General features: G+C 43.3%; 4 protein-coding genes across 5 annotated transcripts; 3 read left to right on the top strand and 1 right to left on the bottom strand.

Moving 5' to 3' along the window:
• Positions 1-8,275: 8,275 nt before the first annotated feature.
• LOC120061954 (matrix metalloproteinase-17-like) lies at positions 8,276-13,191 on the top strand. Its single transcript, XM_039011740.1, has 11 exons — positions 8,276-8,440; positions 8,940-9,072; positions 9,198-9,351; positions 9,567-9,678; positions 9,769-9,946; positions 10,298-10,474; positions 10,602-10,671; positions 10,813-10,886; positions 11,151-11,300; positions 11,876-12,142; positions 12,358-13,191. The coding sequence occupies exons 1-11, from the start codon at positions 8,276-8,278 to the stop codon at positions 12,720-12,722; spliced, it is 1,845 nt and encodes a 614-aa protein (XP_038867668.1). The 3' UTR covers positions 12,723-13,191.
• Positions 13,192-27,418: 14,227 nt separating this feature from the next.
• On the top strand, positions 27,419-29,205 carry LOC120062316 (saxitoxin and tetrodotoxin-binding protein 1-like). The gene is made up of 6 exons (XM_039012189.1): positions 27,419-27,672; positions 28,069-28,211; positions 28,330-28,397; positions 28,597-28,722; positions 28,884-28,988; positions 29,079-29,205. The coding sequence occupies exons 1-6, from the start codon at positions 27,529-27,531 to the stop codon at positions 29,114-29,116; spliced, it is 624 nt and encodes a 207-aa protein (XP_038868117.1). The 5' UTR covers positions 27,419-27,528; the 3' UTR covers positions 29,117-29,205.
• Positions 29,206-33,408: 4,203 nt separating this feature from the next.
• On the top strand, positions 33,409-59,635 carry LOC120062312 (alpha-1,3-mannosyl-glycoprotein 4-beta-N-acetylglucosaminyltransferase B-like). Of its 2 annotated transcripts, XM_039012186.1 has the most exons (15): positions 33,410-33,790; positions 36,955-37,116; positions 37,596-37,727; positions 38,067-38,200; positions 39,194-39,240; positions 39,366-39,479; positions 39,619-39,694; positions 39,839-39,953; positions 40,481-40,611; positions 40,776-40,883; positions 40,980-41,173; positions 42,146-42,224; positions 43,098-43,173; positions 58,084-58,196; positions 58,871-59,635. In XM_039012186.1, the coding sequence occupies exons 1-15, from the start codon at positions 33,706-33,708 to the stop codon at positions 58,886-58,888; spliced, it is 1,584 nt and encodes a 527-aa protein (XP_038868114.1). In that variant the 5' UTR covers positions 33,410-33,705; the 3' UTR covers positions 58,889-59,635. The 2 variants fall into 2 exon arrangements, with proteins under 2 accessions (XP_038868113.1, XP_038868114.1); XM_039012185.1 differs by having other exon boundaries at positions 33,409-33,790; positions 58,084-59,635.
• Positions 59,636-62,720: 3,085 nt separating this feature from the next.
• On the bottom strand, positions 62,721-66,466 carry LOC120062315 (short coiled-coil protein B-like). Its single transcript, XM_039012188.1, has 4 exons — positions 66,334-66,466; positions 64,235-64,306; positions 64,047-64,127; positions 62,721-63,959 (listed from the first exon to the last, which is right to left on the bottom strand). The coding sequence occupies exons 2-4, from the start codon at positions 64,251-64,253 to the stop codon at positions 63,817-63,819; spliced, it is 243 nt and encodes an 80-aa protein (XP_038868116.1). The 5' UTR covers positions 64,254-64,306; positions 66,334-66,466; the 3' UTR covers positions 62,721-63,816.
• Positions 66,467-71,300: the final 4,834 nt, after the last annotated feature.

Genomic DNA, 71,300 nt, shown 5'->3' with positions numbered 1-71,300 from the left:
AACTCTAGCATCTAGCAGTCAACTCTAGCATTTCAACTCTAGCATCTGCAGTCAACTCTAGCATTTCAACTCTAGCATCTGCAGTCAACTCTAGCATTTCAACTATAGCCTCTAGCAGTCAACTCTAGCAGTCAACTCTAGCATTTCAACTCTAGCATCTGCAGTCAACTCTAGCATTTCAACTCTAGCAGTCGTCTGTGCAACATCATAGGTTTATGCTTCCCTAACTAGACATCTAGTTAACAGGGGAAAGATAGAGGCACAATAGGGACACTGTGGACTACAAAAAATGTACAAAGACTCCAGTCACCCAAGTCATAGACTGTTCTCTCTGCTACCGCACGGCAAGCGGTACGGCAGCGCCAAGTCTTTGGTCCAAAAGGCTCCTTAACAGCTTCTACCCCCAAGCCATAAGACGGCTGAACAATTAATCAAATGGACACCAGTTCTATTTACATTCACGGTAAGGTCTACACCTGTTGTATTCGGAGCATGTGACAAATAAAATTTGATTCGATTTGAATACCCAGCTAACAGCAGGCCTACAGTCACAGTATGGCTCTGCATTCTCCTCCAAGTGATGTTCCTTATGGAGTTGGCCTCACTTGATGTCAGTTACTGTAAGTCTAATGCCAGTTGTCCTAGAGAGGATGCCAGTCTGTTTCTGCACTGAAGTGCCTGCCATATTAGTTTTAGTTGAACTAAAGATTATCTACAGTGAAAAATGTAAAATAATCAGAGTGCCATTTGATGATCTGGTCATTTCAACAACCTTCCCAAACCTGTTCTTGTCATTCGAGCAGACTGGCATCAGGCAATGAACACCCTTCCCACTGGGCACACTGGTTGAATCAACATGGTTTCCATGTCATTTCAGTGAAATGACGTTGAAACAACGTGGAATAGACGTCGAATGGATGTCTGTACCCAGTGGGTTCCTTCTAGGAGTATGTGACAGGACAATTAACCCAGTAAGAACTCTTATATCCTTAATGTTGCAGAGTGTAAAAAAAAAAACAGGACATCTGAAAGATGTCAGTTGTGAGGTATGCCACATGCTGAGTGAACAACAAAGACCCCATGCAATGTAGAGTTCCTAAAAAGTGCCTCAGTTGCCTGGGGAACCACAAGTTCAGCCCCACAATTGGGGCATTCGCAGATTCCCAGACACACAAGCCCATTCATATATTCAAGCCTATACCCCCTTCCCTGTTTCAGGAGTACAAAATACAGCCTCCATGCGTTAACCATCTCCCCCTCCAGCACATCACCTTTGACCCTGCCCAACCACCACATGCATTCATGTGGGTTGGCCCCGTCGTCAAGACAACAGGGGAAACTATTTTCTATTTTCTCCACCTAGTTGGCAGCCAACTATAGATTCAAGGAATTCGAATATAGTCAATGGTGTTAAACCACAGTTGCGAACAGGGTTTTGATGTCCAATACCTTGGCATTGGGTCTATGAACTGACATATAAAACAACAATTGACACATCAATCCATCTGTTTCAATGTAAGCTATTATATAAAGTACTTGCTACAAGGATGTATTGCGAAATAAAATGGCATTATACTGGGAAAGATGGGTTAATCTGTGGACATTGGAGGTTTGGAGTTAAGATCAGAATGAATGGTGGATTGGCTGCTGTGGGTGAAAATCCAGCACTTGAAGAAAGAGGAAATGAGGAATATATGTATAAGTATTTAACTACAGGTACCGTAGATGTGAGTGAAATAGCTGTAAGTAGCAGTTGAAGTTTACTCCAAATTAGGGTAGGCATTCTATGGTAGGGGGAAAAAGCCCAGAGAAAAGAAAAATATCACAGAAAAATGGGGTCAGTTGGCGAGGTTGTGATGAGTTGAGGTTCAGTGAGGGCTTTAAATGAGCGAAGTGGTGTTGCTAATGTTGCCATTAGGTATTTTATCCCTTTTTGTCTCTGCTATGACAGGTCCTGGTTAAAGATTAGGGGCAGATCAGGGGATCAAGTTTTCTTGTAAAAACAGGGTGTCCTAACGTCCTTTTTCAATCAAACCTTTCCCCCCGAGGGAGAGAGAGAATGGAGGAGGAGAAAGAGGGAAGCATCTGTTCTCTCTCTCTCCTTTCTCTCTCTCTCTCCTTTCTCTCTCTCTCTCTGTCGATAGAAAGTTTCAACAGGTGGTGTTATAGTTATCCTGCATTGTCGCTCAAATCTGCTTATTTTTGGCTCTGTATTCTTTCTGTCTCCTCTGTTTGGGGTGGCAGGTAGCCTAGAGGTTAGAGCATTGGGCCAGTAACTGAAGGGTTGCTGAATCAAATCCCCGAGCCAACAATGTAAAAATCTATCGTTCTACCCCTGAACAAGGCAGTTAACCCACTGTTCCCCGGTAGGCTGTCATTGTAAATAAGAATTTGTTCTTAACTGACTTGCCTAGTGAATTTTTTTTGGGTAATTGGCTTTCTTAGTCAGTATTATTTCCAGAAGGAGGTCAGTAGGATAGAATAATACCCCTGTAGAGAGAAAGAGAGTGGGAGCTAGAGAGACAGTTAGCGAGCGAGATCTGTTCAAATCTTTATCTTACATTTTTTTTAATCCTTTCGTTAAGAGGATTTAATCAAAATCTTACTAACCCCCCTCCTTACTACACACAGTCAATACGTGGACACTCACACACACAGAGACACAAACAAACACACTATATGTGCTGTCTCACTCTCACTAATTCCACAGAGAGAATCTTTAGTTACACATCAAATGTATTCTTATACGCCATGCCAAACACGTTTCTGAGCCTAATTGAATTATTTAAAAAAAAACATGGATTAATTCAAAATGTGGTTTTCATATTGAATGTGTTATAGTTTACATACAGTATACACATATATACTGTGTATAAATATTACAATTAATTAGGAGTTGGAAAGGATTGATAGCCATATGTGTGGTTTGAGTGACACACACACACAGATTTGTTTTAGTGGTAGTATTGAGGAGACTATTGTGAGAGCTCAGCAACATGGGGGGGGGGGGTTTATAGAGTTTGAGGGAGTGAAGGCGGAGTGAGTGGGTTAGTGGTTGGGAAAGGGACACATCTGTTCAGAGTGAGTGAGAGGAGAGAGCGAGAGAGAGAGAGTTCGAAGTCAGGGACGAAGGGTAAGGTAAGCATTGGATAAACTGCACTTTTTATCAATTTTTGTTTAACTGTCAATCGTGAGAATCAACTTGTGTGAGTATGCACTATTTTTGAGTTTGTGTGTATGCAGTAAAAAGGAATGTTGCACTTTGTTTCCAGTATTGGTGTACAGATGCATTGTAGTAGCTATTAAACATAATATATTTTTAATTTGCACCCCCTCTTACAGTATGCTTTTTAGCTAATGTGTTTCTTTGCCATATTGTCTGACAGTGGGTGTTAGAACCATTTGTGCGTGATGAGTGCTTTAGAACGCCAACATGCACTGAACCAGATGGCGGGCCCAAGTCAAGAGTGCGTGTTTGGAACCCAGCATAATTAAAGAATCCCTTCATTAACACCCGCTGGCACTTTCATTACTCAACCACCACATGCCACCCTTCACCCACCTTACTGTACACCTCCCTTTCTTTCTTTCTGTAGCCTACCTCCTCTCTTAAGTGTCTCTCTCCTAGTCTCCCCTTTACTCTCTCCTTTTATCCTTGAAAGGGAGATGGAGGCACCACTTGTCTTTTATTTCCTCCCTTTCTCCTTCTATCTGTCCCTTGAGAAAAGGACTGAACCCACATTCCACTTTAATCCCATTACCTTAAAACTGTCCTCCATGATCTCTCTATCCTTTCATCCATCCTTCCATCCCTCCCTTTTTGCCCCCCCCCCCCCCTTCTTTAACTAAATGACAGCCGCTAATTTAATTAAACCACCACATCCTTCTCAGCCCACCTTACTCCCACCTCCATCCCACACACACTTTCCCTCTTCGAAATTAAATCTTATTGTACACACCCTTCCATTTCCGTACACCCCTCCCTTATTTACTTTATGCAAATGTTCTTCCATCTCCTGATTAGATATTTCTTGGTTCGTCTCCTATTGATCATGCCCACATGTCCTGACCATCTTCATCGACATTTTCATTCATCATTATTTTCAGTATGAATATAATATTGTATCTCTGCATTATATACATATTATTTAAAATGTCTCAATGAGAAAGAGGTAGATTTACTCACTTTTATGCTGAGTAAAAACGAGGCTATACAGTAGAGGCGTCAGTTGGGTCGCCATACCCTAGCTAGCTCAAGACCAAAAATGTAAAGTAGGCAACAACAAAAAAGTAGACTCAAATCATTCCAATCCCGGTTAAAACGCAACAGCTGTTTAAGGTTTCCAAGGCTGGCTTTAGGACCATGTGGAGCGTCGCTCGGAGAGCAGCTGCCAGTTCGGGCCCTTTTCTCTCACTTTTAGAAAGCAGCGATGGCGCTAGCTTGCTTTGCCAGTCCGCGGTTTGGGCAGTGCGCCGATTGCTTTGATTTTAATGTCAGCATTTGAACTCGGCCGTGTAAACCTTGTTGTAATCTGAGAGCCAGGGGTTAATTGCATTGGGAATTGGGAGGTTAGGGAGCCCTCCTTTTAGGTGACCTTTCGAAACCAAAAGCTATTTTATTGCTCTTAAAATGCTGTGATATCTATGGGCCTAATTGATATTTAGAAACATTTTCCCAGTAAGCTAGTGCAATTTGTGGTATGAAAACCCCCCACAACTGAACAACTTGCTATTGAGAGCATTTCTCCAAAATACATGTCCTGTTTTTGGCTTCAAAGACAATGACAATTGTAGGATATAAAACATGTACATTGTCATACAGTGACAGAATGATAATGGAGATCATGCAAATCAATAATGATTTAGTTGTAGGCCTACTTCTTTATCATCATCTGCCTGCATCCCTAATCCCTACCTGTAGCCCACCTGCCTCTGGTATAATGCATTTCCACCTCTCACTCTATCAGTCTTGCTTGTCCATCTTGCTCAATTAAAATCACATATACTTACAGATCAATCTTGCTAGCAAAACGTTATTAAATAGTCCTAAGTTATTTAGTGTGGATGTAGTTTTTTATATTTTTATAATAACCACCCAGACAGTGCAATTACCACGTAGGCAACATAATAATATCAGACAGAGTCAAACTGGCCCATGGAAAGATGCCGCACCTTCGTTGGCTACTATGTTGCAATCAATATTCTCGGAGCTGCCTTGTTGATACAGAATGTTTCAATATTCTCCGAGCCGCCTTGTTGATACAATGTCAAAATATTCGCAGAATGTTTCCCTTCTCTGTTTCCCTTCTCCCTTCTTTGGTGATTGCCGATTTACAATTGATCCTACCATTTCTCAAGATCTGCGTGCCAGTTGTGAATTTCATATTTTTATTAACTTTTATTTAATCAGGGAAGCCCAATTGAGACCAGGGTCTCCTTTTCAATATACGCACTGTAGGCTACCTAACTGTGACCAAAACATTTCCAACGGCCCCACAAACGAAATAATTATATACACTATATATACAAAAGTATATGGACACCCCTTCAAATTAGTGGATTTGGCTATTTCAGCCACACCCGTTGCTGACAGGTGTATAAAATCGAGCACACCGCCATGCAATCTCCATAGACAAACATTGGCAGTAGAATGGTCTTACTGAAGAGCTCAGTGACTTTCAACGTGGCACCGTCATAGGATGCCACCTTTCCAACAAGTCAGTTTGTCAAATTTTGACCCTGCTAGAGCTGCCCTTGTCAACTGTAAGTGCTGTTATCGTGAAGTGGAAACGTCTAGGAGCAACAATTGCTCAGCCGCGAAGCGGTAGGCCACACAAGCTCACAGAACGGGACCGCCGAGTGCTGAAGCCCGTAAAAATCGTTTGTCCTCAGTTGCAAAACACTCACTACCAAGTTCCAAACTGCCTCTGGAAGCAACGTCAGCACATAACGGAGCTTCATAAAATGTGTTTTCATGGCCGAGCAGCCGCACACAAACCTAAGAAAACCATGCGCAATGCCAAGCGTCGGCTGGAGTGGTGTAAAGCTCACCGCCATTGGACTCTGGAGCAGTGAAAACGCGTTCTCTGGAGTGATGAATCACACTTCACCATTTGACAGTCCGACAGACAAATCTAGGTTTGGCGGATGCCAGGAAAACACTATCTGCCCAAATGCAGAGTGCCAACTGTAAAGTTTGGTGGAGGAGGAATAATGGTCTGGAGCTGTTTTTCATGGTTCGGGCTAGGCCCCTTAGTTCCAGTGAAGGGAAATCTTAACACTACAGCATACAATGACATTCTAGATGATTCTGTGCTTTGTGGTAACAGTTTGGGAATGCCCTTTCTGTTTCAGCATGACAATGCCCCCTTGCACAAAGGGAGATTCATACAGAAATGGTTTGTCGAGATCGGTGTGGAAGAACTTGACTGGCCTGCACAGAGCCCTGACCTCAACCCAATCGAACACCTTTGGGATGAATTGGAACGATGACTGAGAGCCAGGCTTACTCGCCCAACATCAGTGCCCGACCTCACTAATGCTCTTGTGGCTGAATGGAAGCGAGTCCCCGCAGCAATGTTCCAACATCTACTGGAAAGCCTTCCCAGAAAAGTAGAGGCTGTTATAGCCACAAAGGGGGGACCAACTCCCACGAGCAGGTGTCCACATACTTTTGATCATGTAGTGTATATTGATATATATACTGTATATATATCCTGAACCAACACATATATCGTTTTTTGGGGGGGTGGGGGTCATGGAGGGCGATTATTTAGGATTTTATTTTTATTTTTTATTTCACCTTTATTTAACCAGGTAGGCTAGTTGAGAACAAGTTCTCATTTACAACTGCGACCTGGCCAAGATAAAGCAAAGCAGTGCGACACAAACAACAACACAGTTACACAAGTCAATAACACAATAGAGAAAAAAAAGTCTATATACAGTGTGTGCAAATGAGGTAAGATAAGAGAGGTAAGGCAATAAATATGCCATAGTGGTGAAATAATTACAATTTAGCAATTAATCACTGGAGTGATAGATGTGCAGAAGATGAATGTGAAACTAGAGATACTGGGGTGCAAAGGAGAAGAAAAAAATTAACAGTATCGGGATGAGATAGTTGGATGGGCTATTTACAGATGGGCTATGTACAGGTGCAGTGATCTGTGAGCTGCTCTGACAGCTGGTGTTTAAAGTTAGTGAGGGAGATTTGGGTCTCCAGCTTCAGTGATTTTTGCAATTCGTTCCAGTCATTGGCAGCAGAGAACTGGAAGGAAAGGCGGCCAAAGGAGGAATTGGCTTTGGGGGTGACCAGTGAAATATACCTGCTGGAGCGCGTGCTATGGGTGGATGCTGCTATGGTGACCAGTGAGCTGAGATAAGGTGGGGCTTTACCTAGCATAGACTTATAGATGACCTGGAGCCAGTGGATTTGGCGACGAATATGAAGCGAGGGCCAGCCAACTAGAGCGTACAGGTCGCAGTGGTGGGTAGTATATGGGGCTTTGGTGACAAAACGGATGGCACTGTGATAGACTGCATCCAATTTGCTGAGTAGAGTGTTGGAAGCTATTTTGTAAATGACATCGCCGAAGTCAAGGATCGGCAGGATAGTCAGTTTTACGAGGGTATGTTTCGCAGCATGAGTGAAGGATGCTTTGTTGCAAAAAAATATACTCTTTGAAGAGATACGGTTTCCGGTGTTTTCAGAAGATTGGCAGGGACTCTGCTGTCCTAGCTTCAGGTGGAAGCTGGTTCCACCATTGGGGTGCCAGGAAAGAGAAAAGCTTGGACTGGCCTGAGCGGGAGCTGCCCTCCCGTAGGGGTGGGAGGGTCAGAGGTGGTAGAACGGACTGCTCGGGTTGGGGTGTAGGGTTTGAGCATAGCTTGAAGGTAGGCAGGGGCAGTTCTTCTTGCATGTTTGAAATATTTGTGCCATATGGTGCAAAGCCAAGCTTCGTAGTCATTTAAAGCCTTTAACATAAACTGTGTCAATGTTCGCTTTGGCAACAACAGCGTAAAACCAACAATGTAAACCGGTGGTTTCTCCCTCCCATTCCCAGAGTGTTTGACTGGTTTCACGAGCAGTGGCAAAAAGTTCCAAGAGGTCCTGTCACGGCTTACCTTCACTCTTCACCGTCAACCCGACCATGAAGGACGGATGACACCTCATAGACCTTGACCAGTCGCATGGCTGAACTGACCGGAGGCGATAAATGTTCACTCCAACTTTGTTTCCCGAGTTTGATTGGAATATGTGAACGCCAGCAGGATGAAGGCAGCGGCGTGGAGTATTCTCCTCCTGTACGTGTGCGAGCGCATGCAAACCGTGTCCGTGGCCGGGGTCCAAGGCTCAGCAGTTGCCCCAACGGACACAACAGCTTCCACATGCTCTACTCCTGTTACCCCCACGGACGATGAGACCACTGGACTGGTGGTGAGGGACAATGCAGAGGCGTATAGGTCTTTAACAAGGACGTTTTTATTATTCATGCAGAATGGATTATTTATTTCAGCAAGTTGTCATTTACGATGGCCTAGTGAAAATAGTCAAAGTGAATAGAGAAAATAGTGAATACCAATCCACTAGCAAAGGTGATACATCACATGCCTTGATCTGGTTTTGACTCATTTAGAGCTGCCTTGATGAGCAAGCTTAACTGGGCTCACGTGCATATGGGCATGTACCTTCACAGGATTGGTCTATTGAGTTAGACGCTTTATGTAGACACTTTGAAGAGCTGTCGAGTCAACCCCTGCTTTTTACTTATCTGATTTCCACTTAACCTGTGATTTCCCTTTACCCACTCAAAACCACCACCTCTGCTGCTCATGACGTTGTCACATTGTCACAATGAACCCACGACTCGGTAGTTTACAACTGAGTCCTACCTACATGATGCTTCTCAATGCAATACTTCGGTGTCTTGTCCCAGGATTGGCTGACGAGGTATGGCTACCTCCCGCCCTCGGACCCCTCCACTGGACAGCTACAAGCCTGGACAGCTGTCACTCATGCTGTTAGCGCCATGCAAAGGTTTGCAGGCCTAGAGGAGACAGGAGTTGCAGGTGAGAAAATAAAAAAGAGGGTTGGGGTTGGGGAAATTAAGGTGATGGTATCCATCCTCTGTGGTTCTCTCTCTCTCACTCTCCCTCTCTCTCTCTCTCTCTCTCTCTCTGTCCTCCTGTCTAAGATGAGGAGACGCTGGCTCTGATGCGAGCCCCGCGATGTTCACTGCCAGACAAAGGGGAGGAGCCCAAACCACTGGCCAATCAGCTCCAAGAGGGGCAGGGCCTGAGGAGAAAGAGGGCTGTGACAACATGGACACGAAGGAACATCAACTGGAGGTTCCTTAGACTTCTGCTCATCATCCCTCCAACATACCCTCTTATTCATCAACTTATCACTCAATCGTTAACTTATCCCTCAATTGTCATCCCTACAGCTTTCTCATCTTCCCTAGAACTCCCTAGTCATGCTTCTCTCATTTTCTCAAATGTTCTCTCTCTCTCTCGCTCTCCCTACCTCGCTCTCTTTCTTTCTCTCAAATAAATGTCCCTAGGTTGCGTTCATACCCAACCTCCTCCTCCTCCCTCTCCCGCGAGACGATTCGCTCTCTGGTGTTCTACGCCCTGAGGGTGTGGGCGGAGCCAACCCCGCTGGAGTTCCACGAGGTCAGTCTCTTTCTCTAGACGTTCCTTTTTGTGATAGTTGAATCCCCCCCCCCCCCCTCTGACCTCACTCCCTGTTTCTCCCGTTGCCAGGTGGGAGGCCCAGAAGGGGCGGATCTGCAGGTGGACTTCCTCCACGGTTTCCATGGTGACGGCTACCCCTTCGATGGTGCAGGAGGAGCTGTTGGCCACGCCTTCTTCCCTTCTGACCTCACCAGAGCGGGTGGTGTACACCTAGATGCCGAGGAGGAGTGGGTGTTCCGCCAGCCAGGTGAGTGACAGCCAGAAGACCCAGAGACAGGAAAAAGAGCTACTGGGGGTTCAAGAGGCCAATACCAAACCAAACACTAGCCCTTACCCCTAGGAACTTCCTGTAGATCTGAAAGTTGAAGGCAAGTATTTGCGTTACTGTGATAATTCTGTGCAGCCCTCTGGTAAGTTAGGTAGAATTTATGGTCAACTCCACTGTTTAATCATCCTGAGGTTTACAATAGTAAGGGGTTCAATTTGGAAAATATTATTGACACACATTTTTGGAATATTATGGACACAGACAAGACACTGCTAACATTCCCCCTAAACTGAAACTCTACACCTCCCCACAACCATCGCCCCTCCCCAGCCTCTGAGGGAACGGACTTGTTCACCGTGCTGGTGCATGAATTTGGCCACGCCCTGGGTTTGTCCCACTCGTCTGCCAGGCGCTCTGTGATGAGACCTTACTACCAGGGCCCCGTAGGAGACCCTCTAAACTACCGTCTGGGCCCCAACGACCTGGAGCTCATCACCAGGCTCTATGGTCAGTCTCTGTGTTTGTGTATATTATCACTTGTTCACTTGGTGTGGGTGTGTGTCCTCCTGTTGTTGTACTGAGTTCTGAAAGGAAGGTGTGTTGACAGGTAATAGAAATCAACTCATGGTCACAGACGTTCCTCGGTTGGTTCCTGAACCTCAGCTGCAGCATCGCGACGGACACGGACACCGACACAGACACAGGTACTGACACACTACAGACACAGGCACTGACAGGTTAACAAAAGTGGATAAGGGGCAGCCATTCAACCAATAACTATCTCCTCCATCACTGCATCTCTCCCTCCCTCTCATCCTCTCTGTTGCTCTCTGCTTCTCTTTCAGCCATTCTGTAGACCGCTGTAACACTAGCTTTGATGCAGTGGCCAAGATTAGGGGAGAGACGTTCTTCTTTAAAGGTGAGTGTGGTGTAGGTAGTCTCCCTATTGGTTGGACTATTTCCCCTAGCCTCCTGTTTTAAACTACGGGCATGATCGCCCCCTGGTGGATGTACCCACAACTGCAGGACTTTGTATTGAATTCCTCTCTGTCTCAACTCACCTCACCTCACATCTCTTTATCTGTATCTGTCCTTCACCCAATACTCCCCTCTATTACTACTCTGACTATCCTGCCTTATTCCTCTCTATTCCCCCCCCCCCCCCCCGCCCCCTCTCTGGCAGGGCTGAGTATTTGGAGGGTCAGTACTGGGGGGCTGGTGTCGGGACGGGGGGCCTCGGTGAGGAGGCTGTGGGGGGGTCTGCCCCCTAACCTGCCCCCCCTGCAGGCTGTGTTGGAGAGACACTCAGACCACGCCATCATATTCATCACTGGTAGGTAACCTCTGACTCCAGTCACCCCACACACTATGATGTTGGAAAATGCTGTGAAATTGTGAAAACTATAATAAGACCATTTTTATAGTAAGAGCTGTTTGGAAGAAAAAAAACTGAAATTTCTGCCTGTTTTGGTGGGATGGAGTTTTGGCCTGCCTGGTGACATCATCATGTGGTAAATTAGTTAATAGACCAATAAGAAAGACAGTTCCAAACCTCTCTACCAATAACAGCTAATTTTCAGTTTTCCCCTCCCCTCTCCCAGACAGTCGTAGCAAAATTCTTGCTTGAGAAATTGCTCTTTGCTACGAAGCTATTTTTGTTTCTTTTTGACCATTTTAATTTAACACAATCACAGTAATTGTTACCCAGAAATGGTTTGATATTGAGATAAAAATGCTGCATTGGACCTTTAACAACAGAGGAGAATTAGTGCTATTCAACAGACTAAACTATGCTCTTGATTCTAGTTTCTCTCTCCACCCGCAATCATATACTCTATGTGAATGAATTATAAACCAGACACAACCTTGAGAACACTCTTCATTGCCTCTTTCCATTTTGTTTTGTAGAGTCCCAGTTTTGGCTGTTCAATGACCTCTCTCTCCAGGAGGGCTACCCCCGCCCCCTCTCAGCTCTGAGGAAATGGGGAGAGACAGAAGGAAAGGGAGGAGGAGAGGAAGAAGAGGTGGAGCAGGGCCTGATGTGGGATCCAAAGGAAGGACCAGTGTGGGGGGAGATTGGAGAGGGGGAAGCAGGAGGAGGAGAGGAAGAGGAGAGTAACACCTGGGCTGACCTTATCAGAGGAGGAGTGAATGGGATTACCACTGAGAGAGACGGTGAGAGAGCGAGGAAGAAATAGAGGGAGAAAGAGAGAAAGTGTATGAGAGAGAAAGTGAGTGAGAGAGAGATGAACGAGGAGAACAGACTGAGATTCTATGAGAGTGACAATATGAAAGATTATATGTGAGAGACACCACACGTAATGTACAATACATGTGTGAGTCTGTATATATCAACATACATTAAGCCCCCTCCTATATCACTTCCTCAGGCTCCGTCTACCTCTTCAAAGGAGATTCCTATTGGAAGTTCCCCTACCCAGGCTCTGCCCCGGAGGCAGGATATCCGCGATCCTTGGCCGCCGATTGGTTGGACTGCCCTCACCCCTCCGCACCTGTCCTAGACGACCTATCGCTCTCTCTGCCTCCCCCTACTGGACGGCAGGAGCTCCGCGAGAGGGGGAGAGAAGAGAGGAGAGGCCAGAGGAAGGGCCTGGACAGACACAGAGACATAGACAGAGAGGGACTGCAGAACTGGCCATGCTCTTGCTTGAATGGAGCAACAGGAGGCAGCACGAGTGTGCCATCGTTCATAAGTGCCCTGCTATTGACTCTCTTCCCACTGATAACTGTGTGATGTTGGGCTACGTACCAATATTCTACGATGGCCTCCCACCTCTCAACCCCGTCTGTCCCATGGCTACGTCCCAGTACTCTACGATGGCCTCCCACCTCTCACCCTCTTATATCGCATGGCTACGTCCCATAACTACAATGGCCTCCTCCTCTCACCCCATTCATTCCCTTGGCAAGCCAGAGGTTGTGGCTGCCGTTGTCAATGGTGCTAGGCCCTTTCTCACCTTCCTCTATGACAAAGTTTTCCATTCACCCTTACAATCCATTCTACATACCTACACTTAGGGCTGTGGTATAGGGGTTACGGGTTAGGGGAAGTTGGGAATTTTGGACACAACCAAGATGTCTCTCCACACTAAAGGAGGAATGTTTGTCCTGGACATTTGTATATTTCAGCAGAATCTGTCTCTGTCTATCTGTGAAATGTATCCCTTTGCACCTTGTTGTACAGCCAACGCTCAATGATTGTGTAATTCTGGCCAATTTCAGAAAATGTTATCTAACGAAATAAAATAAAACATTGTCTTCAGTGTGCAGATGTCTAATTTATATTTGATACTAAAAGCAATAAAAGTAAGTAAATGTTTGGTTTATAGTTCACCGTCAAAACATGTCTCTTGGGGTGTTGCCCTATAGAGCCCCTGACCAAACCAAACAAACTATAAATAATTGATAGTTGTAGAGGTCCAATGGTTTAATCATGATGTCACTGCACCCTAGAGTTCAACCACATGTAAATTGACCTTGGGGATCAGTAGGAGCCTAGGCCACACAGGCTGATTTGGGTAACTTAGGTATTGCGTAACATGGGGAGAAACATTCTCTTGAAACACACCAGTCTTACCTCAGTATACATTGAAGGTGATTCAGCTCATTGACAACCAACACTCAATGCTTGTCTATGTATATCCCATAGACAAGCATTGAAATGGACTGTGACCTCAAAAAAACATTTTCCGGATGGATTTTCCTCTGGGTTTTGCCTGCCATATCAGTTCTGTTATACTCACAGACATTATTTTAACAGTTTTAGAAACTGTGTTTTCTATCCAATGCTATCCAATTATATGCATATCCTAGCTTCTGGGCCTGAGTAAAAGGCAGTTTACTTTGGGCACGTCATTCATCCGAAATTCCGAACACTGCCCCCTAGCCCTAAGATGTGTCCTTAAGCCATTTTGCCACAACCTGGGAAGTATGATTGGGGTTATTGTCCATTTGGAAGACCCATTTGCGACCAAGCTTTAACTTCCTGACTGATGTCTTGAGATGTTGCTTCAATATTTCCACATAATTTTCCTTCCTCACGATGCCATCTATTTTGTGAAGTGCACCAGTCCCTCCTGCATCAAAGCACCTCCACAACATGATGCTGCCACCCCCATGCTTCGCGGTTGGGATGGTGTTCTTCGGCTTGCAAGCTTCCCCCTTTTTCCTCCAAACATAACAATGGTCATTATGGGCAAACAGTTATATTTCTGTTTCATCAGACCAGAGGATATTTCTCCAAAAAGTATGATCTTTGTCCCCATGTGTAGTCTGGTTTTTTATTGGCGGTTTTGGAGTAGTTGCTTCTTCCTTGCTGAGCGGCCTTTCGGGTTATGTCGATATTGGACTCGTTTTACTGTGGATATAGATACTTTTGCAACTTTTTCCTCCAGCATCTTCACAAGGTCCTTTGCTGTTGTACTGGGATTGATTTGCACTTTTCGCACCAAAGTACATTAATCTCTAGGAGACAGAACGCGTCTCCTTCCTGAGCGGTATGACAGCTGCGTGGTCCCATGGTACATGGTTCTATTTTTTCTGAGGTCAAGGGCTGATTTCTTTTGATTTTCCCATGATGTCAAGCAAAGAGGCACTGAGTTTGAAGGTAGGTCTTGAAATACATCCACAGGTACACCTCCAATAACTCACATGATGTCAATTAGCCTATCAGAAGCTTCTAAAGCCATGAAATCCTTTTCGGGAATTTTCCAAGCTGTTTAAAGGCACAGTCAACTTAGTGTATGTAAACTTCTGACCCACTGGAATTGTGATACAGTGAATTATAAGTGAAATAATCTGTCTGTAAACAATTGTTGGAAAAATTACTTGTGTCATGCACAAAGTAGATGTCCTAACTGACTTGCCAAAACTATAGTTTGTCAACAAGAAATTTGTGGAGAGGTTGAAAAACGAGTTTTAATGACTCCAACCTCAGTGTATGTAAACTTCCGACTTCAACTGTATATCTATAGAGTGGGCCTAAGCCATAGTGGTGTTGTGGTATGTTAGAAATAGTGATGATTTCCAATTTGTAAACTGAATCTAAAGGAGTTTAAAAGGCATTTGACTCCAACTTATAGACAGTGTTTATAGGCAGAATACAACCTCTGCCCTCAGGCACTATGCTCACCATACAAATAGAAATGTATGAAATTAAGTGACAGACCAATACATTTCACCACAGATCTTTGGGAAGTGGGTCTTCATCAAGGGTTTCCTGGACCATGAGATGTTCAATGCGATACTGAGAAAGACCAACAGCTCCTGGATTGAATTCTTTCCCAGTTCACACAACAAGATAGTACTTCTCCTCCAGGGAAACTTGATGTAAGTTTATAGTAACTCTCTATAGCTTTGTTTCCAATCCCTTGTGTAATGTATTGTTAGACACAGTGGCTATGTGAAGAGACATACAGCTCTCAGATAAGCCTATTAAAGTGTATCTCTATCTAATGATCATCTCATTTCCTCTGACAATGATGGAAAATGGCTCAACTCCTCTGTCAACATCCTAAACCAGATTTCAGATAGAAAAGATGCTGTTAAATTACTCTGAGAGTTACTCTGTGTTTTCTTACATAGAGAATAATGTGACTTCCACGGGACATTTACTGCAAACCTGCCCTGACTGTCTCCTCATGCACAGCAGTAGCACCATGGCCGGAGTGCATATCTGATCTCTCTATATCTTTGGTAGGTGTGTGTGCGCACATATGCTATTGAGACCTCTCTAATGGCCAAATATTACTCAAACATTTACCCAAAAGCTTTTGAAAACCAGGAACCCAAGTCAATCAAATCATGGAATCAACAAGTTTATTTTCCTCTTTCCAGGGAAGACCAGGACACTGCGGAGTGACAGAGCTGAAGCATTTCTGAAAAGTAGCAGAATGCCTCCAGTATACTCAGCCTGCACAGTATTCATTATTTACCCTAACCCTAACCTACTCAACAAAAGGGACACCAGGCAACATTTAGTAGTGATTTAGAATGTTGTAATTTAACAGTCTAGAATAGATCTCTATTGGCTGAGTCCTTGTGTGTTTAGAACCTTGTTCAAGTTCTCACTAACATCTCCTCTCTTCTCTCTGCAGAGTTTGCGCTGAGATAAAAGAGAGCTTGCGCGTTGCTGAATCTCAATATATAATATGGTTCACAGTGATATGGCTACAGATGATGGAATGGTTGCATTAATAAAATCATTTGTACTCTAATAAAAAATGTGTGCTTCCTGACAATCTTTTGGCATGCATCCTCATCCATTAATACAGACAGACAGACAGACAGACAGACAGACAGACAGACAGACAGACAGACAGACAGACAGACAGACAGACAGACAGACAGACAGACAGACAGACAGACAGACAGACAGACAGACAGTGTCACGCCCTGACCTTAGAGAGCCTTTTTATGTCTCTAGTCGGTTTGGTCAGGGTGTGATTTGGGGTGGGCATTCTATGTTTTGTTTTCTATGTTTCTTTATTTCTATGTTTTGGCCGGGTATGGTTCTCAATCAGGGACAGCTGTCTATCATTGTCTCTGATTGGGAATCATACTTAGGTAGCCCTTTTTCCCTCCTTTCAGTGTGGGTAGTTAACTTTGTTTGTAGCACTATTGCCCTGCAAGCTTCACGGTTGTTTCTTTCGTTTGTTGTTTTGTTGGTGACATTTTAAATAAAAAGGAAAATGTACACTTACCACGCTGCACTTTGGTCCACTTCTTTTGACGGCTGTGACAGACAGACAATAGATTGTACACAGTGAGGTTGTTCATTAGAAAATGGGATTCACATTAAGGCCAAATACAAGGCTACATTTCCATCCATAACCTTGTACTATGGCCCATTACCGAAACCAAACACACAAAAGACAGCAGCTCTAGGATTAAATAAACACAAAATGCATTAATCATTATCAAAGCTACCAAAGCATTTCTGAGTTCCTGAACGTTGTCACGGTACCCATGGTGGAATCCATAGCCCCAGGGTCACCTCTATTCAACTTAAAGGGGAATAACGTCAAATTTTGAAAATGTGTCTATGTTCCTAAACCTGTCTGACTCGTTGTTGGACTTTCTGTCAAAGTGTGTACCTCTCTCATTCAGGGAGAGCGAGGTAGAGCGCGAGCTACAATATGTGACAGAGTTATCCAGCCCCCCACTCACTGCAGCGCTAGATAGAACTTTGTGGAATAAGGAAATCTATGAAGAATATCAACATTCTGTAACAGTAGGGGCAGACTGGGACAAGAATTCGGCCTTGGCATTTTATCCACACCAGCCCACATTACTGCGTGTGCCACCAACAGTGGAGGCTGCTGAGGGGAGAACCGCTCATAATAATGGCCAGAGCGGAGCAACTGGAATGGCATCAAATACCTGGAAACCATGTGTTTGATGTATTTGATACCATTCCACTGATTCCGCTCCAGTCACTACCACGAGCCCTTTCTCCCCAATTAAGGTGCCACCAAACTCCTGTGGCCGCCAACTCACCCCCATCCCGCACCATAATTTTATTTTCATTAGAGATGAATTACATACATCTTTATGTGCACTAACTAGGCTAATTAATTTGGGGTTAAAAACATGAACTAGATCGCTAACTCTAAATCTACTACCCACTGCTAGTAGCCATGTATTCATCCAAGGGTAAATGTAACGTCCTAAAAAAAACGTGGCAGTTGTAGGCTCCTGCCCATGAAACCTACAGGCCTATGCCCTCGCAATGTCCGGTGCGCATTTCACCCACGCTGCTCCATATCTCAAAATAGTTGCTATTAAGCTGAATATTGAGAGTTGAGAAATAAAAATGATAGGTACAGAAAGCTCAAGTTTCAAGTTGTATTTATGTACAGGATACACATGGTATACATCTCTACACTGTCTAACGAAATGCTTACTTGCAGGTTCCTTCTCGACAACGCAACAACAATAAGAAATAATAGAAGATAAGAACATGAACATAAAGTAAATGGCTCAGTAGAATAGAATAAACATTTTAGCATAAGTATAATACAGGAAGGCACAATTTATAGTCCAATATTTACACCTGTATTAGAGAAAGGGGGATTGGAGAGCAAGTTTTTAAATCGTGCAGTATTAGCAATACTGAATAAGAGTGTGGTAGCAGCAATTGTGATGTGTGTGTAGTTACAATATATGTGTGTGTGTGCGTGTGTGTGTGTGTGTGTGTGTGTGTGTGTGTGTGTGTGTGTGTGTGTGTGTGTGTGTGTGTGTGTGTGTGTGTGTGTGTGTGTGTGTGTGTGTGTGTGTGTGTGTGTGTGTGTGTGTGTGTGTGTGTGTGTGCGTGCGTGAGTGGGAAAGTGCATGTGTACTACGGTGTGGAGAGTCAGTCCAGTTCAAGAGTTCAGCAGTCTGATGGCTTGTAGATAGAGACCTGTTGGTATCAGACCTCATGCTCCTATATCGTCTGCCCTACTCTCTTCGACAGGGACAAGGGGACGAAGCTTTGAAAGGTGTATTTTTCCCAAATTTGCATCTTTAAATATTTCAATTGTTTTCCTTCTCACGAGCGCATTGGGGAGAGAAGAGTGGCTTGCTTGTTACAGCAGTAGGCTCCAGCGAAACAGACACAGGGGCAGGGCACTCACTTTCATTACAGGAATCATAAGGATAGTACACTTTACTGTTTGACCAAATCATGGTTTTAGCCACCCAAAATATCGGAAGTTTTGAGTGAGGTGACAACGTAGAATGTGTTCTTTCTATGTTTATAAGCACCCTTTCAGTTTCTTGATCCATGATCCATGATATTGTCTGTCTAACTGAAGACAGAGTCGGATTGGGTGTCTTTGCTGATGTTTGACTTTGAATGTGAGTTTGTGTGACATGAGCTGATTTCGACACTCTCTCTCTCTCCTTCCCTCTCTCTCTCTCTACCACACCTGCTGTCTCGACCTCTGAATGCTCGACTATGAAAAGCCAACTGACATTTACTCATGAGGCGCTGACCTGTTGCACAATCTACAACCACTGTGATTATTATTTATTATTATTCATCTATGAACGTTTGAACATGTTGAAGAACGATCTGGCCTTAATAGCCATGTACTCTTATAATCTCCACCCAGCACATCCAGGACTGGCCACCCCTCATTGCCTGGTTCCTCTCTAGGTTTCTTCCTAGGTTCCTGCCTTTCTAGTGAGTTTTCCCTAGCCACCGTGCTTCTACATCTGCATTGCTTGCTGTTTGGGGTTTTAGCCTGGGTTTCTATATAAGCACTTTGTGACATCTGCTGATGTAAAAAGGGCTTTATAAATACATTTGGGGCCAACCGTTGCCCACTGATCAGCTAAAGGCTCATTATAGATTAGAAAAACACAGAAATTGCGCAAAAATCTGAACAGCCACCGGCCATGTCATGTCACTATTTCATTATTTTTCAACCAGCCCATCCAAGTAAAAATGGTCCACCCCACCTGGCATTTGCCAGAATTGCCAGATGGCCAATCCACCCCTGTGTCACAGCGAAAATACTACATTTGTGAAGTCCAAGCGATTGTGAGATATGGCATATATATATACATTTGTGATACATTTGAGTTGTGAGTTCACCATTTACCTGAGATCTCTGCCAAGCAAGGAGGAAAGAGGCTGACCGAATCCTGCCATCCACTTTTATCTTGCAACACAATTGGACATAATTTCACCTGCCCATCAACATTGTCCATCTTCCCTCCCTGACTGTAGGCTACATCCCTCATTGAAAACAAAAACATAAAACAAAAAAGACAACTGTCAGCGATTGGGTGCAGAGATGTAGCGGAGTCAGGCGCAGGACACAGGATTTTGAGCAACACAACGGAGTTTACTCAAAAAAGTCAAGCAAAATTCCATAATAGGAACATACATACACACTAGCACATACAACAACCACTAAAGACACCAACAATCACGGACAGAACAGAAATGTATGCCAGAGGGTTAAATAAGGAACATGATATGGGAATTGAAACCAGGTGTGTGTAATACAGACAAAACAAAACGAAACTGAAACATGGATCGGTGGTGACTAGAAAGCCGGTGACGTCGACCCGAACAAGGAGAAGGGCCGACATCGGCGGAAGTCGTGACAGTACCCCACCCCTTGACGCGCGGCTCCAGCAGCGCGCCGACAGCGGCCTCGGGGTCGACCCGGAGGACGGGACGCAGGGCGATCCGGGTGGAGACGGTGAAACTCCTGTAGCAATGAAGGATCTAGGATGTCCTCCACCGGTACCCAGCATCTCTCCTCCGGGCCGTACCCCTCCCACTCCACGAGGTACTGAAGGCCCCTCGCCCGACGCCTTGAGTCCATGATGGCTCGTACGGTATACGCCGGGACCCCCTCGATGTCCAGAGGGGGCGGAGGAACCTCCCGCACCTCAGACTGCTGGAGCGGACCAGCCACCACCGGCCTGAGGAGAGACACATGGAACGAGGGGTTAATGTGATAATCAGGGGGGAGTTGTAACCTATAACAAACCTCGTTCAGTATCCTCAGGACTTTAAATGGCCCCACAAACCGCGGACCCAGCTTCCGGCAGGGCAGGTGAAGGGGCCGTTTTCGGGTTGAGAGCCAGACCCGATCCCCCGGTGCATACACCGGGGCCTCACTGCGGTGGCGGTCGGCACTCGCCTTTTGCCTCCTGACGGCCCGTTCTAGCCGCACATGGGCAGCGTTCCATGTCTCCTCTGAGTGCCGAAACCATTCATCCACCGCAGGAGCCTCAATCTGGCTCTGATGCCATGGTGCCAGGACCGGCTGATAACCCAGCACACACTGAAACGGTGATAGGTTGGTAGAGGAGTGGCGGAGGGAGTTTTGGGCCATCTCTGCCCAGGGGATGTAAACCGGCCACTCCCCCGGCCGGTCCTGGCAATAGGACCGCAGAAACCTACCCACATCCTGGTTGACTCTTTCCACCTGCCCGTTACTCTCGGGGTGGAAACCTGAGGTAAGGCTGACCGAGACCCCCAGGCGTTCCATAAACGCCCTCCAGACTCTAGACGTGAATTGGGGATCCCGATCAGAAACTATATCCTCAGGCACCCCGTAGTGCCGGAATACGTGGGTGAACAGGGCCTCCGCAGTTTGTAGAGCCGTAGGGAGACCGGGCAAAGGAAGGAGACGGCAGGACTTAGAAAACCGATCCACAACGACCAGGATCGTGGTGTTACCCCGCGACGGGGGAAGATCCGTCACGAAATCCACCGATAGGTGTGACCACGGTCGTTGTGGAACGGGAAGGGGTTGTAATTTCCCTCTGGGCAGACGTCTAGGTGCCTTGCACTGTGTGCATACCGAACAGGAGGAAACATAAACCCTCACGTCCTTAGCTAAAGTGGGCCACCAGTGCTTCCCAGCAAGGCAGCGCACTGTCCGATCGATGCCAGGATGACCAGAGGAGGGTGACGTGTGAGCCCAACAGATCAAACGATCGCGGACATCAAACGGAACATACAGACGCCCAGCTGGACACTCAGGTGGAGTGGGCTCTGCATGTGACGCCCGCTCGATGTCCGCGTCCACCTCCCATACCACCGGTGCCACCAGGCGAGAAGCTGGAATTATGGGAGTGGGATCCGTGGACCGCTCCTCTGTATCATACAGCCGGGACAGTGCGTCTGCCTTAACGTTCTGGGAACCTGGTTTGTAGGAAAGGGTGAAAACAAAACGGGTGAAAAACATGGCCCACCTTGCCTGGCGAGGGTTCCTTCTCCTCGCCGCCCGGATGTACTCCAGATTGCGGTGGTCAGTCCAAATGAGAAAAGGGTGTCTAGCCCCCTCAACCCAATGTCTCCACGCTTTCAGAGCCTTGACAACAGCCAACAACTCCCGGTCCCCCACATCATAGTTTCGCTCCGCCGGGCTGAGCTTCTTCAAAAAGAATGCACAGGGGCGGAGCTTTAGTGGCGTACCCGAGCGCTGAGACAGCACAGCCCCTATCCCTGCCTCGGACGCGTCCACCTCAACTATGAACGCTAAGGAAGGATCAGGATGAGCCAGCACGGGAGCCGAGGTAAACAGAGCCTTCAGGTGACCAAAAGCCCTGTCCGCCCCAGCTGTCCACTGCAGTCGCACCGGTCCCCCCTTCAGCAGTGAGGTAATGGGAGCCGCTACCTGACCAAAACCCTGGATAAATCTCCGGTAGTAGTTGGCAAACCCTAAAAACCGCTGCACCTCCTTTACCGTGGTTGGAGTCGGCCAATTACGCACGGCTGAAATGCGGTCATTCTCCATCTCTACCCCTGACGCTGAAAAGCGGTACCCTAGGAAGGAGACGGACTGTTGGAAGAACAGACATTTCTCAGCCTTGACGTACAGGTCATGTTCCAACAGTCGACCAAGCACCCTGCGTACCAGGGACACATGCTCGGCGCGTGTAGCGGAGTTTATTAGAATGTCATCTATATACACCACTACACCCTGCCCGTGCAGGTCCCTGAAAATCTCATCTACAAAGGATTGGAAGACTGATGGAGCATTCATTAACCCGTACGGCATGACGAGGTACTCATAATGCCCAGAAGTGGTGCTAAATGCTGTCTTCCACTCATCTCCCGCCCGGATACGCACCAGGTTGTAAGCGCTCCTGAGGTCCAATTTTGTGAAGAAACGCGCCCCGTGTAATGACTCGGGCATACTGGCTATGAGCGGTAGCGGGTAACTGTATTTTACCGTGATCTTATTTAAACCTCGATAATCAATACACGGGCGCACACCTCCATCCTTCTTCTTCACAAAAAATAAACTTGAGGAGACAGGTGAGATGGAAGGCTGAATGTATCCCTGTCCCAGAGATTCGGTGACATATGTCTCCATAGCCACCGTCTCCTCCTGTGACAGAGGATACACGTGACTCCTGGGAAGTGCAGCTTCTACCAAGAGATCTATCGCACAATCCCCCTGTCGATGGGGTGGTAATTGAGTCGCCTTCTTTTTACAGAAGGCGAGTGCCAAATCGGCATATTCGGGGGGAATGTGCATGGTGGAAACCTGGTTTGGACTTTCCACCGTAGTGGCACCTAACGAAACACCTACACACCTCCCTGAACACTGACAGGACCATCCCTTGAGAGCCCTCTGTTGCCACGAAATAATAGGATCATGAGAGGCCAACCAGGGAAGACCCAACACAACAGGAAACGCAGGAGAGTCGATCAGGAAGAGACTAATTCTCTCCTCGTGACCCCCCTGCGTTCTCATAGCAATGGGCGCTGTGACCTCCCCAATTAGCCCCGACCCCAAAGGACGACTATCTAAGGCATGTACAGGGAAGGGAACATCAACAGGAACAATAGGGATCCCTAATCTATGTGCCAAGGAGAGGTCAATAAAGTTCCCAGCTGCGCCTGAATCTACTAGCGCCTTATGCTTGGAATGCGGGGAAAACTCAGGAAATTCTATAGGTAACCACATGTGTGCAACAGGGGGCTCTGGGTGAGTTGTGTGCCTACTCACCTGGGATGACCCACCAGTGCTCCGCCTGCTACCTCGATCTCCTGGAGAAACACCCCAGCACCGATCAGCAGTGTGCCCTCTGCGGCCACAGTTGGTGCAGGGAATGGTCCCCCCTCCGGTCCCCCTCATAGCAGCCCCTCCCAACTCCATCGGTGTTGGATCCAAGGTGCTGGGAAATGGAACGGGCGGACCCCGATCCAGACGTCCGCGGGAGGCCAACAGGTTATCCAGCCGGATAGACAAGTCCACCAGCAGGTCCAGGTTGAGAGTGTTGTCCCTGCAGGCTAGCTCCCTACGAACGTCCTCTCGTAAGCTACACCTGTAGTGGTCGATCAGGGCCCGCTCATTCCATCCCGCACCAGCTGCCAGAGTTCTGAAGTCCAGTGCGAACTCTTGAGCGCTCCTCATCCCCTGTCTCAGATGGAACAATCGCTCTCCCGCCGCTCTCCCTTCAGGTGGATGATCAAAAACTGCCCGGAAGCGGGGGGAGAAGTCCTCGTAGTCATCCAGAGTCGGGTCTTCCCTTCCCCAGATGGCGTTGGCTCACTCCAGGGCTTTACTAGTCAGGCAGGAGATGAGGGCGCTCACTCTCTCGCGTCCCGAAGGGGCCGGCTGAACAGCTGTCAGGTAGAGCTCCAGCTGGAGTAGAAACCCCTGGCACCCGGCAGCTGTTCCGTCATACGCTCCCGGGAGCGAGAGCCGAATCCCATTGGGTCCTGACAACGGAGGGGTGGACATCGGTGTAGGTTGAGGTGCGGGCGGAGGTGATGAGGTAGGATTGACAGGAAGGCCTCCTCTCTCCCATCTGTCCATTGTTTGCAGCTCGCGATCCATGGCTGTCCCTAGACTGTGTAACAGTCTGCTGGACGCGCTCCTCTACTGGGAGAGAAGGGCTGGCTGCACCTCCTGACTCCATTTGAATGGTCCGTGATTCTGTCAGCGATTGGGTGCAGAGATGTAGCGGAGTCAGGCGCAGGACACAGGATTTTGAGCAACACAACGGAGTTTACTCAAAAAAGTCAAGCAAAATTCCAAAATAGGAACATACATACACACTAGCACATACAACAACCACTAAAGACACCAACAATCACGGACAGAACAGAAATGTATGCCAGAGGGTTAAATAAGGAACATGATATGGGAATTGAAACCAGGTGTGTGTAATACAGACAAAACAAAACGAAACTGAAACATGGATAGGTGGTGACTAGAAAGCCGGTGACGTCGACCGCCGAACACCACCCGAACAAGGAGAAGGGCCGACTTCGGCGGAAGTCGTGACAACAACAAAAAAAATAGAAATGTTTAAAAATGTATACATCCCTCGTTGCATGGTGTGATCAGACATTACGGCAAAATATATCCACTAAAATGTGAGGGAAAGACTAGTAAATGCAACATAACGGCCACTTCATTGGATGACACATATGGGCTAAAATATTAATTTATGTAACAAATGTTTCATTCGATTGTAACTTGGCTACAGTAGCCAGCTGACAGCAATGTCACGCCCTGATCTGTTTCACCTGTCCTTGTGCTTGTCTCCACCCCCTCTAGGTGTCGCTTGTTATCCCCGGTGTATTTATCCCTGTGTTTCCTGTCTCTCTGTGCCAGTTCGTCTTGTTTGTCAAGTCAACCAGCGTTTTTGTGTCTCAGCGCCTGCGTTTTCCAGTCTCTCTTTTCTCACCCTCCTGGGTTTGACCCTTGCCTGTCCTGACTCTGAGCCCGCCTGCCTGACCACTCCGCCTGCCCCTGACCTCGAGCCTGCCTATCATCTTGCACCGTTTGGAATCTGACCTGGTTTATGAACTATCGCCTGTACCCGACCTGCCTTTTGCCTACCCCTTTTGCTATAATAAATATCGGAGCTCAACCATCTGCCTCCTGTGTCTGCATTTGGGTCTCGCCTTGTGCCCTTAAAATTGAACATATTGTTGTAAATGAATTTATGTTGCGGGTACTGATGCACGCATCTATCGAAATGCGATTTATGCTCACTGTCCAAGTTTTCATTGGGGTAGATCAAATATGCTATTATTACATTTATTATTAGCCTATATTTACATTTTCAAATTGGTAGAATAATGACAAGTTTGGTTTGCAAGCCAGGGCCAAACTCTCTTCCTCGAGTGAGCAAGAGAATGTGTCACGCCCTGACCATAGAGAGCCCTTGGTTCTCTATGGTGTTGTAGGTCAGGGCGTGACTAGGGGGTGTTCTAGTCGATGCATTTCTATGTTGGTGCTCTTAGTATGGTTCCCAATTAGAGGCAGCTAATATTCGTTGTCTCTAATTGGGGATCATATTTAAGGTGTCCCTGTTCCCACCTGCATTTGTGGGATATTGTTTTGTTGAGTGCTGATGTGCGCTTTGTTACTTCACGGTCGTTGTTTGTTTAAGTTTCACTAATAAAAGATGTGGAACTCGAATCACGCTGCGCCTTGGTCCGTCTATCATAACAACCGTGACAGAATGTGATAATGTAGGATCATTTAAAAAAAGTATTCTTATAGTCCTTGAAAGTCATGTATTGATGAATGATAACTGCAATCAACAGCCATATCATGGAATAGGCTACGTGAAAGTTTAGAAAGACAGAAGGCTGACGCCTGGAATTATTTGATTTGGATGGATGGTTGACATGACAAAGGTAGGTGAATATTTAAGCGATATGGCACGAGGGGGTGTGGTATATGGCCAATATACCATGGCTAAGAGGTGTACTTATGCACAACGCATCGCGGAGTCTGATGCATCGCGGAGTGCCTGGACGCAACCCTTAGCCGTGGTATATTGGCCATATACTACAAACCCCAAAGGTGACTTATTGCTATTATAAACTGGTTACCAACGTAATTAGAGCAGTAAAAATAAATGTATTGTCATACCCGTGGTATACAATCTGATATACCACGGCTGTCAGCCAATCAGAATTCAGGGCTCGAACCACCCAGTTTATAATTAAGCAATAAGGCCCGAGGAGGTGTGTTATATGGCCAATATACCACGGCTAAGGATGACACAAGCGACTGGTTTCCAACGTAATTAGAACAGTAAAAATAAATGTTTTGTCATACCTGTGGTATACGGTCTCATATACCACAGCTGTCAGCCAATCAGCATTCAGGGCTCGAACCACCGAGTTGATAATTTCTTATAAAATATGGGTGAAACTTTGCTTCAGTATACAGTTCTCGAGCTTGGTATGTGTGTTGCTTCGCGCATTGGACTCGAGCCTGGGTGGACTCGCGCCAGGTAAAAACCTTGGCCTAATGCGCAATATATTCGAAAATTCAAACAAAATACACCAGCGACATAATTTAGGAGATTAAGGTTGTGAACACAGTTTTGAACATCAGATCGACAATTATATTCTAGTGTATTAGTGTGGCTACGATGCCATCATTAGAGCACCGCATGATCTGCTTGGCTTCCAGAGCATTGAAAGAGAGAAATGAAATAGGCTACTGCCGAGGTCTGTGACAATAGTAAAAGTTGTGTGTTGTGTTGGGTGATGCGCTAAAGTCTGAGGTAGACTAGTTTGAAACCTGCGGGTGTGTTGTGTTTATGAGGAGCCTCCTCGTGTGTGTTGTTGCATGAGCTGGCTGCTGTTTCCTCTATAAGCAGAGATCTCAGAAAAGGTAAAACTGTGAAACCGCGACCAAATTTATCACATAAAATGTATTAGCTATATCTCACAATGGGGTGTTTTTGCTGTGTCAGAATGTTTATATCTTTCGTACATTTGCATTATTCCACAAAGTTCTATATATGGGGGACCTCATAACCCTGTGACATACTGTAGCTCGCTCTCACTGCGTGCGCACTTTGACAGACAGTCCAACAACAAGTCGGAGGGGTTTAGGAACATAGACACGGTTTAGAAATGTGCCGTTATTCCCCTTTAACGGCACTACCCTGGTCAAAGGTAGTGCTCTATATAGGGAATAGAGTGCCATTTCGGACGCAAACTGGATCACCCTGGAACACACTCAGGACAAAGTCAAACCACAGGCTGTAGCTATATTAGAGAGTGGTTCTGTGGCTCCGATAAGGTTCCAGTTTCCACCATGTGTGTTGTGTACTACTACGGTGTTGCTCTCCTGGCTCTGCTGGCAATGAGCAGGGTGACCGCGGCACCGACGACTGAGCCACCGACTGAGGAGGACTGTGGTAAACTGGTCAAACCATTCCCTGCCGACAAGCTCAACACGGTGGGTGTCAGGCCTATACTTTTTAAAGGAGTGGGAATTGATATTTTCTGATTTGATTTAATGCATACTGAGAAAGGATGCAAGGGGAAAGACAGAGGTTGTGTCAAATGGCAGTAGGAGAGATTCATATCTATGCTGACACTGTAGACATGGATGCCAGAGGCTGTAGCATCACCACTAGACTACCCATGACTCTTGCCATCACTTTGATCTTACATATTGTATATAGTCTTTGGTAAACACTTTACTTAAAGCTGGCAGGTATGATGCTGTATTAGTTATTATAAACATCTATGAGCCGTTATGTGTTTATATCAGGCTTATAATATGTAATGTCTATGTAGCAAGTTCTCAAGTGAAAAAGTGAATGCCAGTGTAATGTATGTTTCCCGACAGGTCTTTGGTGAATGGATTCTCATCGAGGCGTTTTCAGATGATGAAGGTTATGCCGAAAAACTGAAAATGGGAAAAAGCTCCAAGGTGGAACTACGAGCAACATCAAGCGACAAGAGTGTGCTTTTCAAACAGGGAAACATGATGTGAGTGGCTCCTTACTCTACTGCGTTCATAGGTTTGATGAACACATCTGGACCACTGACAGTTATGAGACATGAGGCCATCTCTGAATCTAATAGGACATATCCTCTTATCTTTCAGTGATGACACCTGTGTTAATTACTCCATAATGAATATGTCCATTGTAGAGAACACCATACAGCGGTTAAGTAAGTCAAATCCGTACCTTTCCCTTTCAAGTGTTTGCGGTGTGTGAGAGCTGAAATACTGTACTGTAGCTAAATATGTAGCTATCCCAGACCAGAAGGGGTTTTAACAGGCTGCTTCAATTCATCCTATGCTAATGGCAGATTATCAAATAGAAATGATGCTGAGAGTTACTGTGTGTGTGTGTTTTTTTACATATAGAGGATAATGGAATTTCCAAGGCACACTTCCTGCAAGCCTGCCCTGACTGTCTCGTCATGCACTTCAGTAACACCATTACCGTAGCAGGAGTGCCCATCCGAATGATCCGATCTTTCTATATATTTGGTAGGTGTGTGTGTGTGCGTGGATGTGTGTGTGTGTGCGTGGATGTGTGTGTGTGTGCTTTTGAGTAGGTGGTTGTGTGAGTAAAGTGGGAGTGGGGTGTTTGTGGGTGTCTATCTTTGTCAGAATTGACCCGATTGACCCGAATATTTTCCCTTTTCCAGGAAAGACTGGCAAACTGCACGAATCAGAGCTGGAGCCAATCAGAAAACAAGCCGAGTGCCTCAAGTTCCCTCAGCCTGCACAGTTCATCTATGATGGCATTGCAGGTACAATGTCTACAGATGAAATAACGTCGCAACATTGACATTGTGATCCAAATCTAAATCTTTCTTTCCTTCAATGTCTTCTCTCTGCAGAGTTTTGCCCCGAGACAAAGAAGAATGAGACCAAATAAAACGAAGAGCTGGAATATGGAAAACTGGAGCTATAATCATGTTCACAGGAGATATTGTTAGGAGAGAAATAAAACTGACTGAAATATTTTGTTCTTGTTTTTTTTTTTACTATTGGGTTGTGTCTCACTCACACAGACTCAAACATTGGTATAACTGCCTGTCACTCATTTGACACAAGATCTAGCAGAAAATCAGCCTGTTTGTATGAAGCCTGTGTTTCTCACTATCTTTCATTCATAACCTATTGACATTTCTATGTTTTTGTCTGTAGTACCTCGCTATATCAAATATCAAATCAATTGTGTAGAAAAAGTAACCGCACTGGAATAAAAAACACGCAGTTCCAAAAATGCCCATCAGGAGGGTTTCAAAACACAGTAGAGTAGGTGAGCAGAGCGGAGCTGGAGCGGAGCTGGAGCGGAGCGGAAGCAGAGTGGAGCTGGAGCAGAGCGGAAGCAGAGCGGAGCGGGAGCAGAGAGGAGCGTGTCCAATTTGACTGGAGCGTGGAGCGACCAATTTCGCTACAGTAGCGCCCACTTCATGAGCTCAGGGCATGCCCGCCCCAGCATGCATTTGTAGTCTACTTGTGTGCTGCTATAGCCCCTTGCTTTAGCTACCGTCATCTAGTATGCTAAATATTTTCATGAAGAAATGATAAAACACACAGGTGAAAAATCAAGGTGACTTACAAAGATGAGGAGGACCAAGAGCAAGAGAGGGACTGCGGTCATGTAGTGTCCACAACTACATATTCATTGTGGAATCTGAAAAGACAGGTATCCCGAAAGCATGATGGTGTACTTACTAAGTGCACATGCTAACAGAAAGGAACAATATGGGTAGCTAAGTCTGTCATTGTAGCAAAGTATTTATAAACTAAAAATCTGATCTTTTAAAAGTTTCGTTCATTTTCGTTCTATTATCTATACAATAGGCCATCATTGACTTTCGCCCAATAGGCCTGGCATATTATCTCTTTCAAGGAGCTTTCCGTTTTGATTGGGTTAATTTCCCTACCTACAGAAAAATAAAAAAAACAACTACACATCCCTGCCCAGCCTGGCAAGAGTGGCATAAGGGTGTTTAGCATCGCCAGTGGCTCTGCAAGCGCTGAGAGGGTATTCTTCGCTGCTGCCCTGCTCTCCAGGCACTGTAGATGGAGCCTAATAAGGCATTTTTAGTTTAATTTGTATTTCATTCTAAGTAAGTCACAGTCTATATGTGCAAATTATAGACTATAATGATTTAATACAACTAAATATTGTTTAAATGCTGAGCGCATAATGTCCCTGCCAGCCTAGTGTCTTGCACTTGCAAATGCTTCACAATTTATTTCTTTGTAGGCTACAGCCAGTAGTGGAAAAAATACCCAATTGTTAAACTTAATATAAAATGACTCAAGTAAAAGTAAAAGTGTTTGTTTTTAAATATACTTAAGTATGAAAAGTAAATGTAATTGCGAAAATATACTTAAGCATCAAAGTAAAAGTATAACTAGTTAAAAAAATCCTTATATTAAGCAAACCAGACAGCATCATTTACTTTTTATTTATTTACGGATAGCCAGGTGCACGCTCCAACACTCAGACATAATTTACAAACGATGCATGTGTTTAGTGAGTCCGCCAGATCAGAGGCAGTAAGGGTGACCAGGGATGTTCTCTTGATAACTGTGTGAATTAGACCATTTTCATGTCATGCTAAACATCCACAATGTAACGAGTACTTTTGGGTGTCAGGACAAATGTATGGAGTAAAAAGTACATCATTTTCTTTAGGAATGTAGTGAAGTAAAAGTAAAAGTAGTCAAAAATATTAATAGTACAGATACCCTAAAAACGACTTAAGTAGTACTTTCAAGTATTTTTACTTAAGTACTTGACACCACTAGATATAGCCTTGAAATAATATAAATAATATAGCCTAAATATTTCATTTTCGTTCCTTCTTAGGGTACCTGTCTGGCTCCTGGCCTATTTAGAGTGTTTACATGCTGTTTAATACAACATGTAGCCTATTTGAAATTATGAACGCGTTTTACAGTCATCTTTTCCTGTTGTTTATTAAAATACTTTCAATTAAAATCATATGGTTTGGTTTCAATACTTCAAAACCAAATGGTAGGTCCAGGTAGACACAAAAATAGATGGACGTTGGTTAAATTGTGATTTTAATGAATAAATCGAATTTGGAGCAGATTTTTTTTCCCCCTTTGAGCGGAGAGTGGTTTTTAGCGAGCTGTTGGAAAGGAAGTGGAGCGCATTGAAAGGAAGTGGAGCGCCAGAGCGATGAGCTGGTTTCCAACTGCTCAACTCCACTCACATAATCTGACACACAGACAGGCTCTCCTCAAATGTCAATCATCACCTTTCCTGGGAAATATCAGATGTCCTGAGTTGTAGACTAGCCAGGGGTTGTCGTCATATGTCACCCTATGTTATAAATAGATAAGGAAGTGACTGGCTGACAGACAGAAAGGACAGAGAGGACAGACAAACAGTAGGTTGTTAACAAGAATATTGGATTTACATTAAGGTCAAGTCCAAAGATAAATGTATGTGCATCAGAGGAGGCTGGTGGTAGGAGCTATAGGAGGACAGGCTCATTGTAATGGCTGGAATGGAATAAATGGAATGTATCAAATACATCAAACATATGGAAACATCATGTTTGATTCTGTTCTATTTATTCCATTCCAGCCATTACAATGAGCCCACCCTGCTATAGCGCCTCCAATCAGCCTCCTCTTCTACTATGACATACAACCAAAACCAAACACACAGCAAAGTAGCTTTGATGATGATTGAGACATTTCATGTTTATTTAATCCCAGAGCTTCAAGAACACCGGCCTTGTGAGTTCAGTGCCTATGGTTGTAGAATCAGACTCAGGACTCACAGAAATGGCAATGGCACTTATTCCCTATTACCGGTGGTGTAAAGTATTTGCGTAAAAATACTTTAAAGTACTACTTAAGTAGTTTTTTGGGGTATCTGTACTTTACTATTCAAATTTTTGACTACTTTTACTTTTACTCCACTACATTCCTAAAGACAATAATGTACTTTGTACTCCTTACATTTGCCCTGACACCCAAAAGTACTTGTTACATTTTAAAGGCTTAGCAGGACAGGAAAATTGTCTAATTCACGCAATTATCAAGAGAACATCCATGGTCATCCCTACTGCCTCTGATCTGGCAGACTCACTAAACACAAATGCTTTGTTTGTAAATTATGTCTGACTGTTGAAGTGTGTCCCAGGCTGTGCCTTTTTCCACATTTTGTTACGTTACAGCCTTATTCTAAAATGGATTAAATAAAGAAAAATTGTAGCAATCTACACCCAACCATCCCACAATGACAAAGTAAAAACAGGTTTTTAGAAATGCTTGCACATTTATTAAAATAAAAAAAACGAAATACCTTATTTACATAAATATTCAGACCCTTTGCTATGAGACTCGAAATTGATCTCAGGTGCATCCTGTTTCCGTTGATCATCCTTGAGATGTTTCTACAACTTGATTAGAGTCCACCTGTGGTAAATTCAATTGATTGGACATGATTTGGAAAGGCACACACATGTCTATGTAAGGTCCCACAGTTGACCGTGCATGTCAGAGCAAAAACCAAGCCATGAGGTTGAAGGAATTGTGCGTGACAGGATTGTGTCGGTGCACAGATCTGGGGAACGGTACCAAAAAATATCTGCAGCATTGAAGATCCCCAAGAACACAGTGGCCTCCATCATTCTTAAATGGAAGAAGTTTGGAACCACCCTGACTCTTCCTAGAGCTGGTCACCCGGCCAAACTGAGCAATCGGGGGAGAAGGGCCTTGATCAGGGCATGTCATCTTGTTTTTCTTGGGCACTGGGAGGATGGTGGTCTCCTTGAAGCATGTGGGGACTACAGCCTGGGACATGGACAGGTTGAAGATGTCCAAGAAGATGCTCGTTAGCTAGTTAGAGCTGGCTGTGACAATGTATTTGAGAGACAACAAGTGCTCATTGTGCAAATGTATTTCTGTTTTCAATAAACATTTGGAGACAAAATATAGTTTACATATTGTCAACAGCCTAAGCCAACCCTGTCTGTTTTGCTACATAGTTGCGCACGCGTCAGTTTTGTTGCTAAACAACCAATCCCTCTATTGACATTTCAAAGTGTTGGTTATTCTCGGTAGGACTTTCTAGAAAAACGAAACACTCTGGAATAAAGAATCCCACAGTTCCAAATATGCCCAGCAGATGGGGTTGAGAACACAACTGAAAGAGGTGCAGCTCAAGTGTCATCACTTTTCCAGGAAAATGTCACACGTCCTGAGTTAGTAGGCTAGCCAGGGGTTGTCGTTGTATGTTAAATTATATGTAGAGATAAGGGAGTGACTTTCAGGCTTTCATCAGTGCACACTGTCTAGGCACGGACTTTCTGACGACTAACCTGGGGCTGAATAGTTTGCAGTGTCATGACAGGAGCAAACGCGAGAATAACCTGAGTGGATTATCATTTGAACGCAACGGCAGCGCTGTTTTCGTCATAGACCAAAATCAGACGGAATATTTCTATTGACAGTTTGAGAGATGAGATGAGGCTCACCCATGTCAAATTTGGATGTCTTCTGGCTTCTGTTTTTCTCTCTCTAACCTGGTTCACCGCTTATAATGGAAATGGTAAAATATCGCACGTGTAACACTAGTTATTAGGCTACAAACTTTCAATTAGGCTACAAACTTTCAAAAGGTGAAACGCTTGTGCAGAACTGCTGTATCAGTTTTCGAATGGTAATATTTAAAGATAAATATACTGAACAAAAATATAAACTAAACATGCAACAGTTTCAACGATTTTACTGAGTTACAGTTCATATAAGGAAATCAGTTAATTTAAATAAATTCATTAGGCTCTAATCTATGGATTTAACATGACTGGGCAGGGGCGCAGCCATGGATGGGCCTGGGAGTGCATAGGCCCACCCACTGAGGAGCCAGGCCCAGCCAATCAGAATATGTTTTCCCCCCCAAAAGGGGCTTAATTACAGACAGAAATACTCCTGCTTCATCAGCTGTCAGGGTGGCTGGGCTCAGACGATCCCACAGGTGAAGAAGAGAAATTAACATTAAATTCTCTGGCAACATCTCAGTTGGACATTCCTGCAGTCAGCATGCCAATTGCATGCTCCCTCAAAATTTGTCACATAGGTGGCATTGTGTTGTGCGACAACACTGCATATTTTAGAGTGGTCTTTATTTGTCCCCAGCACAAGGTGCACCTGTGTAATGATCATGCTGTTTAATCATCTTCTTGATATGCCACACCTGTCAGGTGGATGGATTATCTTGGCAAAGGAGAAATGCTCACTAACAGGAATGTAAACAAATTTGTGCACAAAATTTGAGACAAATAAGCTTTTTGTGCATATGGAACATTTCTGGGATCTTTTATTTCAGCTCATGAAACATGGGACCAATACTTTACATGTTGCGTTTATATTTTTGTTCAGTATATTTTATATATTGATTGATATGTTGAATTGTATACCTACAGTTGAAGTCAGAAGTTTACATACACCTTTGCCAAATACATTTAAACTCAGTTTTTCCAATTCCTGACATTTAATCCTAGTAAAAATTCCCTGTCTTAGGTCAGTTTGGATCACCACTTTAAGAATGTGAAATGTCAGAATAATAGTAGAGAGAATGATTTATTTCATCACATTCCCAGTGGGTCAGAAGTTTACATACACTCAAATAGTATTTGGTAGCATTGCCTTTAAATTGTTTAACTTGGGTCAATAATGTTTGTACAGATGAATGTGAGCCACCGTACTTCTACACCTGCATTGCTTGCTGTTTGGGGTTTTAGGCTGGGTTTCTGTACAGCACTTTGATATATCAGCTGATGTAAGAAGGGCTATATAAATAAATTTTATTTTATTTTATTTTGGCCCATTCCTACTGACAGAGCTAGTGTAACTGAGTCAGGTTTGTAGGCCTCCTTGCTCGCACACGCTTTTTCAGTTCTGCCCACAAATGTTCTATAGAATTGAGGTCAGGGTTTTGTGATGGCCTCTCCAATACCTTGACTTTGTTGTCCTTAAGCCATTTTGCCACAACTTTGGAAGTATGCTTGGGGTCATTGTCCATTTGGAAGACCCATTTGCGACCAAGTTTTAACTTCCTGACTGATGTCTTGAGATGTTGCTTCAATATTTCCACATCATTTTGTTTCCTCATGATGCCATCTATTTTTGGAAATGCACCAGTCCCTCCTGCAGCAAAGCACCCCCACAACATGATGCTGCCACCCCCGTGCTTCACGGTTGAGATGGTGTCCTTCGGCTTGCAAGCCTCCCCCTTTTTCCTCCAAACATAACGATGGTCATTATGTGCAAACAGTTCTATTTTTGTTTCATCAGACCAGAGGACATTTCTCCAAAAAGTACGATCTTTGTCCCCACCTTCACAAGGTCCTTTGCTGTTGTTCTGGGATTGATTTGCACTTTTCGCACCAAAGTACGTTCATCTCTAGGAGACAGAACGCATCTCCTTCCTAAGCGGTATGACGGCTGCATGGTCCCATGGTGTTTATACTTGTGTACTATTGTTTGTACAGATGAATGTGATACCTTCAGGCGTTTGGAAATTGCTCCCAAGAATGAACCAGACTTGTGGAGGTTTACAATCTTTTTTCAGAGGTCTTTGCTGATTTCTTTTGATTTTCCCATGATGTCAATCAAAGAGGCACTGAGTTTGAAGGTAGGCCTTGAAATACATCCACAGGTACATCTCCAATTGACTCAAATAATGTAAATTAGCCTACCAGAAGCTTCTAATGCCATGACATAATTTTCTGGAGTTTTCCAAGCTGTTTAAAGGCACAGTCAACTTAGTGTATGTAAACTTCTGACCCACTGGAATTGTGATACAGTGAATTATAAGTGAAATAATCTGTCTGTAAACAATTGTTGGAAAAATGACTTGTGTCATGCACAAAGTAGATGTCCTAACCGACTTGCCAAAACTATAGTTTGTTAACAAGACATTTGTGGCGAGGTTGAAAAACGAGTTTTAATGACTCCAACCTAAATGTACGTAAACTTCCGACTTCAACTGTATATACCTTCCAATGGTTCCAATCTGGAGGTAGGCCTATTTCCATGATTCTGCAACACCAGATCACTCAACCTGTTACAATCAGAAATGTACACCAGGTGCAACAAACGTCAATTTGATTCTAGCTCCTCTCTCTCTTCTCGCTCTCGCTCTCTCTCCCCTCTCTCTCTCTCACACACACATGCACACACAGAGTAAAAGTAATGGTGACTTTATACCATGGTACCAGTTTTACATGATGCAATACTTCAATGACTTAAAGAAAGACTACTAAAGTGTGAATTCCTTGTTTTCTGGGAAATGTACACACCATTTCCCTTGCCCCTTTCCTGCTTTAGGCGTTTAACCCGGCAACTAAAACACCAGGAGTGTCCTTTGAGGAACTATGTAGTATGAATGGGGTTGTCATGGAAATCCCGGCAGTGGAATGGGGCTATGGGAGTATTATCTTAATTAATTTTGGGGGGAGGAGTAAGCGTGTGTGTGTTTGTGTGTGTGGTTATTCTACTGTACATGCAGTTTGCTGAGCTATACCTTTTGTTATCCTGCACCCAACTACTCAATACTTCAGAAAATTTGATGTCACTGAAATTTTTTCAAATCCATGCATTAAACATAGACTTGTAACTGTTATCCTCTCTCTAAATGTTTCTATCTCTCCTCCCGACTCTTTCTGTCATGCAACTGTATGTGTGGGTGCGTGTTTTTGTGCGTGTGGGTAGACAAGGGTGAACCCCCCTACGACCCTAAGATGATCCAGCTGTATGAACGTCTGCTGGCTGCAGAGTCTAGGGGGGAGCTGGTGTACAGGGAGCTCAGCAGTCTGCTGACCAGCCTGAGGAACCTCACCATACCGAGCAACAACTCCTCCACTAATATCACAGGTGAGGTGACAGAGCCAAGTTATCATCAGTATACATTTAGATCATAGGTGACAGGACAGCCATGTTGTCATCTGTGTAAAGGCTCGTTGTACTTTGTGGATCCAGTTTGAGGACGATCCTTTACTTTCAATTCATGTTCAGTGCTGGTCACAGACGGGCAGAAATAAAACTACCCCTCTTGAATCCACATGTTTTTGGTCAATGGCAGTTTTCCCTATCTCTTTCTTTCTCTCCTTTCTTTCTTTCTTTCTTTCTTTCTTACTTTCTTTCTTTCTCTTTCCTTATTTGCATCTCTCTCTCCTCCCAAGTTTGTTTACTTTTGTGAAGCCGAGATAAGCCTTTTAAACATTGCCAACAACGCTAATAGACCTCTCTCCGCACTCTGTTAAAGTACTGCTGTAATAAAAAAGGATTAAGTGTTTTTTATGTCTGACCGTTCGTTGTGTGTTTGGTTTGGTTTCTGGTGGTGTGGAGTGTAGAAGGACTGATAAAGAGAAGACTCGGTCTGCTTTCCCCCAGACTGCCCAATGCTTACCTCTACCTGCCCCACCTACGGGACCACGCAGACAGCCTGAATCCTAACGTCGTCCTGGGACAGGGCCGGGCTGGAGGTGAAAGACACATCCTTCAGTCTTAATCACTGTGTGTGCGTGTGCGTGTGTGTGTGTAGAAATGTATTACATGTAAAAATGTGTCTGCGTAAATATGTCCTCTTTGACAAACAGTAGGGGTTGTGTTAAAGTGAGAGGCTACACAACCTGGTGTGGATTTCACCCTGTAACCTCTATCCACCCACCTCACCCTCCCTGCTCTGTGTGGACTTTATTCCTTCTTCACCAGAACGTCACCTGTGTTATCAATAGCTCTGGAAATTTGAAATCTGCAGCAGATAAGGCTATTTACTGTGTTCTTTCCTTCCTTCCCTCCCTGTGTGTGTGCGCGTGCGTCAGTGTCCCTGGTATTGGGGATCCCTACGGTGAAGCGTCAGAAGCAGAGCTACTTGGTTAGCACCCTGAACTCCCTGCTCTACGACCTTTCACCTTCTGAACGAGAAGACACCGTCATCATCGTCTTTGTTGCCGAGGTAAATTGCTCATGTACCCTGATAGAGGCATATGGACACACGTGACAGTCTTTGCCAATCAAACCTCACTTAACGTCAATAACAATTGGGGCCCATCAGGTCATGTAGAAGTGTCTTTCTAGATGTTAAGCATAAGAGGAAGTGACTTTGTAGATGGGGTAATGTGTGCTCCCGAGTGGCGCAGCGGTCTAAGGCACTGCATCTCAGTGCTAGAGGTGTCACTACAGACCCTGGTTCGATTCCAGGCTGTATCACAACCGGCTGTGATTGGGAGTCCCATACGGTGGCGCGCAATTGGCCCAGCATCATCCGGGTTAGGTTTCGGCCGATGTAGGCCGCCATTGTAAATAAGAATTTGTTCTTAACTGACTTGCCTAGTTAAATAAAGGTTGAATAAAAATTAAATAAATGTGGCTTGAGGTTGGGGCCCCAGACTTTGGCCAGGTCTCTCCTTAGGGTCAAATCGACCTATTATTATTCAAGCAGAAAATGGAGGGATTAGAAAAACAAAGTGATTAGATTCCATCAAAAGACCTGCTAAACATATTGAATGTGTGACCGAGCCTTTCAGAACATGAGGTGTGTATGCTTTAACACTAGACTTGAACTACAGAAACTGACGGGCACGTAACGGGAATTTCCTGTTCTTGATTTCAAGACCTAAGGCCGTTTCAGCTCCTAATGTTCAACTGTGACCACTCGCGTCACAACTAGCCTGCAACTGCTTTGCATATTTGCATTCCAACTCAAATGTTTGCCCAATTGATGGTAACTTTGCGTAGTGGTTGTGTAGTGTTTGTGTGTCTAAGGATATGAGCACACACAGGAGTCAAGACACAAGACACCTTCAGTATATTGTAGCTCTCATGTTTCATCTATACTGATTCTATTGCACACGAACACACCACTCTTAGTAATATGACCTCATGTTTAAACTTTCACTGGATTACCCCTTCTCATTAATTTCCCCTTCTCTCTGTCTCTTTATTTCAGATGGATGCAGAATACGTCAACACCGTAGCAGAACTCATTAAGCATAAGTGAGATGTTTTGGTTGTTTGGGATTTTAGTTGGACTATTTTGGCTGTTTTTGTTGTTGTTGTTAGTCTGTTTCTTCAATGTGTTTTGTAGTTTACCTGTGTTTGCCTGTTGTGTGTGGCTGTAGTTTTCCTAAGGATGTGCACTCAGGCCTGTTGGAGGTAGTGTCCCCTTCTCAGTACTTCTACCCCAACTTCCGCAGACTCAGGGAAACCTTTGGAGACTCCATCGATAGAGTCAAGTGAGAAACGGACGCATGCACAACCAAACACAACACAACCCAACACATACAGATGTGTGGTCTTAAAATCATGAAAACAAAAAGGTTTAACACATCATGTATACCTGAAGTAAGTGGTTTGTATTGTGGTTGTTTTCAGATGGCGCACCAAGCAGAACTTGGACTACAGCTTTCTGATGCTCTACGCACATGAGAAGGGAACCTATTATGTACAGGTGGGGGTCAGAGTTCTCTGATTGGTCAGTCAGTCTGTCTGTGTAACTGTATGTGAGTTGTTCCATTTAAATATGAATTTAGAAAGTGAATTGAAATCATATTTTTATGAACACATCCTCATTGAAAAAATATGTTGTCGTCAGTTGGAAGATGACATTGTGGCTAAGCCTGGTTACTCTCAGGCCATGAAAACATACGTCAGATCACTGGCCTCGGATGACTGGATGTTCCTGGAGTTCTCTCAGCTCGGCTTCATCGGTGAGTCTATGCTCATGAGTGTGTGTGTGTGTGTGTGTGTGTGTGTGTGTGTGTGTGTGTGTGTGTGCGTGTGTGTGTGTGTGTGTGTGTGTGTGTGTGTGTGTGTGTGTGTGTGTGTGTGTGTGTGTGTGTGTGTCTGGAAAAGGAGGTCGTCGTTGATCGTTTTTAGATAAACACTTGTTTCTACTGTAAGACAACTGTGGAAACGAAAGCAGGTGAACATATGCAATTGATTTATTACCTTTAGTTCATGAGGTTATTGACTGAGAAAACACACTCAAAGAAGTGGATACGTACCAGTGGAGGCTTCTGGGGGGAGGACGGCTCATAATAATGGCTGGAATGGAGTGAATGGAAACCATATGTTTGATACCATTCCATTTACTCCATTCCAGCCATTATTATGAGCCATCCTCCCCTCATCAGCCTCCACTGGTATGTACAATATACTCATGACTCTTCTTCCTTGTCGTAAAGTCATTTTATTTTAATTTGTGGGTTTGTGTGTGTGTTTGTGTCTGCATCAGGCAAGATGTTCCGAGCCCGTGATCTACCAATGATAGCAGAGTTCTTTCTGATGTTCCACAAAGACAAACCCATTGATTGGCTGTTGGACCACATTCTGTGGGTGAAGGCTTGCAACCCAGAAAAAGATGCGGTGAGTTGTGCTCAGCAAAATAAAGTTTTCTGTTCAAGAGAATGAAATGCAAACGATAATCTAATGTAGAGTCCACGCGTCTCACACACCTGAGTTTGTGAGTGAACAATTCCTTTATTGGATGGAGAGTTGATGGGCTTTTCATCTTGTTTTGTCCTGTCCAGAAAGACTGCAACCTGCAGAAGGGCCTGCTCAAGCTGAGATATAAACCCTCTCTGTTTCAACATGTAGGCCTTCACTCCTCTCTGCCTGGGAAAGTACAGAAACTGAAAGTAAGATTATCTCTCTCTGGTGTGTTTGTGCAAGATAAACTCAGTTAGTGGCAGTTATAATTAAAATGTCTCTCTCCCTCCATTGTGTTTGAGCAGGATAAGGACTTTGGGAAGGTGCCACTGTTTGCTGCCCACAGTAACCCTCCTGCAGAGCTGAGCAGTAGTCTGAAGCACTACCAGCAGCACACCCTGGAGAGGGCCTATGAGGGCCAGGACTTCTTCTGGGGCCTGACCCCTACCGCTGAAGACTTCATCCTGCTCAGCTTCCCGCAGCCACGCACTGTCACCGGGTCAGTGGACACACACATACCCCCACAGTAGCCTACACCAGGCACGTGAACGTGAACACCAGGCACGTGAACGTGAACACCAGGCACGTGAACGTGAACACCAGGCACGTGAACGTGAACACCAGGCACGTGAACGTGAACACCAGGCACGTGAACGTGAACACCAGGCACGTGAACAGATATCGGTAGCCCTTTGTCCTCTTGTGAAAAAAGAACCCTTAAAGATTGGTGCTATTTCCTTTCATTAACAACTTTTTATTTTCAGACTTGTTTCTCTATTGTAGCTTTAAATGTAACGAACTGCGTTGGAAATGAATACGATAAATGACTTTGGAGTTGCTAGCATGTGTCTTCTCACAGTCAGGGACAGGACAGGGGCACGTGTAGTTCGACTGTTTGTCTGCAGCTGAACAAATTCAAATCAAGTAAAGACTAGTGAGCTAGCTGTTTCACCTCACCTCACACACACACACACACACACACACACTTTTATTTGAACTTCAACCACAGGTCACATTTAAAAAATGGCCTTCCCGACGCTGACTCCAGTTCCCTCTGTGTGCTTGCTTGTATAAAGGTCGTGGAACAGGACTTTGTCTTCCACTTGTCACACTCCTTCTCACAATGGACTCCAATAGGTCATGTTTGCCATGCCCTGATGCAAGCATTTTGATACACCCGCAACATCTGCTAAATATGTGTATGCGATCAATAAAATGTTATTTGATTCAATACCACACTGTGATTAGACACACAGGGAATGTCTCAAAGCAACTAGAACGGAGTTAAAGGCAATTACGAGTTATGAGCAAATACATTGTAGGTATTGAGTTAGTTGACACTTGTTGATCGTGGTCATTAATGGCATGAGAGGGATATATGACAGAGGTATATTCTATTTTGACCAGTCAGCCCAACTGTTGCAATTCTACAGTAGGTAATGACTCCTATGATCCAATCTTGTCTCTCCAGGTACCTGTTTCGCAGCGGAAACATTGAGATCAATGGAGACAAGTTTTATAACACCACCGTGGAGGTGCTCCCTAGTGACGTGAGTGCCATGGAGGTCATACTAACTGCAGAGTGAGTGAGTGAGTGAGTGAGTGAGTGAGTGAGTGAGTGAGTGAGTGAGTGAGTGAGTGAGTGAGTGAGTGAGTGAGTGAGTGAGTGAGTGAGTGAGTGAGTGAGTGAGTGAGTGAGTGAGTGAGTGAGTGAGTGAGTGAGTGATCTCTGGTGACTGCAGTGTCATGGAGCTGGTCTAAGAGACTAATGTGACTCTCAGGTGTCAGGTCCTGGGGACTAAGTAACAAGATGACAGGAAACACCAACCACCATATGCTATCTGCTAACACGCTGATGGCCTGTGTGTGTGTGTGTGTGTGTGTGTGTGTGTGTGTGTGTGTGTGTGTGTGTGTGTGTGTGTGTGTGTGTGTGTGTGTGTGTGGGTGTGTGTGTGTGTGTGTGTTTGAGATAAATCAACACAAAATATGAAACTTTCACTCCTGTCCATACACTACAGTCTTATACAAAGTCAAAAATGAAAGAATCACACAGTGTTCATAATGTCATCAATATAATCATCAGTGTGTCTTGGTACCTTCAGTAGCTGAACTTTATGTATCTTAAACATTCCCATTCTAGTTCTAGTGTTATAGCGGAAGTGTTCCATAGACTTCTGATCATATCGTGGTTGTGAGTACAGTCATTTGAATGACTGTACTCCATAGAACTTCAGTTATCTTATGGTTGTGTTTCGTAGAACTATTCAAATATAGCTCTATTTGTATATTTCTGTGGAGCAGAACCATCGTCATAGTGCAATGAATATTGACATAGGCGTTATACAGCTCTGCTGAATGCGATCTGAGATAGTGAAGACATAGGTCCATTGTAACACAGTTTAACATGTGTTTTTCCTCTCCAGAGCTCGGTGAGAGACAGACTGGTGGGTGGCCAGTCACCTCAATACGAAGGATCTTACGGAGGCTTCATAGTGATTGGTAAATGCGTTTTAATATTCTTATTCCTGGTCAGGTGATGTGGTCGGGAAAAACTGATCTCCTTTGATTGCTAGTGGTTTCTCTGTCATCTCTGGCCTTATAGACACAAAAACTTGTCAGGGTAAGACGGGCAGACACACCTCCATCAAGGTGTTGTTCTGTGTCTGGATTATTCGGAATCATAGAAATACAATAACTAGAATAGCTATCGGACTCTACCCTGGTAGTGTCTGTGTGGTGGGGGTTGGTTGTCTGTATAACTGTACCGTTGACCCTCTTAATGCCTTCTGAGATTGAGATAGTGCAAATAGAGAGATAAGGAAAGACTAAGCTTTGCTGAATCATAAATCAGCGGAATGGAAACACTAGGCTTTAGAAATCCAGCTAATTGTAACTGTAAATCGCTATATTGGCATTATTGCATCATCGATAGTTGAGTTTAGGAATTCCTGAATTTACTGAGACCATGACCTTCGCGTGCATTAATGAGCATAATTTGCTGCTGTCAAAAACATGATACATATTTTGAAAGCTGAGAAACAGCTCTTTCAAATGATATGATATACAATAGCACCACATCAATCAAGAAACATCTGTCATTTACACAACTTCCTAATGAAGAACGAGAAAGATTGAGAGCATATTGAGCCTTATTTTGTAAGGGTTGAAAATCTGAAATCAGAATAGTAATACCTTTTACTGTGAATGAGATACAGCTGTTTTAGTGAACACTGGTATTTTTCTAGAATCCTATGGATCTTTCGTGATCAGACACTTATCTGGATAGCATATTAAACACATATATTCACCGAAACATATTACAAATGGCATTTATTCTTACATATGACAAGGAAAGACATACACAAGTAATATAATATCAATAAAACAATAACTTTATTAAAATAATACGGTTAGGGGAATACATTGTCTCATTCATCGCTATCACAACCAAAAGATTATACAACAATCTCAGGGATATTGTTTTCCAAATTCAACTGGAATAAAAAAAAAAAAAGATAATATTAAAGCATATTATAGAGTAGTCTTCCAGTAGATTGAAGTTCACCTAGTCCATAACTGAGATAATACGATTTATGGAGAGAGCGAGAGAGACGAGGGAGAGGTAAGGGATAAGTAGAAGAGAGGATGGCAGGTGAGGAGAAAGAATGAGAGAGGTACATAGCGCTAATAGTACATAACAATAATACATTAAAAAAAGGTAACCATTTCATATTTGATAGTCCATAACTGAAATAATATGCTAATGTACGCCTGTAAGTAGCAAAGTCACAAACATTTCCAAACGCCTGAAGGTACCTAGTTCATCTGAACAAACAATAGTACGCAAGTATAAAAACCATGGGACCACGCAGCCGTCATACCGATCAGGAAGGAGACGCGTTCTGTCTCCTAGAGATGAATGTACTTTGGTGCGAAAAGTGCAAATCAATCCGAGAACAACAGCAAAGGACCTTGTGAAGATGCTGGAGGAAACAGGTACAAACGTATCTATATCCGCAGTCAAACGAGTCTTATATCGACATAACCTGAAAGGCCGCTCAGCAAGGAGGAAGCCACTGCTCCAAAACCTCCATAAAAAAGCCAGACTACGGTTTGCAACTGCACATGGGGACAAAGATCGTACTTTTTGTAGAAATGTCCTCTGGTCTGATGAAACAAAAATAGAATTGTTTGGCCGTAATGACCATTGTTATGTTTGGAGGAAAAAGGGGGATGCTTGCAAGCCAAAGAACACCATCCCAACCGTGAAGCACGGGGGTGGCAGCATCATGTTGTGGGGGTGCTTTGCTGCAGGAGGGACTGGTGCACTTCACAAAATAGATGGCATCATGAGGAAGGAAAATTATGTGGATATATTGAAGCAACATCAAGACATCAGTCAGGAAGTTAAAACTTGGTCGCAAATGGGTCTTCCAAATGGACAATGACCCCAAGCATACTTCCAAAGTTGTGGCAAAATGGCTTAAGAACAACAAAGTCAAGGTATTGGAGTGGCCATCACAAAGCCCTGACCTCAATCCTATAGAAAATTTGTGGGCAGAACTGAAAAAATGCGTGTGCGAGCAAGGAGGCCTACAAACCTGACTCAGTTACACCAGCTCTGTCAGGAACAATGGGCCAAAATTCACCCAACTTATTGTGGGAAGCTTGTGGAAGGCTACCTGAAACGTTTGACCCAAGTGAAACAATTTAAAGGCAATGCTACCAAATACTAATTGAGTGTATGTAAACTTCTGACCCACTGGGAATTTGATGAAAGAAATAAAAGCTGAAATAAATCGTTCTTTCTACTATTATTCTGACATTTCACATTCTTAAAATAAAGTGGTGATCCAAACTGACCTAAAACAGGGAATTTTTTCTAGGATTAAATGTCAGGTAACTTGAAAAACTGAGTTTAAATGTACACTGCTCAAAAAAATAAAGGGAACACTTAAACAACACAATGTAACTCCAAGTCAATCACACTTCTGTGAAATCAAACTGTCCACTTAGGAAGCAACACTGATTGACAATAAATGTCACATGCTGTTGTGCAAATGGAATAGACAACAGGTGGAAATTATAGGCAATTAGCAAGACACCCCCAATAAAGGAGTGGTTCTGCAGGTGGTGACCACAGACCACTTCTCAGTTCATATGCTTCCTGGCTGATGTTTTGGTCACTTTTGAATGCTGGCGGTGCTTTCACTCTAGTGGTAGCATGAGACGGAGTCTACAACCCACACAAGTGGCTCAGGTAGTGCAGCTCATCCAGGATGGCACATCAATGCGAACTGTGGCAAGAAGGTTTGCTGTGTCTGTCAGCGTAGTGTCCAGAGCATGGAGGCGCCACCAGGAGACAGGCCAGTACATCAGGAGACGTGGAGGAGGCCGTAGGAGGGCAACAACCCAGCAGCAGGACCGCTACCTCCGCCTTTGTGCAAGGAGGAGCACTGCCAGAGCCCTGCAAAATGACCTCCAGCAGGCCACAAATGTGCATGTGTCTGCTCAAACGGTCATAAACAGACTCCATGAGGGTGGTATGAGGGCCCGACGTCCACAGGTGGGGGTTGTGCTTACAGCCCAACACCGTGCAGGACGTTTGGCATTTGCCAGAGAACACCAATATTAGCAAATTTGCCACTGGCGCCCTGTGCTCTTCACAGATGAAAACAGGTTTACACGCACATGTGACAGACGTGACAGAGTCTGGAGACGCCGTGGAGAACGTTCTGCTGCCTGCAACATCCTCCAGCATGACCGGTTTGGCGGTGGGTCAGTCATGGTGTGGGGTGGCATTTCTTTGGGGGGCCGCACAGCCCTCCATGTGCTCGCCAGAGGTAGCCTGACTGCCATTAGGTACCGAGATGAGATCCTCAGACCCCTTGTGAGACCATATGCTGGTGCGGTTGGCCCTGGGTTCCTCCTAATGCAAGACAATGCTAGACCTCATGTGGCTGGAGTGTGTCAGCAGTTCCTGCAAGAGGAAGGCATTGATGCTATGGACTGGCCCGCCCGTTCCCCAGACCTGAATCCAATTGAGCACATCTGGGACATCATGTCTCGCTCCATCCACCAACGCCACCTTGCACCACAGACTGTCCAGGAGTTGGCGGATGCTTTAGTCCAGGTCTGGGAGGAGATCCCTCAGGAGACCATCCGCCACCTCATCAGGAGCATGCCCAGGCGTTGTAGGGAGGTCATACAGGCACGTGGAGGCCACACACACTACTGAGCCTCATTTTGACTTGTTCTAAGGACATTACATCAAAGTTGGATCAGCCTGTAGTGTGGTTTTCCACTTTAATTTTGAGTGTGACTCCAAATCCAGACCTCCATGGGTTGATAAATTTGATTTCCATTGATAATTTTTGTGTGATTTTGTTGTCAGCACATTCAACTATGTAAAGAAAAAAGTATTTAATAAGAATATTTCATTCATTCAGATCTAGGATGTGTTATTTTAGTGTTCCCTTTATTTTTTTGAGCAGTGTATTTGGCTGAGGTGTATGTAAACTTCTGACTTCAACTGTAGCTATAATCATTTAGGGTTAGGCTTCAGGCTTAGGCTACATGACTTACTGTATTCAACAGCCAGCAAGCTTAGCTACTATTTTTAGGAATCATATGACATATCACAGATAAACCGACACCTAATGAGATATCTAGTTATGTAACTATCTAGCTAGCTAGCTACATTTTACTGGTAAAATAGCAATCCTGCAGCAGACCTCTCTGGCTGGCTAGCTATATATCAAATCACTAGCCAGTTCGTTTAACTCTGAATAATGCCTAATGACAAATGTAATTCAAATTGTCCATATGAGCATTTTATGTACAGCTATCAAATAAAACATTAGAGCATAATAGGGAGAGCATAATATACAAGGAAATTCTCAAAGCTGCTAATGAGAACCTTGACGACCTTGTACCTAGCCGGTGGGGATTCCGGTGGGGTGCCCCCACCCAGGCAGTGGCAGTGCTGGCAACACTAGCTGCAGTAACCCATGGGGAGGGGGTCACACTCGGACATTCAGAGAGGGGGTATATTATTGTGGCCCTGGCGGCACAAAATCAAAGTCGGACTGCATGGAGATGCGTGGGGACATGGTCATGACGGGTGGCCGTATTGTGGGTGTTTCAGGAATAAGGTGTACATTTGACCTCCATTATCTAGGATATGACAATGGTAAATAAATCTCTCAATTTTTGCTAATTTTTTGTGCGGTCTTGCAGGCCTTCTCATGCAGCTGCAGCTGCAAGTGCATTTGTAAATCATGACCCATCTTGAGTTGGGCTCTGGGATGGTGCAATTGTTGAGAAAGTGAGCTTATGGTTGTGTGGGGGTAAGGGCTGAGTGTGTGTGGGTGTATGTGTGTATCCCACAACTGTTGCGAAGGAAGAAGTAAAAGATGTTAGGGACAATAGAGGATGATCCACAGATATATATATAATACAAATCGAGGTGAGGGCAATGGAAATGCATATGGTAATTGATCTTCTTCAATTCGGTAAATGGCACTGTATGCTCTTTTCAAAGAATGGATCCCAGTCAGTTCAGGGCTATGGGATACAGGGGGTCGAGGGTGGTCTACCGGGCATTGGGATGACAAGCCATCTCGAGATGAGGCCTTTTAGCGGGTGGAATAGTAGGGACCAATTGGAGGTTTACTTAGTAGAAATGCAAATATCATGGTACAACTATATAGACACTCAATCATTGTGTTACTTTTTAATAGTACGTTTACAAAAATATATTCTGATTAAAAGAATGAAAGGTGTGTCTCATTATGGTAAGTGGTGAAATAAGTATAGCCAGTTACAATTGTAATGGCTTAGCAGATAATAAGAAAAGACGATCAGTATTTACCTGGCTAAAAGAGAAGGATTATAATATCTATTGTTTACAGGAAACCCATTCAACAGTTTTAGATGAAGTTTTGTGGAAAAAGAACTGGGGGGGCAAAATATATTTCTCCCATGGGCAAAGAAATTCAAAAGGGGTGATGGTTTTAATTAACAATAATTTTGATCCAAATGTGCAAATTGTCCAAACAGATCCTCAAGGTAGATGGATTATTTTAAATATGTTATTGGACAATAAACAAATATGGCTTGTTAACCTATACGGTCCGAATAATGATGATCCAAGCTTCTTTGAAAATATATATAAGAATTTATCAACTCTACAAGCAACACTAGACTCTATTATTATAGTGGGAGATTTTAATACGGTCTTAAATACCTCTATAGACCGGAAAGGAAATCACACTACAAACTATCACCCTCAGGCACTTAAGGAAATCATGAATGTCATGGATATATTGGAATTAGTGGATATATGGAGACTTAAATACCCTGATTTAGTGAGATATACATGGCGGAGGCTGAATCAAGCTAGTCGTCTTGACTACTTTCTTATACCATTCTCTCTGGCACCAAAAGTTAAAAAAGTGTTGATAGGGGACAGAATGCGGTCGGATCATCACATAATTGGCATATATATTTCTCTTACAGAATTTCCACGTGGGCGAGGATATTGGAAATTTAATCAAAGTCTACTAGATGATAAATTGTTTAGAACTAGGACAGAAGATTTTATAACTGACTTTTTCAGACATAACATAGGTACAGCAGATCCCCTTATTGTATGGGACACTTTTAAGTGTGCCTTTAGAGGCCATGCAATTCAGTACTCATCTATAAAACAAAGGGAATTTAGATCAAAAGAGTCCATATTAACAAAGGAAATTGAAGGACTAACAGTACAGTTAGATAGCAATAAAAACGGTACCATAGAGGCACAGAATAAGTTAGAGGAAAAACAAAAAGAAATGGAGGAACTTATTCAAGAAAGATCCAGTGTAATATATTATAAAAATAAAGCGAACTGGATGGAATATGGGGAAAAATGCACCAAATTCTTTTTCAATCTTCAATATAGAAATGCTACCAAAAAAAATGTATTAAAACTTGTTACAAATGATGGAGTCACGCATGATTCACCAAATGATATTTTGAAAGAGGAAGTAAAGTACTTTAAGAATATGTTTTCGTTTCAGGCTCCTCCATCTCCACTAACTGAAACTAATTGTATGGATTTTTTTCCTATTAATAATGTAAAATTAACATCTGTACAGAAAGACTCATGTGAAGGCCAAATTACAGAGGAGGAACTGCTTGATGCAATTGGGGCCTTTAAGGATGGGAAAACTCCAGGGCTGGATGGCATACCAGTGGAAGTATACAAAACTTTTTTTGATATACTCAAAGGACCATTATTAGCTTGTTTTAACCACTCCTATATAAATGGTAGATTATCAGACACGCAACAAGAAGGTCTGATATCGTTATTACTGAAACAGGACCCAAGTGGTATATATAAAGATCCAGTCCAATTAAAAAATTGGAGACCTCTTACACTTCAGTGTTGTGATGCAAAAATCCTAGCAAAATGCTTGGCGCATAGAATAAAAAAAGTTTTGTCAGATATTATTCATCCTAATCAGACAGGTTTTTTACATGGACGATACATTGGAGATAATATAAGGCAAGTACTGGAAACAATAGAACACTATGAAATATCGGGGACACCAGGTCTGGTTTTCATAGCTGATTTTGAAAAGGCTTTTGATAAAGTACGACTGGAGTTTATATATAAATGCCTAGAATATTTCAATTTTGGGGAATCTCTTATAAAATGGGTTAAAATTATGTATAGTAACCCTAGGTGTAAAATAGTAAATAATGGCTACATCTCAGAAAGTTTTAAACTATCTAGAGGAGTAAAACAAGGTTGTCCACTATCGGCATATCTATTTATTATTGCCATCGAAATGTTAGCTGTTAAAATTAGATCAAACATTAATATTAATGGATTAGAAATCCGTGGCTTAAAAACTAAGGTGTCATTGTACGCTGATGATTCATGTTTTCTTTTAAAACCACAACTAGAGTCTCTCCACGGCCTCATAGAGGATCTAGATACCTTTGCTATCCTCTCTGGATTAAAACCAAATTATGATAAATGTACCATATTACGTATTGGATCACTAAAAAATACACATTTTATATTGCCATGTAGTTTACCAATTAAATGGTCTGACGGAGATGTGGACATACTCGGTATAAAAATCCCAAAAGAAAGAAATGATCTCACTCCAATAAATTTTTATAGAAAGTTAGCAAAAATAGATAAGATCTTGCTACCATGGAAAGGAAAATACTTGTCTATTTGTGGAAAAATCACCCTGATTAACTCTTTAGTCATATCACAGTTTACCTATTTGCTTATGGTTTTGCCTACACCTAGTGACCTGCTTTTTAAATTATATGAACAAAAAATATTCCATTTTATTTGGAACGGCAAGCCAGATAAAATTAAAAGGGCCTATTTATATAACGAATATGAATTCGGAGGGCAGAAATTATTAAATATTAAAGCATTAGACCTCTCACTAAAGGCATCAGTCATACAAAAGTTATACTTAAATCCAAACTGGTTCTCTAGTAAATTGGTACGAATGTCTCATCCTATGTTCAAGAAGGGCCTTTTTCCCTTTATTCAGATTACACCTGCTCACTTTCGGTTGTTTGAAAAGGAAATAATCTCCAAAATATCCTTATTTTTTAAACAAGCCTTAGAAAGTTGGTTGCAATTTCAGTTTAATCCACCTGAAAGGACGGAACAAATAGTACAACAAATATTGTGGTTAAATTCAAATATAGTAATTGATAAAAAAACTGTATTTATCGAAGAAATGTTTAAAAAAGGTATAATTTTTGTGAATGATATCATAAATAGGACTGGTGGAGTTATGTCACACATGCAGCTAACACAGACATATGGAAATGTCTGCTCTACCCAAAATTACAACCAATTAATTGCAGCATTACCACAAAAATGGAAGAGGCAAGTAGAAGGGGAAAAAAGTAAGGAACTTGTATGTCGGCCCTGTATTAAAGAACATAAATGGTTAAAGAAAAGTGTGATAAATAAAAACATATACCAATTTCATTTAAGGACCAAAAAACTGACAGCTGTGCCATATAAATTGCAAAATAGTTGGGAAGAGATTTTCGATGTACCCATTCCATGGCACATGGTTTATGAATTGATACGCAAAACAACGCCGGATTCAAAACTTCGAATTTTTCAATTTAAATTACTGTACAAAATTCTTGCAACTAATAGAATGTTATATATATGGGGTATACAATCTTCCCAGCTCTGCAGATTCTGTTGTGAGGAGGCAGAGTCATTAGATCATTTATTTTGGTATTGTCCATATGTAGCTCGTTTTTGGTCACAGGTCCAGGAATGGCTGAAGAATTGCAACATTTGCCTAGAACTAACGCTACAGATAGCAATACTGGGGGATTTGAAAAGCCATAGTCAATCAATCAATAATATAATAATTATTTTAGCAAAAATGTTTATTTTTAATTTACAATCTGTAGAAGCTATGAGAATAGGAAGGTTCAAATCTTTTGTGAAGCATCACAGCACAGTTGAAAAATATATGGCAAATAAAAATCCGAAATGGATGATGTTGGAAGATAGATGGGAAGGGTTGAGTGGAACTGAAGGGTGGGACTAATAACAAGATAAACAATGTAGGGCATACGGGATCTGTGAAATGTGTATAGGTGCGGAGCTTTTGTGAAATAGCACAGTTACAAGTGGAAATAAAATTGGATGGACAACAGAAATAGAGGAAGGACTAAGAACAAACAAGAGAGAACTATTATAAAGTAGTCTGTGTCTGTAAAATAGGTATAAGATGTATAAATTGAAGGTAAAAGCAGAAGTGTTTATTAGTTTACTCCAATTGGGGGAGCGGTGGTAGGGTTGCGGGGAATAATAATAAAGGTATATTCTTTAAAAAAGTATGTATGTCTATATAGGTATGTGTATGTATATATGTATATATGTATGCATGCGTGTATGGATATATATATTTACCCAAAAAAATATGGGGGATTGGAAATGATGCAGACAATTACATTGGAAGCAACATTCTTTCCGCAATATTAAGCTGATCCACCCCAAAAAAAAAAAAAAATAAATAAAAAAAAAAAAAAAAAAAAATAATAAAAAAAAATAAAAAACATTAAAAAGACAAAACAAGGGAAGTGATAAATGATGTAGGCTAGGCAGCTAGCTGACTTTCTACTCGGCTTGTCATCAAAAGTTAATTTCACAGAGACTCATCTTATCAATCGGAATAAATACTCTAAAATGTAAATATTATAATTACCAACATCAAAACAAATTGTATACAGTTTCTTACCTTAGCTGTCAAAGTTGTGAGGAACCTTTCAGGTCCAGTGGAGGCAAGGAAACTCCTGTTGGCAGCATTCACTTTCAGTCCCCAAGGCAAAACTCACAATTTGCTCAACCCTGCCAATAACGCATTGGCATCAGTCATTACTATGGCAATTCAAGATGGTGCTACTCATACCTCTAATAAACTATATTCAAGATCAAAATCCTAAAAATAGAGATGTTTAAATGCACATGTTTAGTATTAGTGGATTGAATACATCTCTCTAATTTAACTATTTGATTAAAAATTGTAGGACCGCTGTAGGTATGTATATATGTATATATGTATATATATATAAACACTACCGTTCAAAAGTTTGGGATCATTTAGAAATGTCCTTGTTTTTGAAAGAAAAGCAATTTTTTTGTCCATTTAAAATAACATCAAATTGATCAGAAACCAGTTTTGTTAACATTGTTAATATTGTAAATTATTGTAGCTGGAAACGGCAGATTTTTATATGTTCAGTGTTTTACTCTATGAACCCCACAAGCTTCACGGGCCTCGTCTGAAGTCAGTATCGCCAATGTGTCAACTTCTGTCTGTAGCGTCCTAACAGTTTGGCCTACAAACTAATATGACCGCAAACCACCAGTCTCAACGTCAACAGCGAAGAGGCGACTCCGGGATGCTGGCCTTCTAGGCAGAGTTACAAAGATAAAAACATATCTCAGACTGGCCAATAAAAAGAAAAGATTAAGATGGGCAAAAGAACAGACACTGGCCAGAGATATGGCTTTTTCTTTGCTGCCAGTTGAGGACTTATAAGGCGCCTGTTTCTCAAACTAAACACTCTAATGTACTTGTCCTCTTGCTCAGTTGTGCACTCCCAGTTGGGCCTCCCACTCCACTTTCTATTCTGGTTAGGGCCAGTTTGCGCTGTTCTGTGAAGGGAGTAGTACACAGCGTTGTACGAGATCTTCAGTTTCTTGGCAATTTCTCGCATGGAATAGCCTTAATTTCTCAGAACAAGAATAGACTGACGAGTTTCAGAAGAAAGTACTTTGTTTCTGGCCATTTTGAGCCTGTAATGGAACCCAGACATGCTGATGCTCCAGATACTCAACTAATCTAAAGAAGACCAGTTTTATTGCTTCTTTTATCAGAACAAAAGTTTTCAGCTGTGCTAACATAATTGCAAAAGGGTTTTCTAATGATCAATTAGCCTTTTAAAATGATAAACTTGGATTAGCTAACACAATGTGCCATTGGAACACAGGAGGGATGGTTCAGCCGTTTCCAACTACAATACTCATTTACAACATTAACAATGTCGACACTGTATTTTTGATCAATTTGATGTTATTTTAATGGACAAAAAATGTGCTTTTCTTTCAAAAACAAGGACATTTCTAAGTGACCCCAAACTTTAATGGTAGTGTGTAATATATATATATATATATATATATATATATATATATATATATATATATATATATATAAAACAACTATTTGATGAAACATTGAATTTAGCCTTACTGCTAAAGTATTATCCCATAGAAACACATTGATTAACATATTCATAAAAAAGTTTAAAAAGTAAATAAAAAGGAATTATGTTTTGAAGTGTCTGTCCTATATCTAAGAGATCTGAGAAAGCCCAGGAAATGATCCCCCCCCAAATTGACTTATATTTAACCCCTTTTTTGGGGCACTAGAGTACTTCCATATGTACTATCATTCACTTTTTTAAAACTGCTACCGGGTTACCTTCCGTCTTGTGAGGCTTGTGGGCGTCGTAGAGCAAAACAACTGACATGTACACGTTTGTGAGAGTCTCAGATTCCGATGGCGAGGTCATATTAGTTTGTAGGCCAAACTGTTAGGACGCTACAGACAGAAGTTGACACATTGGCGGTACCGACTTCAGACGAGGCCCGTGAAGCTTTTGGGGTTCATAGAGTAAAACACTGACCATATACAGTGCATTGGGTAAGTATTCAGACCCCTTGACTTGTTACGTCACAGCCTTATTCTAAAATGTATTAAATAGTTTTTTCCCCCCTCATCAAGCTACACACAATACCCTATAATGACAAAGCAAAAACAGGTTTTTAGAAATGGTTGCACATTTAATTAAAAATAAAAATCTGAAATATTACATTTACATAAGTATTCAGACCCTTTACTCAGTACTTTGTTGAAGCACCTTTGGCAGCGATTACAGTCTTGAGTCTTCTTCGGTATGACGCTACAAGCTTGGCACACCTGTATTTGGAGAGTTTCTCACATTCTTCTCTGCAGATCCTCTCAAGGTCTGTCAGGTTGAATGGGGAGCGTTGCTGCACAGCTATTTTCAGGTCTCTCCAGAGATGTTCGATCGGTTTCGAGTCCGGGCTCTGGCTGGCCCACGCAAGGACATTCAGAGACTTGTCCCGAAGCCACTCCTGCATTGTCTTGGCTGTGTGCTTAAGGTCGATGTCCTGTTAGACGGTGAACCTTCACCCAAGTATGAGGTCCTGAGCGCTCTGGAGCAGGTTTTCATCAAGGATCTCTCTGTACCTTCCTCCGTTCATTTTTGCCTAGATCCTGACTAGTCTCCCAATCCCTGCCACTGAAAAACATTCCCACAGCATGATGCTGCCACCACCATACTTCACGGTAGGGATGGTGCCAGGTTTCCTCCATACGTGTCACTTGGCATTCAGGCCAAAGAGTTCTATCTTGGTTTCATCAAACAAGAGAATCTTGTTTCTCAGTCCTTTAGATGCCTTTTGGCAAACTCCAAGCGGGCTGTCATGTGGCTTTTACTGAGGAGTGGCTTCCGTCTGGCCACTCTACCATAAAGGCCTGATTGGTGGAGTGCTGCAGAGATGGTGGTTCTCCCATCTCCACAGAGGAACTCTAGAGCTCTGTCAGAGTGACCATCGGGTTCTTGGTCACCTCCCTGACCAAGGCCCTTCTCCCCGATTGCTCAGTTTGGCTGGAGTGTCAGCTCTAGGAAGAGTCTTGGTGGTTCCAAACTTCTTCCATTTAAGAATGATGGAGGCCACTGTGTTCTTGAAGATCTTCAATGCTGCAGACATTTTTTGGTACCGTTCCCCAGATCTGTGCCCTGACACAATCCTGTCACGCACAATTCCTTCAACCTCATGGCTTGGTTTTTGCTCTGACATGCACTGTCAACTGTGGGACCTTACATAGACATGTGTGTGCCTTTCCAAATCAGGTCCAAACAATTGAATTTACCACAGGTGGACTCCAATCAAGTTGTAGAAACATCTCAAGGATGATCAATGGAAACAGGATGCACCTGAGCTCAGTTTTGAGTCTCATAGCAAAGGGTCTGAATACTTATGTATTTTTAATACATTTGCAAACATTTCTAAAAACCTGTTTTTGCTTTGTCATGATGGGGTATTGTGTGTAGATTGACAAGGATTTTATTTTTATTTATTTAATCAATTTTAGAATAAGGCTGTAATGTAACAAAATGTGGAAAAAGTCAAGGGGTCTGCAAACATTCCAAAGGCACTGTATGGGGTCACATTAGCTTGTGAGAAGACCGATTGTCAGTTTAAACATATGGATTATGACAGGGATTTTTATTATTATACTAGTTACATTTACACGGGGGTGTGGACATCGACTCTATATTAATTAGCTGTTACACACCTGATATAAGACCCAATTGTTGAAGAGCCAGAAGAAGGGACAGCTAAGGGAGACGGATATAGAGTTACAAGGAGACCGAGAGCGAGAAGTAGTCTTGGAAATACTAGACCTAGAGCGGCAACAGCAGTAGGACTAGGATTAATGACGGATTCTCTTGGTGACTTCAAAAAGGGAGAAAAAAGAAGAATTAACATCCTCTTCAGAAAGACAACTCTCCCAACATATCACTACTTAGACATACCAAAACAACGCGATTCGAAACCAAAGTTTGCAGGCGAAAACCTTTGCAGTGGTTTTAGTGAAGTTGATGCAAACTTGCCACTTGCGAAATGCACTCATTCAAAATAACCTTCACTTGCTTGGTACTATTTTGTGTCCAGGGGATGTTTAAACATGCTACTGTGTCCTGATGTCCCAACTCCGCCTTTTCCTGTGAAAACTGAAGTTGTATAGTACTGATATGGTACAAGGGCCCTATTCAATCCGCATTGAGCTTTTAAAGCGGGATTGAAATGTGAAGTCAATGTTCCCCTTAATGGCAGAAATCCATCTAGCATGTTGGGGGGCGATGAAACAACGGAGTCCCATTCGTTTTCAATGAAGGGAAGCGAAGTGGGCGGGGACCGTTGGATGACGCAAACATGGGCGAGGGAGCGTGAACAAGGCGGGACCAAAGTTGGGGAAAGTGGAACTTTTGTTGCGTACTCCGCGATGTTGCGTTGTTGTTAACCAATCAAAGCTCACTATATAGTTTCCAGCCCCTACTGGATTGGCTGTTGATACCAAGCACTACCTAACCTGCTTGCTAACACCGACATGAGGGCGAAGCTAGCTGTATAGTGGATGACTGCTGTAAGTGAGAAGGGTCGTCAATAGTTGCCACAAAGTCATAAACCCCACATATTTCTTCAATTTATCTTCTTAAAATGTGATTTAAACTTAACCACACTGCTAACCCTAACCTTAAATTAAGACCAAAAGTACATTTTTGTTTATATTACTTTTTATGATATAGACAATTTTGTGGCTGTGGTAATTAGTGGAAACCAGAGAGAGAAGAGAGAGAGAAGAGAGAGAGAGGAGAGAGAGAGAGAGAGAGAGGAGAGAGAGAGAGGGGAGAGAGAGGAGAGAGAGAGAGAGAGAGAGAGAGAGAGAGACACACACAGAGACTACAGTACCAACACAGCAGAGAAGAACAAAGGCACGGACACACCTTAGAAGCCTTCCATTGATGTCAGAGTCCAATCCATTCATACATAACTAACAGACTTCCTCATAGACAATAGTCTCATATGAAACTCCAATTGTTAAAATGTTATATCACACTGTGGGATGTTTTGTACATGACTGGTTATAGAGTCGATTACTGTTATAATAGACTGTATATTCTGCCAGGGGTTTTCAGAATAATGCTACGTTCAGGTTACTAATATGTTATTGAATGTTTGTCTTATGTTTGTAGGTTCCTTTGTGGATGGGATGGCGGAGGGACAGATAGACGCACAGATGCAGCCCATCTCTGCTTTACGTCTACTGGTACACAGCAACTCTGACGTGTGGGTTCTGCTCAGTGAGGTGAGCTGTGTGCGCGAATGAGGAAGTGACAGGAATTTAGTGTTTCATTAGTCAGTCAATGGTTCTCTAGATTTAAAGGTGTGTCCAAACAGCTTGTAGGTGCTGTGTCCTGAAAGAGGAAGTGGATTTGTTTCACGAGAATGACAAGGGCTCTCTTCAGTCCGTATCGCAGAAGTTCAGCATTAACGGTGTGATTGAAATTTAAAGGCAACATTCCCGCGTTAGGGAAGACTGCATTCATGGTAAACGGTGCATATGTCAGCTCAATAGGAAATTACCTTTCAATTTCTATTGAACAGAGCCCTAAGTCACATTCCTACATAGTTCCATTTCTTAACTTAGAGGGAACTCTGTGAACTTATTTACAATAACCATCAGTGTGTCTTGGTACCTTCAGTAGCTCTGGTGTCAATCACAATCAAACGATATGAGAACAATCCCTAACATTCAGTTACAAGTGTGGTGACCATCAACCCGTGCACAAACGAGTGTCACAAATAGAGCACTGGAAATCATGTGTTACAGAAAGAGAAAACAGCAATATGCTAAGCATTGTGTTAATTACTCTTAATTATTCTTGACTGATTATGTGGGGCGTTAGAGAGAGTGTGTTTCTGTGTAGGATTACAGCGGCTAAGGTTTGGTTAATGCTCATGCTTGTCCCTGTCTGTCAGATATTTATTAAACTTTGATGAAGGGAAGAAACAGGAGAAACCTGAGGGATCTGCCTCCCTGCCTGTTACACTCCACACCTGGACCAACAGCGACCTCTATTGGACATGGATAGTCAATGCAGTTTCTCTAACCGTCTCACCTGCTACTAGAATGGAAGTACACACACACACTGTGGATGTTCTCTTCGCCCTTCGGATACTTTTTCAACCTATGACTATAATGTGAATCTGGAAGAGACAGTTTCAGTTTGTGTGTTCCTAAATGAGTTTGTCAATCAATTTGAGCATTTCCACGTTTGTGGAAGACTTTATACTGGACACCAGCTTTCAGCTGTGGCTTTAGTCTCCGTTCTCTAGAGGGAAAACATGATTTAACGTGTACAGGGCTATGTTAGAGTATAACAATGACAATTCAGCGAGAGATGATTTGATTGATACACTCCGCCAGTAATGAATGCAATGTGTTTGTTTGTGTGTGTGTGTGTGTGCGTGCGTGCGTGCGTGTGCGGTGTGTGAGAAAAAGATATGGACTGATGCAATGATTGTATGGCTGTATTATTGAGTGTTAGTTACATTGTTTGCGCAAGTGTGTGTGAGTTCATGTCTCTGGCCAAAATGCTGTCGATCAAGTTCATTCCACAAGTTAGTATTTTGCCATAGGTGCATTTCCCTGGTACTGAACTGCAAGTCTGCTAGTTTCAATGGGGATCAATCACTCCACATGTAGGTACTATGTGCTGTATATAAAGAAAGAACATGAAGGCATTCTTGATTGTGGATAGCAATGTAACTGCTTGACAAATTCTCTTGATTTTTTCCCAACCTTTAACGTATAAGTAGCAGTGGACTTTTGACGGCTCATAATAATGGCTGGAACAGAGTAAATGGAATGGCATCAAACACATGTAAAACATGTTTGATGTATTTGATACCATTCCACCAATTCCGCTCCAGTCATTACCACGAGCCCGTCCTCCCCAATTAAGTTGCCACCAACCTCCTGTGATAAGTACAGTGGGGCAAAAAAGTATTTAGTCAGCCACCAATTGTGCAAGTTCTCCCACTTAAAAAGATGAGAGAGGCCTGTAATTTGCATCATAGGTACACTTCAACTATGACAGACAAAATGAGAAAAAAAAATCTAGAAAATCACATTGTAGGATTTTTTATGAATTTATTTGCAAATTATAGTGGAAAATAAGTATTTGGTCACCTACAAACAAGCAAGATTTCTGGCTCTCACAGACCTGTAACTTCTTCTTTAAGATGCTCCTCTGTCCTCCACTCGTTACCTGTATTAATGGCACCTGTTTGAACTTGTTATCAGTATAAAAGACACCTGTCCACAACCTCAAACAGTCACACTCCAAACTCCACTATGGCCAAGACCAAAGAGCTGTCAAAGGACACCAGAAACAAAATTGTAGACCTGCACCAGGCTGGGAAGACTGAATCTGCAATAGGTAAGCAGCTTGGTTTGAAGAAATTAACTGTGGGAGCAATTATTAGGAAATGGAAGACATACAAGACCACTGATAATCTCCCTCGATCTGGGGCTCCACGCAAGATCTCACCCCGTGGGGTCAAAATTATCACAAGAACGGTGAGCAAAAATCCCAGAACCACACAGGGGGACCTAGTGAATGACCTGCAGAGAGCTGGGACCAAAGTAACAAAGCCTACCATCAGTAACACACTACGCCGCCAGGGACTCAAATCCTGCAGTGCCAGACGTGTCCCCCTGCTTAAGCCAGTACATGTCCAGGCCCGTCTGAAGTTTGCTAGAGAGCATTTGGATGATCCAGAAGAAGATTGGGAGAATGTCATATGGTCAGATGAAACCAAAATATAACTTTTTGGTAAAAACTCAACTCGTCGTGTTTGGAGGACAAAGAATGCTGAGTTGCATCCATAGAACACCATACCTACTGTGAAGCATGGGGGTGGAAACATCATGCTTTGGGGCTGTTTTTCTGCAAAGGAACCAGGACGACTGATCTGTGTAAAGGAAAGAATGAATGGGGCCATGTATCGTGAGATTTTGAGTGAAAACCTCCTTCCATCAGCAAGGGCATTGAAGATGAAACGTGGCTGGGTCTTTCAGCATGACAATGATCCCAAACACACCGCCCGGGCAAGGAAGGAGTTGCTTCGTAAGAAGCATTTCAAGGTCCTGGAGTGGCCTAGCCAGTCTCCAGATCTCAACCCCATAGAAAATCTTTGGAGGGAGTTGAAAGTCCGTGTTGCCCAGCTACAGCCCCAAAACATCACTGCTCTAGAGGAGATCTGCATGGAGGAATGGGACAAAATACCAGCAACAGTGTGTGAAAACCTTGTGAAGACTTACAGAAAACGTTTGACCTCTGTCATTGCCAACAAAGGGTATATAACAAAGTATTGAGAAACTTTTGTTATTGACCAAATACTTATTTTCCACCATAATTTGCAAATAAATTCATAAAAAATCCTACAATGTGATTTTCTGGATTTTTTTCTTCTCATTTTATCTGTCATAGTTGAAGTGTACCTATGATGATAATTACAGGCCTCTCTCATCTTTTTAAGTGGGAGAACTTGCACAATTGGTGGCTGACTAAATACTTTTTTGCCCCACTGTATCTATGTGATGTGTTCCATATTTCATAGGTAGAAAATACAGGTTCTCTCTACTCTACAAACTAGATTATAATTGTCTGACTTTACAATATCTACAGATATTATAGTTGATGAGTAAGTAGTATTGTTAGCTCAATTTCTCCCCAAGTTTGATCTCGAGTTTACTTCGACTTGCAGTCACAGCTAATGTTCCCCAGCAGGGGGCACTACTACTGCACAAGTCTTGCAGCTGGGTCAACTCAACAATCACTTCTATGGAGAATATGGGTTTTTGCGCCAATCCTCACCTCCGGATATTAAAACACTTTGTTAGCTGCCGGGAGAATACATTTGTGTATCCTAGGCCGGCAGAGGCAATCGGGGAGAGAAGTAAACTCCTCCGTCCACCTTAACAAATTGACACTGCTACATAATTATCGGTTTCCAGGTCACAGAGGACTCGAGAAGAGGACAGACTTTGGTCTAATTGAGAATCTCCCTGAGAAATTCAGTTTCTAATTCAATGGATTGACGTGCTACCTTGTTCCAGGCCTGCTGTTTCGACCCTCTCTGTCTCTACCGCACCTGCTCTCTCTAACTCTGAATGATCGGCTATGAAAAGCCAACTGGCATTTACTCCTGAGGTGCTCACCTGTTGCACCCTCTACAACCGCTGTGATTATTATTTGACCCTGCTGGTCATCTATGAGCATTTGAACATCTTAGCCATGTACTGTTATAATCTCCACCCAGCACAGCCAGAAGAGGACTGGCCTCCCCTCATAGCCTGGTTCCTCTCTAGGTTTCTTCCTAGGGAGTTTTTTTTCCTAGCCACCGTGCTTTTACATCTGCATTGCTTGCCGTTTGGGGTTTTAGGCTGGGTTTCTGTATAAGCACTTTGTGACATCGGCAGATGTAAAAAGGGCTTTATAAATACATTTGATGCGGTCAATAGATTTAAGTTCAATCAATCTAGGGATTGGTATGTCAACTGAAAATCAGGCTACCACAGGCCCCAGCAGCACATGACAGATTTTTAAATATAATATTAACTATAAGAACATGTTCCTGATTGTTGAGACACTGAGCCTTGTGTTAGCTGTGGACATATAGTATGACCTCAGTGAAATGCAGAACAAAGCTGGCTGTGCCTCATTTGTCTTTCCGGGCACCATTAGAGCCCATGTGGAAGCTGGAGATGTGGTTTAGAGAGGACTATGTGGAGACTACACCACAGGAGAGGAATACTACCACATACACTCAAAAGCAAATCACTTTTATTAAAACAAATGCATTTAAAAAAAGAACATAACGGTCAAATGTACACAACGGCTACACACCAAGGTTTAGGGTGACTTCCACTGGCTGAAAAATGCAACGAATCAACTTGCTCTACCATTGATGCACATGCGCAAGCCCCAAATTGTTCATTCAATGACAATTGATTGTAGAAAATACAAGGGCTGAACTCTGTTTTAACATCGTGTGTTTGATGAAAACTTTGCCAGTGGAGAGAATCATCATTGCAATTGAGCCTAGACCTAAAAGCATAGTCTAATAATATTGATGACAAACAATATTAAAGCATACAATATTAAAACATGATGACCTTAGGGCTCTGTTCAAGCTGTAAAGCTGAAGTGTTACAGATTCCGCGATAGGAATGTAAAGGTCATTTCCCATTGAGCCGACATATGCAGCGTTTACCGTGAATGAGGTCTCTGCTAAAGCGGGAACATTGCCTTTAAATTTCAATCACGCTGTAAAGCTGAACTTCCGCAATGCGGATTGAATAGAGAGCCCTTAGGGTTGCATAATTCCAGTAACTTTCTCCAAATTCCCTGGCTTTTCTAGAAATCCTGGCTGGAAGATTCCTGTAATTAGACGTGGATAAGCAGTAAATCTGGGAATACTCTAACTGAGATCTCTGGAAAACCGGAGACTTTTGGGATAGTTACCGTAATTTTACAAACCTATTTAGACTACTAGGCAATCTGAAATGACACGGTTCCCTCGTCTCTTCCTTCCGGCGAGGTTATGTGTCGTAAAATAAACATATACACCCAGAAATAACAAAGTCGGATACAACAACTGTGTAACAATGGCAATAATACTGTAACATAAATAGAAAAGTTAAAAAGTAACCCAACGTAAACAATTGAGCTTCACTGCAGAAGTCTTAAAGGTGGCGAAGTGAGGGGAGGGTCTAGGGCTATGGATGTCATGACGACAAAGGCATAAACTCTACCAGCTGTAGTTCAGGGGGGTTTATTGGGTGGTATTTGGGTTAGGAGGGCTGAAGGTAGAGGGGGGTTGGTTTAGGAGGGCAGTGGCGGTTCTTGTCTGGTCCCTTATTTTCGTTTGCTCTTGGTGTCAGTGGTCTGGAACACGCTGGAGGCAGACATAAGGTTCTCGATGTACTGACCCAGAACCTGGTTCTCAGACTTCAACTTCAGGTTCTCCTCCTTCACCGCATCCACACGTGACGACAGGTCTGACAACAACAATGATTTAAGGATTTGCAATAACTAACATTATTTACCGCTGCTTTCATCGGTCTGCAAACATCCAGCTGTCTCACCTTCTAGAGTGTGCTGAAGCTCCAACACCTGGTTTATAAGCCTGGTCTTTTCTTCCAGCTCAGCCTGATTCTCCATGTCACCTACAACACACACAATGCATTTATATTACAAACATGTCCACAGGAAATAAATGCTGTTGACATTGCACATTTCCCAGAAGTATGTGAAGCAAGCCTTAGGCTCTTACCATCCCCGTCGGAGCTCATGGCGAAGTACTCGTCTTCCTTTTTGGAATGCAGGGCTGCGACTTACAGGGACACTGGAAGGGGACAAACATTTTGAAGGAATAGGATCTTAGGCAAGGGTCAATGGCCCCTGACTGACCTGTTCAACTCTTATGTATACTGAACAAAAATATAAAAACGCAACAATTTCAAAGATTTTACCGTTCATAAGGAAATCAGTCAATTTAAATAAATTCATTAGGCCCTAATCTATGGATTTCACATGACTGGGAATACAGATATGCATCTGTTGGTCACAGGTACCTTAAAAAAAAGGTAGGGGCGTGGATCAGAAAACCAGTCAGTATCTGGTGTGACCACCATTTGCCTCATGCAGCGCAACACATCCCCTTCAAATAGAGTTGATCAGGCTGTTGATTGTGGCCTGTGGAAAGTTATCCCACTCCTCTTCATTGGTTGTGCGAAGTTGCTGGATATTGGCGGGAACTGGAACACTGTCGTACACATTGATCCAGAGCATCCCTCAATGGGTGACATGTCTGGTGAGTATGCAGGCCATGAAATAACTGACATTTTCAGCTTTCAGGAATTGTGTACAGATCGTTGCTACATGGGGCCGTGCATTATCATGCTGAAACATGAGGTAATGGCGGCGGATGAATGGCCAGACAATGGGCCTCAGGATCTCGTCACGCATCTCTGTGCATTCAAATTGACATAAAATGCAATTCTGTTTGTTGTCTGTGGCTTATGCCTGCCCATACCATAACACCACCCCCACCATGGGGCACTCTGTTCACAACATTGACATCAGCAAACCTCTCGCCCACACGACGCTATACACGCGGGTCTGCAGTTGCGATGGAGGTTGGATGTACTGCCAAATTCTCTAAAACAATGTTAGAGGCGGTTTATGGTAGATAAATTAACATTCAATTCTCTGGCAACAGCTCTGGTGGACATTCCTGAAGTCAGCAATGCGAATTGCACACTCCCTCAAAACCTCTGTGGCATTGTGTTGTGACAAAACTGGACATTTTAGAGTGGCCTTTTATTGTCCCCAGCACAAGGTGCACCTGTGTAATGCTCATGCTGTTTGATCAGCTTCTTGATATGCCACACCTGTCAGGTGGATGGATTATCTTGGTAAAGGAGAAATGCTCACTAACAGGGATGTAAACATTTTTGTGCGTTTGGAACATTCGAGATCTTTTATTTCAGCTCATGAAACCAACACTATACATGTTGCATTTATATTTTTGTTCAGAAAAGTAGAGGTTTGTGACATGGCGCCTGCATGTGTGGATTGATCAACAGTTTTAGGATTGACTGTAAATTATTAAATACAATCAATGCAACGGTCTCTACTGGTAGACTTACATTTGTTACCGCTGCTCCATTCAATTTGCAGCGAAGTGGTACACTTCCATTGTGAATAAGTTAGTTGTTGGCTAAATTTAATTTCAGCTACTTTGAAAAGGAGCAATCTGGAATTGCTACATCCATTTTGACTTTTATTAATGATATAACTACACCCATTCATTCTTGGATGGTCAGTCCTTAATCTGATGGTCATTCCTTGCACAGCTCCGTCTGAATATGAGAGTGGTTACATTTCTCCAGACCCAATTCAGCTTTTTAATAAAAGTGGCGTGGTTTGCTTTGTTGTTTAAATCGCAAATTTTTTTTTTTACAGATACACTGGCTGACAAGATTATTACTCTAACGCTAGTTGAGCATAGATTTAGCGTGCTATGTAATTTAACCAGCTAGCTAGCTAACGTTAGCTAAAAATAACAATTGTCTGCCCGCAATCACAACCTAGAAACACTTGTCCACCCAAAATCTAACATTATTAATATTATACACTTTGACTTACGAATCGGGTAGCCACCGGTAATGTTATAAATTATGTTATTCTACCAGTGTCCAGGCCAAATAATTAGTACCAAAGTTAGCAGACTGTGTAGCTAATCTTGCTAGCTATGCCGACAGAGGCCAGCTGGCGAAACAGTCTTATTTGCTACCCAGAACAATACTTTCTACAAAACCATTAAAACAACACAAGTCGAAATTGATAGAAAATATTCAAATGACTTACCCTCAAAGACAAAAAAAATAAATATGCAATGTTGTGCTGAAATGGGAAAACGTCAGAAAATAATTCAACAATCCTGCCAGCAGCTGTTCAAGGTAATTTAATGTGTCAAGCGCCTCCTTCGTGAGATGTTCCTCGTGTGTCCGCTAGAGGGTGGTGTAAGACTGATTATTGTAACCAGAGCCATAATTTATCTACAGGAGATACTAATGTATTTATGGCATTGATTGTGGTCATTATTGCGAGCCCCTTTGAAACAATGCTGCAGCTGGTCAACGACATTGCATTTTGTTGTAGACAGTTAAGACACGTAAAAGCGTGGTCAAAAGCTTTTTTTAAGATTTCAATTTTATTTTGGAGTTGCACAGGGGTATACCACAAAACAGAAATGCTACCACCATTGCATTTTCTCCATACATTTGTTAATATTTATTCCTAATGCTTTTGCATCATAGAAACCATTTTGGAGAATGGAGAATATGGATGGTTCTCAGCACAGACAAGCAGAGTAAGTTAATGTAGCTATTCATTACAGATTCTCCAGTACTTTTGTATACTTTTAGCCAATAGTTCTGAAAATTGCCTACTACGTCACATATGAGCAGATATGTGCCCCATGTCATTGCTCTTTCTCTCTGCTGTGTCCACTGAGCCGTTGGGCCCGCCCTGCAACCTCACTGGAGAACGCTGGACAGGTCTCTTCTAGCTGTCACTTGTGAAAGCAAAATTATGTTATAATACTGTAATTGCATAAAATGGTTGTTTTATGGAATAGAATAGGGTTCTTAGAACACTCATCTGTGCGTTGTCTTCTGATTGTAATCAGCTTAATGCTGACAGTGGATTTACCATGCCTTTGGTTATAAAACCTAAAGACCGCATTCCATAGCAGGGAGGTACCAGGGTTCAGATTGCTCGGATAATTATGAGAGGACAAAAGCTGAAGAACATACAGACATCCAGGTACTTTCCTCAGGTGCTGGAGTTGTAGACAGACTCATGGAAAACAGAAAGGAAAACGCTGCACACTGTTGCTCATTCTCCCAGGTGATATTTATTTACAACGGTTCGACCCTTAGGTCTTCATCAGGCATCCATATCCCAGGTCGGGGTGGAAGGTCCTATATATAGGGGCAGTAGTCAGTGACATCACTTCCTGAAACAACAGGTAAACAATGTATAACAGTTTCACAATATTACAATTCAGTGTATCAAAATATATGATCATACACAGGGAATGTGATCAATATTTACAGTAATATACATGCACATTAAAAAAAATCCTAATTGAATATTGTAACTACATTTTGACATAAAAACAGTTTCAAGTCAAACTCCTCGTTAAGGCCAAGAGGAGACAGTGTTCAGCCTGTGGATCCAGGATGATTCCCTTTGAAGAAGTTTCCTCTCAATGTCCCCTCCCCTGCATGACATCTTGACCATTTCTATTCCAATGTATCTCAGAGAACTAATAGGATGTCCAGCTTGTGCAAAATGAACAGCAACCGGATTTTTTGTCTCACCTGTCCGTATATTGCTGCGTTGTTCATTGATCCGTGTCTTAAGGGTTCTATGGGTTTTCCCTATGTAAGACAGACCACAAGGATATTTCAACATGCAAATAACATTGATGGACATGCAGGTAATTAGGCCCTTGATTTTCAATCTTTGTCCTGTGTGTAAATAAGTTGCATTTGTACGTAAAGCTGCATTGGCCACATTTGTAATTACGCTCCAGAACCTTGTCCAAAAAAGTTTCCCCCTTTCTCTGGTGGGTAATCAGATTTAACCACAAAATCTAATATCAATATTATTAAAATGGCGCGGAAGAAGGCAGACGTTTTACGTGTCCTCAACCGATTTTGTTTTTTGTTTGTTTATTTGGGTTGTTTGTAACTTATTTTTTAAACTTATTTTGTACATAATGTTGCCGCTACCGTCTCTTATGACCGAAAATAACTTCTGGACATCAGGACTGTGATTACTCACAACAGACTGGCAAAATCCTTTTTTCCGCTTTAACGAGTCTGACGAGCCCGACGAGAACGATAAACTGCTTTCTCGGGAATAGGCCCAGATCCCCGTGATTTGCGTGAAGAGGAGGCAGAGAAAAAGGGGCCAGAGGGCGGGCTGCCTTCTGAGAATTCATAGGCGATAGAATAAACCCCCACTTCCTTCCACTCTGCTAGCAAACGTGCAATCTTTGGAGAATAAAATCGATGACCTACGCGGAAGATTAAACTACCAACGGGACATTCAAAACTGTAATATCTTATGCTTCACAGAGTCGTGGCTAAACGACGACACTGTCAACATACAGCTGGCTGGTTGTACGCTGTACCGGCAGGATAGAAGAGCGTTGTCTGGTAAGACAAGGGGCGGCAGACTATGTATTTTTGTAAATAACAGCTGGTGCACGATATAAGGAAGTCTCGAGCTATTGCTCGCCTGAGGTAGAGTATCTCATGATAAGATGTAGACCACACTATCTACCTAGAGAGTTTTCATCTGTATTTTTCGTAGCTGTTTACATACAGTCAGAGGCTGGCACTAAGACAGCATTGAAGGAGATGTATTCTGCCACAAGCAAACAAGAAAACGGCGCTCGTAGTAGCCAGGAACTTCAATGTAGGGAAACATAAATCCGTTTTACCAAATTTCTATCAGCATGTTAAATGTGCAACCAGAGGGGGGGGGGGGGGGGGGACTCTGGACCACCTTTACTCCACACACAGAGATGCGTACAGAGATCTCCCTCACCCTCCATTTGGCAAATCTGAAATTCTATTCTCCTGATTCCTGCTTACAAGCAAAAATTAAAGCAGGAAGCACCAGTGACTAGATCAATAAAAAAGTGGTCAGATGAAGCAGATGCTAAGCTACAGGAATGTTTTGCTAACACAGACTGGACTACGTTCCGGGATTCCTCCGATGGCATTGAGGAGTACACCACATTAGTCACTGGCTTCATCAATAAGTGCATCGATGACGTCGTCCCCACAGTGGCTGTACGTACATACACCAACCAGACGCCACATCCGCACTGAGCTAAAAGCTAGGAGCTGCCACTTTCAAGGAGCGGAACTCCAACCCGGAAGCTTATAAGAAATCCCGCTATGCCCTCCGACGAACCATCAAACAGGCAAACGTCAATACAGACTAAGATCGAATTGTACTACACCAGCTCTGACGCTCGTCGGATGTGGCAGGGCTTACAAACCATTACAGACTACAAAGGGAAGCACAGCCGAGAGCTGCCCAGTGACACGAGCCTACCAGACGAGCTAAACAACTTCTATGCTCGCTTCGAGGCAAATAAAACAGAAACATGCATGAGAGCACCAGCTGTTCCGGAAGACTGTGTGATCACGCTCTCCGCAGCCGATGTGAGTAAGACCTTTAAACAGGTCAACATTCAAGGCCGCAGGGCCAGACCGATTACCAGGACGTGTACTGCGAGCTTGCGCTGACCAACTGGCAAGTGCCTTCACTGACATTTTCAACCTCTCCCTGTCCGAGTCTGTAATACCAACATGTTTTAAGCAGACCACCATAGTGCCTGTCCCCAAGAACACTAAGGTAAACTCCCTAAATTACTACTGACCCATAGCACTCACATCTGTAGCCATGAAGTGCTTTGAAAGGCTGGTCATGGCTCACATCAACACCATGATCCAGAAACCCTAGACCCACTCCAATTTGCATACCGCCCCAACAGATCCACAGATGATGCAGTCTCTATTGCACTCCACACTGCCCTTTCCCACCTGGACAAAAGGAACACCTATGTGAGAATGCTATTCATTGACTACAGCTCAGTGTTCAACACCATAGTGCCCTCAATGCTCATCAATAAGCTAAGGACCCTGGGACTAAACACCTCCCTCTGCAACTGGATCCTGGACTTTCTGATGGGCCGCCCCCAGGTGGTAAGGGTAGGTAACACACATCCGCCACGCTGATCCTCAACACAGGGGCCCCTCAGGGGTGTGTGCTCAGTCCCCTCCTGTACTCCCTGTTCACTTATGACTGCACTGCCAGGCATGACTCCAACACCATCATTAAGCTTGCCGATGACACAACAGTGGTAGGCCTGATCACCGACAACGAGACAGCATATAGGGAGGTCAGAGACTTGGCCGTGTGGTGCCAGGACAACAACCTCTCCCTCAACGTGATCAAGACAAAGGAGATGATTGTGGACTACAGAAAAAGGAGGACCAAGCACACCCCCATTCTCATCGACAGTGCTGCAGTGGAGCAGGTTGAGAGCTTCAAGTTCCTTGGTGTCCACATCACCAACAAACTAACATGGTCCAAAGCACACCAAGACAGTTGTGAAGAGGGCACGACAAAACCTATTCCCCCTCAGGAGACTTGGCATGGGTCCTCAGATCCTCAAAAGGTTCTACAGCTGCACCATCGAGAGCATCCTGACTGTTTGCATCACTGCCTGGTATTGCATCTGCTCGGTCTCCGACCGCAAGGCACTACAGAGGGTAGTGCGAACGGCTCAGTACATCACTGGGGCCAAGCTTCCTGCCATCCAGGACCTCTATACCAGGCGGTGTCAGAGGAAGGCCCTAAAAATTGTCAAAGACTCCAGCCACCCTAGTCATAGACTTCTCTGCTACCGCACGGCAAGTGGTACCGGAGTGCCAAGTCTAGGTCCAAGTGGCTTCTACCCAGCTTCTACCCCCCAAGCCACAAGACTCCTGAACACCCAATCAAATGGCTACCCAGACTATTTGCATTGCCCCCCCCCCCCCCCCCCCCACCTCTTTTACACCACTGCTACTCTCTGTTGTTATCATCTATGCATAGTCACTTTAATAACTCTACCTACATGTACATATTATCTCAACTAACCGGTGCCCCCGCACATTGACTCTGTACCGGTACCCCCCTGTATAGTCTCGCTATTGTAATTTTACTGCTGCTCTTTAATTACTTGTTACTTTTATTTCTTA

The sequence above is a fragment of the Salvelinus namaycush genome, chromosome 17 (assembly GCF_016432855.1).
Source record: "Salvelinus namaycush isolate Seneca chromosome 17, SaNama_1.0, whole genome shotgun sequence".
Classification (NCBI taxonomy): Eukaryota; Metazoa; Chordata; class Actinopteri; order Salmoniformes; family Salmonidae; genus Salvelinus; species Salvelinus namaycush.
Note: the sequence above shows the minus strand (reverse complement) of the source record. Positions and strands in the feature narration are given on the sequence as shown.

What these genes read in the sequence shown, in the direction of transcription:
- LOC120061954 (XM_039011740.1), top strand. Translation starts at nt 8,276, where the DNA reads ATGAAGGCAGCGGCGTGGAGTATTCTCCTCCTGTACGTGTGCGAGCGC. An exon ending in GGACACCGACACAGACACAG is followed by an intron (nt 10,672 to 10,812) that starts GTACTGACACAC and finishes CTTCTCTTTCAG; the next exon opens with CCATTCTGTAGACCGCTGTA. An exon ending in GATTACCACTGAGAGAGACG is followed by an intron (nt 12,143 to 12,357) that starts GTGAGAGAGCGA and finishes TCACTTCCTCAG; the next exon opens with GCTCCGTCTACCTCTTCAAA.
- LOC120062316 (XM_039012189.1), top strand. Translation starts at nt 27,529, where the DNA reads ATGTGTGTTGTGTACTACTACGGTGTTGCTCTCCTGGCTCTGCTGGCA. An exon ending in CTGCCGACAAGCTCAACACG is followed by an intron (nt 27,673 to 28,068) that starts GTGGGTGTCAGG and finishes GTTTCCCGACAG; the next exon opens with GTCTTTGGTGAATGGATTCT. An exon ending in CCGATCTTTCTATATATTTG is followed by an intron (nt 28,723 to 28,883) that starts GTAGGTGTGTGT and finishes TCCCTTTTCCAG; the next exon opens with GAAAGACTGGCAAACTGCAC.
- LOC120062312 (XM_039012185.1), top strand. Translation starts at nt 33,706, where the DNA reads ATGAGGCTCACCCATGTCAAATTTGGATGTCTTCTGGCTTCTGTTTTT. An exon ending in CACCGCTTATAATGGAAATG is followed by an intron (nt 33,791 to 36,954) that starts GTAAAATATCGC and finishes GCGTGTGGGTAG; the next exon opens with ACAAGGGTGAACCCCCCTAC. An exon ending in CAGCCACGCACTGTCACCGG is followed by an intron (nt 41,174 to 42,145) that starts GTCAGTGGACAC and finishes TTGTCTCTCCAG; the next exon opens with GTACCTGTTTCGCAGCGGAA.
- LOC120062315 (XM_039012188.1), bottom strand. An exon ending in GCTTCAGCACACTCTAGAAG is followed by an intron (nt 63,960 to 64,046) that starts GTGAGACAGCTG and finishes TGTTGTTGTCAG; the next exon opens with ACCTGTCGTCACGTGTGGAT.